At 44.1% G+C, this 63729-nt stretch overlaps 1 protein-coding gene and 1 long non-coding RNA gene across 2 annotated transcripts; both read right to left on the bottom strand.

Moving 5' to 3' along the window:
* Positions 1 to 20031: 20031 nt before the first annotated feature.
* Positions 20032 to 53145, bottom strand: LOC116969846 (MAR-binding filament-like protein 1). Its single transcript, XM_033016620.1, has 8 exons — positions 53125 to 53145; positions 52494 to 52607; positions 50092 to 50205; positions 42142 to 42469; positions 39698 to 39813; positions 25440 to 25534; positions 21412 to 21532; positions 20032 to 20380 (listed from the first exon to the last, which is right to left on the bottom strand). Exons 1-8 carry the CDS (start codon positions 53143 to 53145, stop codon positions 20330 to 20332), a joined length of 960 nt encoding a protein of 319 aa, XP_032872511.1. The 3' UTR covers positions 20032 to 20329.
* LOC116969845 lies at positions 34795 to 39055 on the bottom strand. The gene is made up of 3 exons (XR_004410937.1): positions 39001 to 39055; positions 38408 to 38499; positions 34795 to 34838 (listed from the first exon to the last, which is right to left on the bottom strand). It is a non-coding gene; the product is annotated as an uncharacterized LOC116969845 (long non-coding RNA).
* Positions 53146 to 63729: the final 10584 nt, after the last annotated feature.

Below are 63729 nucleotides of genomic sequence, written 5' to 3'. Positions count from 1 at the left end.
TCTGAGTTACTGTGGGGAGATATGGGGTAACACCTACAAAACCAACCTACAGCCGTTATGCACATTACAAAAAAGAGCAATAAGAATGATCAATAACGTTTGATTTCTTGAACATACCAATTTGAACATAACGACACTCGTTATACCTGGGCAAGATGGCGCCTGCCTGCGGCGACTTTTGCGGAGCTCCGGAAAATAAAAGGCTCAACTACAACAACTTACCTGGATCAGAAAAACGGCAGAAATCGGTGCCGTTTCGGACAAGCTGCTTGAGCACCTCAAGGCTCTCGCAATTTCGCGAACTCCCGCAGCTGCGAGAACCCCGGACTTTAAACTTTCCCACGCTGGCTGTGGAACTCCCGACCCGACTGTGGATCACAGGTACGGTACCTGGAGACCCCGGGATGTCCCCCAGAGTCGACGGGCTGGATCTCCCAGGTAGAACGGAGCTGGAGCTGGAGCTGCCGACTTTGAGGGAATCCCCTGTTCGTTATGGAGCTGGAGCTGCCGACTGTGAGGGAATCCCCGTTCCAGCGCAGGTCCGCAGAAACAGCAGGTACAGCAAGTACAGTACCTGGAAACAAAGGAGAAGCCTCCATTGTGTCCGGAAACGTGGCCGACGGGCAGGACTCCAGGTCAGAATGAAGCGCAGGGGACTTCGGCCCCCTCTCCCTACTATAACCATATAACCATATAACAATTACAGCACGGAAACAGGCCATCTCGGCCCTACAAGTCCGCGCCGAACAATTTTTTTCCCTTAGTCCCACCTGCCTGCACTCATACCATAACCCTCCATTCCCTTCTCATCCATATGCCTATCCAATTTATTCTTAAATGATACCAACTGAACCTGCCGCCACCACTTCCACTGGAAGCTCATTCCACACCGCTACCACTCTCTGAGTAAAGAAGTTCCCCCTCATGTTACCCCTAAACTTCTGTCCCTTAATTCTGAAGTCATGTCCTCTGGTTTGAATCTTCCCTATTCTCAAAGGGAAAAGCTTGATCACATCAACTCTGTCTATCCCTCTCATCATTTTAAAGACCTCTATCAAGCCCCCCCTTAACCTTCTGCGCTCCAGAGAATAAAGACCTAACTTATTCAACCTATCTCTGAAACTTAGTTGTTGAAACCCAGGCAACATTCTAGTAAATCTCCTCTGTACTCTCTCTATTTTGTTGACATCCTTCCTATAATTGGGCGACCAAAATTGTACACCATACTCCAGATTTGGTCTCACCAATGCCTTGTACAATTTTAACATTACATCCCAGCTTCTATACTCAATGCTCTGATTTATAAAGGCTAGCATACCAAAAGCTTTCTTTACCACCCTATCTATATGAGATTCCACCTTCAAGGAACTATGCACGGTTATTCCCAGATCCCTCTGTTCAACTGTATTCTTCAATTCCCTACCATTTATCATGTACGTCCTATTTCGATTTGTCCTGCCAAGGTGTAACACCTCACATTTATCAGCATTAAACTCCATCTGCCATCTTTCAGCCCATTTTTCCAAATGGCCTAAATCACTCTGTAGACTTTGGAAATCCTCTTCATTATCCACAACACCGCCTATCTTGGTATCATCTGCATATTTACTAATCCAATTTACCACCCCTTCATCCAGATCATTGATGTACATGACAAACAACAAAGGACCCAACACAGATCCCTGAGGCACCCCACTAGTCACCTGCCTCCAACCCGACAAACAGCCATCCACCATTACCCTCTGGCTTCTCCCATTAAACCACTGCTGAATCCATCTTGCTATTCCTGCATTTATACCCAACAGTTTAACCTTCTTAACCAACCTTCCATGAGGAACCTTGTCAAAGGCCTTACTAAAGTCCATATAGACAACATCCACTGCTTTACCCTCGTCAATTTCCCTAGTAACCTCTTCAAAGAATTCAAGAAGATTAGTCAAACATGACCTTCCAGGCACAAATCCATGTTGACTGTTCCTAATCAGACCCTGTTTATCCAGATGCTTATATATATTATCTATACTATCCTACTGGCCAATGTACAGTCCCTTGAAAACAAAGTGGAAGACTTAAGGGCAAGGCTGCTTCATCAAAGGGAGCTGAGGGAATGCTCTGTGTTCTGTTTCACAGAGACATGGCTCACCCCCAGCTCCCCAGACTCAGCGGTCCAGCCTGAAGGGTTCTCCATCCACCGTATGGACCGTACCCTGGCATCTGGGAAAGGGAGAGGAGGGGGTGTCTGCCTCATGGTCAACTCTGCGTGGTGTTCAGACGTGGCAGTCCTGTCCAACTCCTGCTCTCCACACCTCGAACATCTGGCGGTGAAGTGCCGTCCCTTCTACCTCCCAAGAGAATTCACCTCCGTTATCCTGACTGCGGTCTACATCCCACCCCAGGCAGACGTCCGTCTGGCACTGGAGGAGCTGCACGCCGTGGTCAACAAACACCAGACGTCTTACCCCGAGGCATTTACCACCATTGCTGGGGACTTCAATGAGGCAAACCTAAAGAAAGCACTCCCCAACTTCCACCAACATGTCTCCTGCTGCACCAGAGGACCTAACACCCTCGACCACTGCTACACCACCATCAAGAATGCCCATCGTTCTATCCCTCGCCCTCACTTGGTAAATCCGACCATACCGCGGTGCTGCTTCTTCCTGCCTACAGACAGCAATTGAAGAGCGCACCCCCAGAAGTGAGGACAGTACAGATCTACACACGAGGGACATTATAGAGGGCAAATAACCTACAAACCTCTACGACTTTAGAATGTAGACGGAAACCGAAGCTCCCGGAGAAAACCCACGCGGCCACATTGAGAATGTATCAACTCCGTACAGACAGCAGCCGCAGTCAGCATCGCACCCGCCTGTCTGGCGCTGTGAGGCGGGAACTCTACCGCTACGCCGCCGTGCCACCCAATTGGACTAGCATTTTTTAGGAAGGAACTGCAGATGCTATTTAAACCGAAGATAGACACAAAATGCTGGAGTAACTCAGAGGGACAGGCAGCAATTCTGGAGAGTGGGAATGGGTGACATTTCGGGTCGAGGTCTCTGAAGAAGGGTCTCGACCAGAAACTTCATCCATTCCCTCTCTCCGGAGATGCTGCCTGTCCCGCTGAGTTACTCCAGCATTTTGTGTCTACCTTTGGACTAGAACTTTGTTTTTCTTGACGCATTAGGGCCTCCGCCATTCCAACTGAGGCATGTGATGAAATTCCGTTCATTGTGGTGCTGGTTCCCATCACCAGAGTGATGTCGAGCTGTCTGAAGAATTGTGCAGTTTCACGGCGCAGGGTCGCCACCTGCTGCTGGAAACCGGTACCGTATTAATAACCTTATTAATTAATTATTAAAGGTACACAAAAAAGCTGGAGAAACTCAGCGGGTGCAGCAGCATCTATGGAGTGAAGGAAATAGGCAACGTTTCAGGCCGAAACCCTTCTTCAGACAGTTTCGGCCCGAAACGTTGCCTATTTCCTTCACTCCATAGATGCTGCTGCACCCGCTGAGTTTCTTCAGCTTTTTTGTGTACCTTCGATTTTCCAGCATCTGCAGTTCCTTCTTAAACAATTAATTATTAAATATCCTTAATCTATTAAAGATGAATAGTTAATGGAACCCAGATCACTGGAGCGGGTAAACTGCTTCTGTAATTCCTTAATCTGTTTAAATTAATTCCTTATTAAGGATTTTTCCTCATTAAGGGATTAATTTAAATAGATGCGCATTACCGGTGTGATGGGTTTGGGTGTCGGGGCAGGACCAGTATTTATTACGCACCCCTCATTGGCCTCTGAATGGTTTTCTCGGCCATTTCAAAGGACATTTGAACTTCAGCCATGTGGGACTGTATCTTAAACAACAATTTAGGAGCGTTATGGTCATCGATCCTCAAACTAGTTTTGAAAAAGAATTTGAGGCGATTAACTGTATTTAGTGCAGTTTAGTTTAGAGATACAGCGCGGAAACAGGCCCTTCAGCCCACCGGGACCGCGCCGACCAGCGATCCCCGCACACTAACACTATCTTACACACACTAGGGACAATTTACATTTATACCAAAGCCAAGTAACCAACAAACTTGCGCGTCTTTGGAGTGTGGCAGGAAACCGAAGATCTGGGAGAAACTCCACGCGGTCACGGGGAGAACGTACAAACTCCGTACAGACAGCACCCGGCTCTCTAGCGCTATAAGCGCCGTAAGGCAGCAATTATACCGCTGTTCTTTTTAAAAGCTGCAACTACCACCATTTATTAATTGTACAATTCTGAATCAAACCAAATAAGCGGTTACTGTTCTATAAAAAATACAGCATAATAAATCTGCATATTATTTGCATGATAGAAGGATTTAATTTCAATCATTCATTTAAGGTGCAGTGGAGACACTTGAATTTGCGTCTCTGGATGTGACTGGATTCCTCGTTCAGTAACGTAATCTCTGCCTCGCCACCGCACCTGATGTTTGATTTGATTCAACTTTCTTGTCATTGCATAAATACGAGTACAGGTACAACGAAATGCAGTTTAGCGTCTGGTCAGAGTGCAAGATAGTAGAAATAAAAAATACTGGTTAAACAATATGTGCACTGTGGATGAATTAAACTGGTACATAGGCAAATAAATGTATGCAGATGGGAGAGTATAAAAGATAGCTAGCGTCGGGACTGTGAGTTCAGCAGTGTAATGGTGTTATTGAAAAAGCTGTTCCTCAGCCTGCTTGTGCGAGACCTGGGCTCCTGTACCGTCTCCCTGATGGGAGGAGGGCAAATAGTCCATGGTTAGGGTGAGAGGGGTCCTTGATGATTTTCCCGGCCCGTCTCAGACACCGTTTGCGGTGAAGGGCATCCATGGCAGGGAGCGGGGCACCGATGATGTGCTGAGCGGTTTTCACCACCCGTTGCAGTGCCTTCCTGTCAGCTGTGGTGCAGCTGCTGTACCATACCATGAAGCAGGTGGTCAGGATGCTTTCGATGGTACAGCGGTAGAAGTTGGTCAGGATCTGGGGGCACAGGTGAGCTTTCTTAAGCCTTCTCAGAAAGTAAAGGCGCTGCTGCGCCTTTTTGATCAGTTTGGTGGTATTGAGGGACCAGGACAGATCCTCTGAGATGTGTACCTCGAGGAATTGTAGTTGGAGACACGCTCCACCTCAGTCCCGTTTATGTGGATGGGGGTATGTCTGCCACCTCTGATCTTCCTGAAGTCAACGATGATTTCCTTCATCTTCTTAGAGTTGAGGACGAGGTTATTATTGGTACACCAGGCTGCCAGGTGCTGGACCTCCTCCCTATAGGCTGATTCGTTGTTGTCCCTGATCAGTCCTACCACTGTGGTGTCATCGGCAAATTTTATGATGGCGTTGGAGCCATACTTAGGGACGCAGTCATGGGTGAAGAGGGAGTAGAGGAGAGGGCTGAGCACACAGCCCTGTGTTCAGTGTTAGAGTGGAGGAGGTGAGGTTGTTGATCCTAACAGACTGGGGTCTGTTGGTGAGGAAATCCAGTGTCCAATTGCAGAGGGAGGTGGTGATGCCAAGTCCGCTGTGTTTGGTGATCAAGCTGGCGGGGATGACAGTATTAAATGCGGAGCTGAAGTCGATGAACAACAGCCTGATGTAGGAGTTGTTATTGTCCAGGTGGGTCAGGGCAGAGTGTAGGGCCGCAGATATGGCGTCCTCTGTAGACCTGTTGGGCCAGTAGGCAAACTGATGGGGGTCCAGTGTGGGGGGGAGGCTGGCTTTGAGGTGAGCCAAGATCAGTCGCTCAAAGCACTTTGCAATGACGGGGGTGAGTGCCACTGGGCGAAAGTCATTGAGACTCCCTGAAGCTGACTGTTTGGGCACTGGCACAATGGTTGAGGTCTTGAGGCAAGTAGGTACGACACCCTGGGCCAGTGACAGATTGAAAATGTCAGTGAAGACCAGGGATAGTTGTCCAGCACATGCCCTGAGCACACGCCCGGGGATGCCATCGGGGCCGGCAACTTTGTGCTCATTCACTTTGCTCAGTGCGCCTTGTACAGCAGAGGTGGAGAGACTGAGGGGTTGTTCATTCGGGGGTGGGGCGGCTTTGATGGCTGGTGTTTTGTTGTCCCGGTCAAAACAAGCATAGAAATAGTTTAGCTCATCAGGAAGGGAGGCGTTGTCTGGGGGGGGGGGGGGGTGTTAACTTTATTGTAGTCGGTAATGGACTTGATGCCTTGCCACATGCGTCTGGGGTCGGAGTTGTTTTGAAAATTCTCCTCGATCTGCCGTTTGTGTTTGAGTTTTGCGCTCCTGATTCCATTTTCAGGTGGGCCCTGGATGAGCTGTATTCCTCAGCGTCGCCGGATCTAAAAGCGGCATCGCGAGCCTTCAGCAAGAGTCTGGCCTCTCTGCTCATCCACAGCTTCTGATTAGGGAAGGTCTTTATTTGTTTGTGGGTTGTGACGTTGTCGGTGCAGAATTTGATGTAGTCCAAAACGGATGAGGTGTATGTGTTAATGTCCACTTGAGAGTCAAAGGTGGCCTGAGTGGCAAACAGACTCCAGTCTGTTTGCTGAAACGGTTCCTGTAGTACAGAGACAGCCCCTCAGGCCAAACCTTCACTGTCCTCACGGTTGGTTTCACACGTCTGATGAGAGGTGTGTATTTGGGGAGCAGGAACAGAGAGAGGTGGCCAGACTGTCCCAAGTGGGGGAGGGGAAGGGCTTTGTAGGCTTCAGTAATATTAGTGTAAACTAAGTCCAGAATATTGTCTCCTCTGGTTGGACAGGAGACATGTTGATGGAACCTGGGGCGTACAGTTTTAAGGTTGGAGTGGTTAAAGTCGCCCGCAACAATAAAAGCCCTCTCTGGGTGTGCAGTTCGTTGTTTGCTGATAGCAGCGACAGCTGATGTTGCCACAGATAGCCCCTGACCCGCTACGTTCGTCCAGCAGTTTGCATCTGCAGTCCCGTGTGTCTCAACCCGCAGCCGTCTCTCATTGAATACCAATTCTGCCCACCGCCGCCCTAATTTCCCTGTTCCTTATCCTCTCACTCTGACCCTGCACCTACTCTCACATTCCCCCCTCCCCTCCTCATCACCCGCACCTATTTCGGAACACCCGGAATGTCGATGGTGATAGAATCACTGGATGTGAAAGTGGATATGAAGTACTTGGCAACGATGCAGAGGAGGTTTACCAGAATTATGATTTCATTGAGAGAATGGAGAGGTCAGACCGACTATGGAAAGTTTTCTCCGGATCGCCGGAGGTTGAGGGGAGACTTGATGGAAGTCTATCGAATTATGAGAGGGGTGGGCAGGTTACACAATCAGAACCTTTTACCGAGAGGGAATATTTAATAGTAGAGAGCATAGCTATAGGATGAGAGGGGCAAAGTTTAAAGGAGATGTGCGAGGCAGGTTTTCTACCCCAATGATGGTGAGTTTCTGGAACGCGTTGCCAGGGATGGTGGTGGAAGCTGATACGAGACAGGCGGTGAAGAGATTTTTGGATAGTCACGTGTATGCAGGTAATTGAAGGATATAGATTATATTCAAGCAGGTAAGAGTTGGGCTTGGCATCATATTCGGCACAGACACTGTGGGCCGAAGGGCTGCTCCTATGCGGACTGTTCTTTGTTCCATACGGATTGTGTCGTCGTATTGTGGATATTCCGGGATATAACCTGATACTCGAAGAAACCTCCACATCAGCGCTGTAGAATGTATCCTGACTGTTCGCATCATGTACGGCATTTCCAACGCACACGAGTTGCACTACCGCCTGCACTGCCATGGATGTGTTTATTTTTAATTGTGTTTTGCATTAATGCCTTGTCTTTGGAGCAGTTTTTAATTTTATTTTTACTAACTTGCAGAATGTATGTGTAATGTGGTTGTAATTTGCATTTAATTAATATTTTGTGTAGCACTGAGTATTTGTGCGTGTGATGCAGCTGAAACGGCGATGAGTTGTTCATCGCAGCTGTTCATCGCAGTACTTGTACAGATGACAATAAATCCGTATCGACTTCACTCTAAGTTATATTTATTAGTGAGATTAAACGAGAACTTACCAGTTTGTAGTTTGATCTTTATTTTATGAGGAATTACGATGAGGGATTACGTGAAGAACCCCGTCCAGCCGCACACGCGTCAATCTTCAAAGCAGCGGTGTGAAATCACAGATAATAGTGACTGAAGTATAATAGTAAGATAAATGAAGACTAGATCTACCAGATTACCTTTATGAGGGGTGGGAGTGGAGGGCACGTAGTCGTAACTCCTCATAAAATAAAGATCAAACTTCAAACTGGTAAGCTCTTATTTAATGTTACTATTTTACTTCGGAGTCACGTGAGTGACAACGTGAAGATTTTAAAGCTCTGTGATTTCATGCCGTAGATTCTAATCCAGGCGTCTCACTGCACTGATACTCTGAATGAGTAAAGTAATCAACAATGCATAACCATAACATTGATGCAAACAGTTAATGTTTTATTTATCATAACAATAGTAACCCCTCTATCCCATGGGGAAACTTAACACTGAATCCAAAACAGCACCACCAAATACCCCAAGTTCTGTAATCTCCTTGTGGTAATACTTGTGAAACATCCGTTCACTTGGCCATCCTGCGGCCGCGAGGATATGGTCTATTGGAACGTCCAAATCCTTGGCTGCCGATGTTGATGCCGCCCTGGTGGAATGAGATTTAAATTTGTCAGTATCAATACCTGCATCAACCAGCACCTGCTTCAGCCACCTTGAGATAGTCTGAACTGAAATATACTTATGCTGCTTCTTATGGCTGATAAAGAATGCTGATTCTGCACCTCTTAAGGTTCTGGTGGCTTCAATGTAACATCGTAAATGTGACACTACAGACGTGGATCTGTAGGATATGCTGAAAAACCCAACTTACATCCCGTGACTCCAGGTCTGCTCTGTTTGAGCAAATCATAGACATAGAACATAATGGTATCTGCAGCTATTTCCATCCTGTCTATTCGTAGTTTCTGCAATATCTACACTCTCTGTGCTGAAACCAGTACCATGAGCATGACTACCTTCATGGTAACTTTGGCCAAGGACAGAGCTGAAATAGGAGTCCATTGACGAAGGAGCATCAGCACATCCCTTACATTCCAGATTACTGTATACCTGGGTCTAGGAGGCTTGGAATTGAAAATTCCCTTCATAAACCTACAGTCCAAAGGGTGTGACCCTACAGGATATTGTTCTGATTCCCTCCATAGATATGCAGAGAGGGCACTCCTTGCAGTATTGATTGCACTATAGCTTAACTTAAAATCAAAATAGAGAGTTGACAGAAACTCTAACACATCTGGGATGCCTGCAGTGTGGTATGATATATTCTGCCTTAAGCAAAACACCGCCCATTTCCTTATGTAAGAAATGTACTGCTTCTGGGTACTATCCCTCCAGACTGCCGCAATAACATCAACAGTACGATCTGATAGTCCTCTTCCAAGATATGGCCTCCTTAGAATCTGCAAATCAACAAACCAATGCAATAATGTAAAGGATGAGAATCACCAGTTACAAGGTGCACAAGTAGATCATTTTTAACACCAGAGGGTTCCATGGTTGTGTAGGCTAGCCTGACACCACCAATACTCCTGAAGCGGAGTCATGTTTGATCTTCTGTAGACACCGACTAATGAGGCAAAATGGAGGAAATGCATACAAAAACATGCCACCCCAATGCAGCGAGAAAACATCCACCACTACTGCCCCAGGATCTGGTTCCCATGAAACATATTTAGGTAACTGGTGGTTTAGTCTGGATGCAAACAAGTTAATCTCCGGCATATTGAACCGTGCAACAACCTTATTAAATTTGTCATGATTCAACATCCATTCTGTATTGTCATTGAATTTACGTGACCTTATGTCTGCAACTGTGTTGAATCTACCTGGCAGGTAGATTGCCGAAATCCAAATGTTTCTGGTAATACACCAGCTCCAGATCACGTTTGCTAATCTATCACAAGATTCTGACTTGATTCCACCCATATGATTAACATACGCTAATCTGGAGTGACCCCATACAAGGATAAGTGTGCCAACTCCAGCCGTAGGGCAGTCTATTCAGATACTGCAGAGCATCAATTGATTTTAACATGCAACGGCTGATTTCCCGAGCCATAGCCTCTTATAACATTGTCTTATTATTTTTGACAAATCAGGAACTGCTGCATAGGCCAATCAGACAGTAGGAAACCGAAAGCGGGATCTTGATGACTTTATTTGAAGACCCGACTGAGGAGGCAAAATGGAGGAAGATATAAATTACCATTCCTCCTCCTTGTAGCGAGAATGTACCTTTCGCCACTGTTATGCCACATATTTGCCACTGTTATGCCATTAGTTTCAATATAATTATGGAGAGGGACAAAACTGGAGGATTGTCGTACTGCGCATGTTGTTCCATTGTTTAAAAAGGGTTCTAAGAGTAAACCTAGCAATTATAGACCTGTTAGTTTGACTTCAGTGGTGGGCAAATTAATGGAAAAGATACATAGAGATAATATATATAAGCATCTGGATAAACAGGGACTGATTAGGAACAGTCAACATGGATTTGTGCCTGGAAGGTCATGTTTAACTAATCTTCTTGAATTTTTTGAAGATGTTACTCGGGAAATTGATGAGGGTAAAGCAGTGGATGTTGTGTATATGGACTTCAGTAAGGCCTTTGACAAGGTTCCTCATGGAAGGTTGGTTAAGAAGGTTCAATGGTTGGGTATTAATGGTGGAGTAGCAAGATGGATTCAACAGTGGCTGAATGGGAGATGCCAGAGAGTAATGGTGGATGGTTGTTTGTCAGGTTGGAGGCCAGTGACGAGTGGGGTGCCACAGGGATCTGTGTTGGGTCCACTGTTGTTTGTCATGTACATCAATGATCTGGACGATGGTGTGGTAAATTGGATTAGTAAGTATGCAGATGATACTAAGATAGGTGGGGTTGCGGGTAATGAAGTAGAGTTTCAAAGTCTACAGAGAGATTTTTGCCAGTTGGAAGAGTGGGCTGAAAGATGGCAGAAGGAGTTTAATGCTGATAAGTGTGAGGTGCTACATCTTGGCAGGACAAATCAAAATAGGACGTACATGGTAAATGGTAGGGAATTGAAGAATGTAGGTGAACAGAGGGATCTGGGAATAACTGTGCACAGTTCCCTGAAAGTGGAATCTCATGTAGATAGGGTGGTAAAGAAAGCTTTTGGTGTGCTGGCCTTTATAAATCAGAGCATTGAGTATAGAAGTTGGGATGTAATGTTAAAATTGTACAAGGCATTGGTGAGGCCAATTCTGGAGTATGGTGTACAATTTTGGTCGCCTAATTATAGGAAGGATGTCAACAAAATAGAGAGAGTACAGAGGAGATTTACTAGAATGTTGCCTGGGTTTCAGCAACTAAGTTACAGAGAAAGGTTGAACAAGTTAGGGCTTTATTCTTTGGAGCGCAGAAGGTTAAGGGGGGACTTGATAGAGGTTTTTAAAATGATGAGAGGGATAGACAGAGTTGACGTGGAAAAGCTTTTCCCACTGAGAGTAGGGAAGATTCAAACAAGGGGACATAACTTGAGAATTAAGGGACAGAAGTTTAGGGGTAACATGAGGGGCAACTTCTTTACTCAGAGAGTGGTGGCTGTGTGGAATGAGCTTCCAGTGAAGGTGGTGGAGGTAGGTTCGTTTTTATCATTTAAAAATAAATTGGATAGTTATATGGATGGGAAAGGAATGGAGGGTTATGGTCTGAGCGCAGGTATATGGGATTAGGGGAGATTATGTGTTCGGCACGGACTAGAAGGGTCGAGATGGCCTGTTTCCGTGCTGTAATTGTTATATGGTTATATGGTTATATTTTTGCAACCTGTGAATAAGCATGAACAGCAACATATCGATATACGGTGTTCCATTGAACCCAAATTCATAAATACTGTGTTGTCCAACATCCATTCTGTGTTGCCATGATCTGTACTTGATGATACACCTGTGGCAAATGAGATTAGGTAAAACCATTACAGGATACTTTACTTGTACTTAATTGCACCCAATGTGACCCACATATGCCACCATCATAGTGTATCGACCTCAAATTCAGCATGCAGAACATGCATCTTCACTCAGTCACTCTTTAACTCATAGAATGCATGTAGGGTCTATAAATAGTTGATACCAATAACTGAAGAATTGGTAAATCATGCAAATCTCCTCCACATCCAAACTGGAGATGACCTTCGCAATATCCCACGTTAGGTGATAGTGAAGCTTTTATTTCGTAATCAAAAAAATCTTGATTAAGTGTTACCTCATTCTTAAGTGTTACCTCATTCTTTCAATAGTCCAGGTGAACCTTTCTGTGTTTTCAGTACAAACATACTGAAAGACAAGTGACCTTTATTAAGTGTCCACTCGATTCAGTTGCAGTATTCTTGCCTTTGATTAGGAAGAGTTGGTTGCTGCTCCCTGTATTGTCGTGCAGTACTGAGAGTGCTGCATTATGGCCATCACAATCATATCCCGATTGCCTGTTCAGGGAGATGTGAAAGATTTTGTTTTGCCCCCTTATCAAACAAAGCAGTAATTCTACTCAGTAACTAGGGTAATATTCACTGAATCAATCACTGAAGCAGGTTAGCTGCCCAATGTTCAGTGGGTGATGGGTTCATGGAACGAGCTGCCAGAGGAGGTATTTGAGGCAGGTACAATAACAACATTTAAAAGGCACTTGGACAGGTACATGGATAGGAAAGGTTTGGATGGCTCTGGACTAAATAGGACAAGTTTAGATGGGAATCTTGGTCAGAGTTGGGCCAAGGAGCATGTTCATTGATAACTGAGCTTCACAGTTAGACTTTGGAAAATGTTGATCACTTCTTGTAACTCGGGAGCGATCTCTCTGAAAATCAGACATCTGTGATGAAATTTACCATTGTCTTCAATGTATTAGCACAGCCTTTGGTCAATTGTGAAGGTTCTTTGTGATCGAGGTCTTAGACCTGGAAAAAGCTGCCACACCGCAGTGATCCCTTGCAAATTTTGCAAACTGGGATATAAATCATCAGATGTTTAAGATGTATCAGGTTTCAGACTCATTAACCTATACAATACCTTTTATTATTAACATCCTCCTCTTACTTCCTCATCTTCACTGGCCTCTTGGTTCTTCATCATGCCAAGGATTTTGGTGCCTTCTGTGAATATAGCTTGCTACACAAGCAAGAAACATTCACTAGGATTTGTACACCAATAATGGGATTTCAAACTGAAAAGTCACCTGTGCAGGTTCTACGATGATGCTGCCTGACTTGCTGAGTTACTCCAGCACTTTGTCCTTTTGTGTATTAACCAGCAGCTGCAGTTCTTTGTTTCTACAATCAATGGCATGACTGCCTTAACAGCATTGATGTACAGAGTGAATTTGTGGTCCAAGACTACAACTAGCAAGTGGCATTACAATGGGTTTGTGTAGTAAATGAAGGCATATGGTATGATTGTTTTCATAGGTCAGGGCATTGAGTATCTTCTTCTTGCGTAGGGCGTGCACAGCCCAAAGCTGTTAGACAACTTGTTATGTTTGATCTTCTGTTTGTGCATGCCAGGTTGATTGCATTCGTCGAAACGGTGGATCTCGTGAAGGTTGCAATCTCCTACCCCAGGCATTGGGTAAAAGAGTCCAGAAGTTATGATGCAGCTTTATAGGACTTTGGTTTTGCTGCATTTGGAGCCAAACACGAAAAGCTGCAGTAACTCAGCGGGTCAGGCAGCATCTCTGGGGAAAAGCAATACACAACATTTTGGGTTGAGACTATTCTTCAGACTCATTTCTCATTTACAATGTTGCCTACAGTTCTGGTTGTCCCAATACAAGAAGGATTTGGAGGCTTTGGAAAGGGTGCAGAGGTAGTTTACCAGAATAATGCCTGGATTAGAGGTTATTAGCTCCAGGGAAAGGTTGGACAGACTTAGATTGTTTTCTCTGGAAAGTCAGAGGATGCGGGGTGACTGGTTAGAAGTAAATAAAATTATATGAGAGACATAGATGAGGTAGACAGTCCAAACCTACTTCCCAGGGTGAAAATATTAAATAAGAGAATTCTTAACTTTAAGGTCATAAGTAATAGGAGACGAATTAGGTCATTCAGCCCATCAAGTCTATTCCACCATTCAATCATGGCTGATCTATCTTTCCCATCTTTAAGGTGATAGAGGTAAAGTTCAAAGGAGATGGGTGGGAGCCCCTGGAGCTTGCTGGGGGTGCAGGCCGGTACAATTATGCAAGTAAGAGACTTGTAGATGAGCATTTTGTTCTACAGTGATTGGAGGGATATGAATTATGTGCAGGTAGATAAGGGTATTGCTTGTCATCATGTTCGGCACAGACGGTGGGCTGAAGAGCCAGGTCCTGTGCTGTAGTGTTCTTTGTTCTATGTAATCAATGCCTTGCCAGCAAAACCATATATTTAATAACTTAGTGGGACAATAATTAAAAGACTGAAATAAAGTGCAACGTCCACTACTTGCTTGAAACTTATCTGTACCAAGATTACATCCATTGTGGAGAGTCAAGTTCCAACTGAATACCAGTTAGTTAGTTTAGTTTATTGTCATGTGTGAAGCTTTTGTTGCGTGCATACTCATCAGCGGAAAGACAATACATGATTACAATCGAGCCATCAACAGTGTACAGATGCATGTTAAAGGGAATAATGGGAATAATCTTTAGTGCAAGCTAAAGTCCGATTAAAGATAGTCCGAGAGTCTCCAATGAGGTAGAAAGTATATCAGGACTGCTCTCTAATTGTTGGTAGGATGGTTCAGTTGCCTGATAACAGCGGGAAAGAAACTGTCTCTCAATCTGGAGGTGTGTGTTTACAAACTTTAATACTTCTTGTCTGATGGGAGAGGGGCGGAGTGGCTGGGGTGTGACATCTTTAATGCTGGTGGCCAGCATACTTGTGCTACCATAGAAGTGCAGTGGGTCAAGGTACAGCTAAATACCCCTGGTAGCCACTATGGTAGTGACATTATGGCAGTGACATTATGGCAGTAAACAAGTAACACAATTTCAGGACATCTTTTGGTTGCGATTTTCACTCAAATATAAATACAGGTGATAAAACAGTCAAAACGAATTGTAACTTTTAATAAAAACTTTGTCAAACAAAATAATTAACAAATGTGCATTTCTAAATTGTACACTAATGGCAACATAACCAACATGAGTGTAATAGATAAATTATATGCTAATGTACTCAGTGCTTTCCTCAAATCTGCAGCACCACTTTAAATGTACAAACACATTTCCAAGCAGAAATATAAATCTCTCAATATAATCTCTCTGTGACATCCTAACTCCCAAGGAGCAGAGTTAAATAACATTGGTTAACACCTCACCTCAAAAATGCATTTAGAGTTTTAATATAACTGTTTTATATAACACATGGGGCTCATGTTGTCGACCGCCACATGGTGAACACTGTCAACTGAGATCAGTCGCCGCAGCTCGGCGCCACCCAGGAGCATGTGCCCTTTTTAGGGCTGGCATCTACAGATGTCGAACCAATGGCATCACCCTGCTGCAGCTGAATGCGGAAATCCTCACCAAGGCCAAGACCACCATCATTGAACATCTGCTACAGACCCACAAAGTCATTGCAATCCTACTCCAAGAGACTCACAAAAGTGATGGCTGCCATCTGAAGATCCCTGGTTATACCCTGGCCGCCTGCACCAAGAGCAACACCCACGGGATTGCCACTTTTGTAAGGGACACAGCAAAATGAAAAGTGATTGCAGTGTCCCCTCCTGACTGCGACGTGGAATGGGCAACAACGCAAGTCGAAGGTGTTACGGTCATCAATGTATTCAAGCCACCTTCTACCAAGCTCCACAAAGACTCCATCCCCACCTTTGGTTCGTCCTGCATCAACACCGTAGACTTTATCTGCCACAGCACCACCTGGGGCTACCGTTTAACTAACTCAGATGGCGCTGCACTAGAAGACTGGGCCTCAGTTCCTGCCATTCAACTCCTGTACGACCCAAAACAACTGGACAGCTTCCACTCTGGCAGGTGGAACACCACTACCAACCCTGACTTGGCTTTTGCAAACCTGAATGGACCATCCCCACACCGTATCATCCTGGATCACTTCCCGAAATCACAACATCGCCCATCTCTGATTATCCCGGACAACCCCATCGAGCCGATCCCAGCCAATCCTGCGAAGAGGTGGAATTTCCGCAATGCCAGGTGGGACCAGTTCACAAGTCTGGTGGACTTCTGGATCGACAGCCTTCCCACCCCCACCTCCACCAATCTGGACAAAGCCTACTCAGCCTTCTGCAAACTCCTCATCAGGGCAGCGAAGAGTTCCATTCCTCGTGGCTATCATTGCCGGTACATCCCCACATGGGACGAAGAGTGTGACGCATGCTACGACTCATTCCTGGACGCTGAACCTGGCGATGAGGCTGCCTCCAAGGCTACGGAACTGACAATCCGCCTCGACAAGAAGCGCAGAGAGCGGTGGGAAGAGACAGTCCAAGGAATCGACTTCACACACCCCAGTAGGGTGGCTTGGAAGACCTTCAATCGCATCACTGGTCAAAGTACCTGCCCAAAGCATTGCCCTGTCACGGCCAACTCCATCGCCCACCAGCTCCTGGCCAATGGCCACTTCAAAGATGAGGACAAGAATCATACTCGTTCTGTCAAACAGGAAACCATTAATCTTTGGAAAGCTCCAGGTGCTGATGGGCTCCTGTCAGCAGCCTTTTCCTCTGTAGAACTCTCTCCTGTCATCACTCAATTGAAATGCGGAAAAGCCCAGGGTCCTGATAACATCCCCCAGAATTCCTGAAACACTGCGGTCCTAAATGCCAGGTCTGGCTCCGTGAGTTCTACTCCTCTTGCCTCATTGGTCAGTACATTCCGTAGATCAGGTGGAAAGCCACTGTCATTGTGCTACCAACACCAATACAAGCGAGTGTACGACCCAAGGAACCATCGGCCCATCTCACTCCTCTGTGTCCCATACAAGCTTCTTGAACGGCTTCTCCTGGCCCGGCTCGATCCAATCTTCGACCCCCAACTACCTGCTGAACAAGCCGGATTTATGTCCTGAATAAACGTGTATAACCGTTTTATATAACACATAGGGCTCATGTTGTCGACCTCCCCATGGTGAGCCCTGTCAACTGACCTCAGTCAGGCAAACGACAACAAACAGGGACGGCAGCAGAAATAACGGCGAACAACAACAGCTTGCAGCCCTAATGCAACCTCAGTCGCTGCAGCTCGGTGCCAACCAGGAGCATGCGCCCTTTTTAGGGCGGGCACCTACAGATGTCGAACCGGATGGCCTCGCCCTGCTGCAGCAGAATGCAGAAGATCTCACCAAGGCCAAAACCACCATCATTGAACATCTGCTACAGACCCACAAAGTCATTGCAATCCTGCTCCAAGAGACTCACAAAAGTGATAGCTCCCATCTGAAGATCCCTGGTTATACCCTGGCCGCCTGCACCAAGAGCAACACCCACGGGATTGCCACTTTTGTAAGGGACACAGCAAAATGGAAACCGATTGCAGTGTCCATTCCTGACTGCGATGTGGAATGGGCAACAACGCAAGTCGAAGGTGTCACGGTCATCAATGTATACAAGCCACCTTCTACCAAGCTCCACAAAGACTCCATCCCCACCTTTGGTTCGCACTGCATCTACACCAGAAACTTTATCTGCCACAGCACCACCTGGGGCTACCGTTCAACTAACTCAGATGGCGCTGCACTAGAAGACTGAGCCTTAGCTACTGCCGTTCAACTCCTGTACGACCCAAAACAACCGGACAGCTTCCACTCTGGCAGGTGGAACACCACTACCAACATTGACTTGGCTTTTGCAAACCTGAATGGACCATCCCCACACCGTATCATCCTGGATCACTTCCCGAAATCACAACATCGCCCATCTCTGATTATCCCGAACATCCCCATCGAGCTTCTCCCAACCAACCCTGCAAAGAGGTGGAATTTCCGCAAGGCCAGGTGGGACCAGTTCACAAGTCAGATGGACTTCTGGATCGACAATCTTCCCACCTCCACCTCCACCAATCTTGACAAAGCCTACTTCTGTAAACTCATCAGGGCAGCGAAGTGTTCTATTCGTCATGGCTATCATTGCCGGTACATCCCCACATGGGACGAAGAGTGTGACGCATGCTACGACGCATTCCTGGACGCTGAACCTGGCGAAGAGGCTGCCTCCAAGGCTACGGAACTGACAAGTTGCCTCGACAGGAAGCGCAGAGAGTGGTGGGAAGAGACAGTCCAAGGAATCGACTTCACACACTCCAGTAGGGTGGCTTGGAAGACCTTCAATCGCATCACTGGTCGAAGTACCCGCCCAAAGCATTGCCCTGTCACGGCCAACTCCATCGCCCACCAGCTCCCGGCCAACGGCAACTTCAAAGACGAGGACAAGAATCATACTCGTTCTGTCAAACAGGAAACCACTAATCTTTGGAAAGCTCCAGGCGCTGATGGGCTCCTGTCAGCAGCCTTTTCCTCTGCAGAATTCTCTCCTGTCATCACTCAATTGAAATGCGGAAAAGCCCAGGGTTCTGATAACATCCCCCCAGAATTCCTGAAACACTGCGGTCCTAAATGCCAGGTCTGGCTCCATGAGTTCTACTCCTCTTGCCTCATTGGTCAGTCCAAGTTAGACGCCATCCTCAACGACACCATGCGGATCAAAACCGGCTGCCTACATCCTACTCAGACGGAACTTCTGCCGGTAGATCTGGTGGAAAGCCACCGTCATTGGGCTACCAACACCAAACAAGCGTGTGGACTCCTCTGTGTCCTGTATACGTTTCTGTACGGGACTCTGCACTACCCACCAAATAGTCAAGCTGACCAACAACATCGAAGACAGTTTGGAAAAGGTTGGCAAGTCGGGCTTCACACTGGTGGACCTCACTGCCGCCTACGATACATTGTAGCACCAGGGCCTGATCTTGAAGCTCCTCCACACCATTCCTGACTGCCATTTCGTGCGGTTCCTTGCCAACATCCTGGCCAACTGCAGTTTTGTACTCAAGACCAGCGACAGACAATCTAGCCGACTGCAACGGCTAAGAAACGGAGTCCCCCAAGGCTCGGTACTGGCTCCCCTGCACTTCAATCTCTTTATCAGCGACCTGCCATGCACGAACTAGGGCCAGTATGGATACGGAGATGACCTGGCCCTACTGCATTCGGACAGGAGTTGGTCAAACATGGAGGATGTGCTTTCAGTGGATATGGAACTTTTCGCGGGCTGCCTTAAGGCCTGGAGACTAAAACTGAATGTGGCAAAAACCACCACAACGGCCTTTCACCTGAACAAGAAAGCACAACGCCAGCAAACCGTCACCCTCAATGTGTCACCACTACCCTATAACCCATTTCCTACATACCTTGGGTTGAAACTAGATCGGCAGCTGACCTACAAGCAACACCTTGAAGCTCTCCGTGCTACAGTCTCTGCGCGGAACAACCTCCTGCGTTGCTTGGCTGGATCTTCATGGGGCGCCAGGACATCTACTCTCTGAACCAGTGCTCTTGCACTCATGTACAGCGCCGCTGAGTACACCGCCCCAGCATGATGCAGCAGCGCTCATACTAGCAAGTTAGACGCCATCCTCAACGACACCATGCGGATCAAAACCGGCTGCCTACGTCCTACTCAGACGGAACTTCTGCCGGTGCTCGCAGGTATCACACCCGACAAGCTTCACAGAGAGTACTTCACCCACAGGCTGGTGTGCAAGGCCCCATCAGATGCAAAACATCCTTTGCACCACCTCGCCCAGGACTCACAGCAACTGGGACCTCAACGCCTGTCATCTTGTCGCCCCTTCTCCCGTCACGCAGCCACCCTCTGTGGCTCCGGTTTCAACACACTAGGAGCTTGGAGAACCAGCTGGGATCAGACTTCCCGACCTCTTCAATTCACTGTTGCACCGAACACCACAGCCCCACCCAGCTCAGACCAGCCCCGCAAAGAGTGGGTCGCCCTGAACCGGCTCCGTACAGGGGTCGGCCGGTTCAACACCAACATGCATCGCTGGGGGCTGCCTTCATACATTAACAATACAGTATTCATTTATACACGTGTGATCAATGTTCAACTCATTAACAGCTTTGATAAATACATTGGTGTCATTCCCATCTGTAGTGCGTCTACAAACACCTCGCCAGGCACATGTAAACAAGCAAATTTGTTGTTGCAAAGTACGCCAAGACCAAGTAGCGTGACCTGGTCCGGGAAGTCTTCATTTTCGGGCAGTAAATAAGCGTTTGAAGAAATTCACTCGACTCTTCGCCTGCAAAACAGAAACAGAGGTAAATAGCTAATCTAACCTCATACAGGTGTCTGATGTTATGGGGAGAAGGCAGGAGAATGGGGATAGGAAGGAGAGGTAGATCAACCATGATTGAATCAAGGAGTTGACTTGATGGGCCAAATGGCCTAATTCTTATCCTATCTCTTATGAACCTCAACTAATTAGTTCTTTCAGGATTAAACTAATTGGTAAAATACCAAGGTACAGATGTGAAGATTTGTATTTATTGATCATGTTACAAGGATCTACATTATAATGTACATATGGGTGGTAGCGGCTTCAATACAATGGTCCAAATGAATGCACGATTCTATGAGAAAACAAGCAATGTAGATTCCTTGGTGAACTATTGGACAGGAGGTCTCGATTCTAAACAATCCTCTGTCACAGTCAACCAGAAAATGACAGTGCTTCCATGGTTAGTCTTGGATTCCTTGGTGATGGGTGACGTATCCATTCTTACACTATACAGCATGATGAAGGTGGGGAAAGATGAACCTTCATCAGCTGTTTTTCCTGCTCTCTCTGTTCCTGGAAAGGTGTCTCTACATTTCAGATCTTCTTTTGGTTAAGATGAGATAACCAAATTTATTACATTTATTTTGAGATTTAGCTTACACCTTGGCCTGTATTCACTGCGCTCTTTCATACTGAAACAGAGAGATTAGAGATATGCATTTGAAAACCGATTCGCGTGAGTGCGACATGAGAGTAACTCAAACACCTCATGTCTCCCAGGAGAGGAGGAGTTGCTGGGTGAGGGGAGGGGCACCACGTGCAGACCTCGAGGCTGGACAAAGAAACCAGGCCAGGTTTTCTGTGTTGATGCCTGAATCACCCACTCCAAACCGATGTACTATGTATCCTATTTATTAGTTAGTAAGTACATGGAAGCAGGTTTTCCAGAGTTGCCCAGTTCACTGGGGTGGGGGTGGGGGGCAAGATACAGTGTAAAATGTCAGGAAATTACATTAAAACTAAAAAACAAAGAATTGATTGGCAATACACACCTTCCGTGCCACCACCACCTGTTCACTGGGGTTTATCTCCAAAGCCTCCTCACATTCCTCGATTGATTCCACTTCAATGGTTTGCTCCCTGGGTGCTGGTCTGACAAGAAGAGGTCCATGCCTGGAAAGAAAACAGCAGCGTAAACGATAACACAGTAACCCCACCTTCTCAATGAAATATCATCGATACCAATGGCTGGGAAGAACACACGGCTTTCAAGGAATCTTCTCCAAGGACTTTGAAGCAGCTGCTTTCTGCAGTCAGTGGATTCCTCTACAAGCGGTTTGATGGAGCAGTACAGGAAAGACCATTTCTTGAATTGGAGGAAGCAAGGGTATAGAAACTAGCAAAAATGCCAGGGGAAGAGGAGGAGAAATTATTTTTCACTCAGCAAATTATGACCTAGGTTATATTCCCTTAAAAAGTGGTAAAAAAGACTCAATAATAATATATATTTTTAAAAACAATTCAAAGACGCATGTCAAAGAGGAAAGGGGGAGCATTAAGTGGCTAAATCATTCAGTGCTACTATAAGCAGAATTCTCTAATTCCATCCACATTGTGTACACTGTTACACTTTCAGAGGTGCATAAGGCCCTGAGATGTTTAGATACAAAAAAATCGGCAGGTCCAGACAACCTTGAGCCTTACTTCCTAAAGTTAGCCGCTGATTTTATTGCATTGCCTCTGACTTATCTTTTTAATCTATCCCTGGAGACAAACGAAATTCCCCTTATTTGGAAATCTGCCTTTGTTCTCCCACTGTTAAAAGGGGGGGACCCCACTGTGCTAAACAACTATAGGCCCATCTCCAAGCTGTCTGTTTTAATTAAGGTGCTGGAATCCATTGTAAACCAACAACTGAAGGACTTTTTATCAACTAACAGTATTTTATCTGAATTTCAATCTGGTTATAGGAAAAAATATAGTACGTCAACAGCTGCTTTAAAAGTAGTAAATTATTTTATTGAATTTTTAGACAATAAGCAACACTGTGCAGCCCTTTTCGTTGACCTATCAAAGGCTTTCGATACTGTGGATCATGCCTTATTGTTACAAAGACTATGCAGCATCGGTTTGTCTGATCAAGCTGTCTGTTGGTTTAAAAACTATCTATCAGGCAGATCCCAGTGTGTGCGAGCAGAAGGTATTACTTCTAGCTCTCTTAATGTATCCAAGGGTGTGCCACAGGGATCGGTTCTAGGGCCTTTATTATTTACTATTTATATTAATAGTCTAGATCATAAAGCTCCGAACGCAAATTTTCACTTTTATGCTGACGACACAGTGATATATTGCTCTGCGTCTACCCCAAATCAGGCTCTCTGTCAGCTCCAAACTGCTTTTAACACTGTGTAACGTAACCTGTGTGATTTAAAACTTGTTTTAAATGCTGACAAGACAAAGCTCATGCTGTTCACTAAAGCTAAATCAAAGCCCTCGGACCTCCCTCCTATCACCACTTTGCAGGGCTCTGTGGTTGAATCTGTGCCTCAATATAAATATCTGGGAATTATAATTGACGATTCTCTCTCTTTTAAACCTCATATCCAGCAACTTGTGAAAAAACTAAAGATAAAATTAGGTTTTTACTTTAGAAACAAATCTTGTTTTTCTTTTGAAGCCAAAAAAAGACTTGTTGCTGCAACGTTTATGTCTGTGTTGGACTATGGTAATGTTTTATATATGAATGCATCTTCAAAATGCCTACAGTCTTTGGACACGGTCTACCACGGAGCACTGAGATTTGTTACTAATTTTAAAACCCTCACGCACCACTGCACTTTGTATGCTCAAGTTGGATGGTTTGCCCTGTCCACCCGCAGACTCCATCATTGGCATATCCTTATTTATAAGACTATCCTCGGTGTTCTTCCTTCATACCTGCAGAAGTATGTAATTCGAAAAAGCACAGGAACTTATCAGCTCCGCTCTGAGGACTTGTTCTTACTAACTGTACCTAAAGTCCGTACTGAACTGGGGAAAAGGGCATTTAGTTATGCTGCTCCCTTCGCATGGAACCAGCTGCAGAATGAACTGAAACTTAAGGAGCTGGTTTCTATAAACAGATTTAAATTCCTTCTTAATGATGTTGAAGCGGGCTCTTCTGTCTGTACATGCTTTGTTTGATGATGTTCTGACTGTGACTCTATTTATATGTTCTCTGTTGTTTTTTTTAAATTATTGTCTGTAACTGTGGAACTGTGCTGCTGCCTGTCTTGGCCAGGACTCTCTTGTAAAAGAGATTTTTAATCTCAATGAGACTTCTCCTGGTTAAATAAAGGTTAAATAAATAAAATAAAATAAAAAAACATGGTTCTTCAGATTCTATCAAGTAACAGTGGGGGCAGAATTACTGCCTTACAGCGCCAGAGACCCAGGTTCAATCCTGACTGTAGGTAGTAAGTAAGTAAGTAAGTTTTATTTATATAGCACGTTTTAAGTCAACTCACATTGACACCAAAGTGCTTTACAGAAAATAGGTAATAAGTATCCATACCATAGAAAAAGGTTAAAATAAAGAAAATGGACACAACACATTATAGAGTTCAACACAAACGTCCCCCAGCAGCAGAATCAAAAATGTCCACTGTGGGGAAAGGCACCAGAAAGTTAGTCCTCTTCCTCTGAAACACACGAGGTCGGGGCCCATTTGTGGCCTTGCAGCCAGTCCGATGATTTTCAGGGCCCTCTTGCCGTGAAGATGGAACTCCGGCATCAGGTGAAACAATTCCTCAAGCGGCTTGGAAAGTCTGGAGCGGCTGCCTCCTCCCCGGAGACCGGAGACCGGGGCACTCGTAGCCCTCAGGCCGCGCCGGTTGGAGCTCCGACCCCGGCGAACTCGATCCCTGGCTCCGCGGCGCTCCAAATCCAGCGCCGCCCGCTGCCGGACGCCCGCAGCCACAACTCCGCGATGTTGGGAGTTGGCGGCCACAGCGCTCCGGAGCTTACCGCACGGCGACCCCGTAAGGCATCGCCCGCTCCCTGTTGGTATCCCAGCGCTGCACCGCCGCCGAAGCTGTAGTCCCGGCCGGTCCCGACAGGAAACGCCGCTCCATTCTCGATGGTAGGCCGCGAGGACGGGGCGAAGAAGCAGCTTGGAAGGATGCTGCCTCTCCGACCAGGTAGGGGACAAATAAATAAAGGTCCCCCCCCCCCCCCCCACCCCCCACCACATAATAGACCTCCAACTAGCTGCTGTTTGTGTGGAGTTTGCATCTTCTCCCTGTGGCTGCGTAGGTTTCCTCCAGGTTTTCTGGTTTCCTCCCACATCCCAAAGACGTGAGGGTTTGTAGGCTATTTGGCTTGGTTAAAATTGTAATTTGTCCCTAGTGTGTAGGATTGCGCTAGTGTACGGGATGGTTGCTGGTCGGCACAAACTCAGTAGGACAAAGGGCCTGTTTCTGGGAGTGGGGGTGTTCTTGATCGCATCAACTTTACCCTTGGTGGGGTGTAGACTATCCTTGTCTATCTTATGACCCAAGTACTCTACCGAGTTGTGAAAGAACTCACACTTTTGTGCCTTCACTCTTACACTGTGTGTCTCAAGGCGTTTGAGTACCACTTCCAACCTTTCATCATGTGACTGCCTGCCAGGAGCTGAGATGAGGATGTCATCCAAGTAACACACCACACCTTCAATTCCCTCTAGAAACCCTTGAAAAATCCCAGGGGCTGATGATATGCCAAATGGGAGCCTATTGAACTGAAACAATCCCAAATGCGTGTTGATACTCAGCTTGGATTTAGATTCTCTCTAAACTGAACTAATCTAAAACAAACTAAAGGAAGCCGTTCAGCCATTCGCAACAGAATGTCCTCCTTTAACCAGATGGATTCTCCTTCGTCAAGGAGTTGAATCATTTGTGGCTCTACGACACCACCCTACGAAAATTGACTGCCGTGTTTGCTACCATCATCGACACTTCAAACGTTGTTAACTGGCCAAAGCATCAAGGGATAATCCCATTTGATCGTATGGCACAATAGAAATGCAACTGATATCCCAGTCCAAGGAGAACCAAACCTTAGCTCAGCCAATTCATTCTTGCAGGAGGACGGAACTTGCTCTCTGCGCTCCTGCTGTGTTGTTTGCTGAAGGGTTTCCAGTTCTTCCTTTTCCTGCAAAATGAAAATAATGAGGTAAGGGAAACAAGTAGAGTAGCTATGGAAACTATGAGGATCAAAGAAGAGGAAGTACTGACACTTTTGAGAAATATAAAAGTGGATAAGTCTCCAGGTCCGGACAGGATATTCCCTAGGACATTGAGGGAAGTTAGTGTAGAAATAGCAGGGGCTATGGCAGAAATATTTCAAATGTCATTAGAAACGGGAATAGTGCCGGAGGATTGGCGTACTGCGCATGTTGTTCCATTGTTTAAAAAGGGGTCTAAGAGTAAACCTAGCAATTATAGACCTATTAGTTTGACGTCAGTGGTGGGCAAATTAATGGAAAGAATACTTAGAGATAATATATATAAGCATCTGGATAAACAGGGTCTGATTAGGAACAGTCAACATGGATTTGTGCCTGGAAGGTCATGTTTAACTAATCTTCTTGAATTTTTTGAAGATGTTACTCGGGAAATTGATGAGGGTAAAGCAGTGGATGTTGTGTATATGGACTTCAGTAAGGCCTTTGACAAGGTTCCTCATGGAAGGTTGGTTAAGAAGGTTCAATGGTTGGGTATTAATGGTGGAATAGCAAGATGGATTCAACAGTGGCTGAATGGGAGATGCCAGAGAGTAATGGTGGATGGTTGTTTGTCAGGTTGGAGGCCAGTGACGAGTGGGGTGCCACAGGGATCTGTGTTGGGTCCACTGTTGTTTGTCATGTACATCAATGATCTGGACGATGGTGTGGTAAATTGGATTAGTAAGTATGCAGATGATACTAAGATAGGTGGGGTTGCGGGTAATGAAGAAGAGTTTCAAAGTCTACAGAGAGATTTATGCCAGTTGGAAGAGTGGGCTGAAAGATGGCAGATGGAGTTTAATGCTGATAAGTGTGAGGTGCTACATCTTGGCAGGACAAATCAAAATAGGACGTACATGGTAAATGGTAGGGAATTGAAGAATGTAGGTGAACAGAGGGATCTGGGAATAACTGTGCATAGTTCCATGAAAGTGGAATCTCATGTAGATAGGGTGGTAAAGAAAGCTTTTGGTGTGCTGGCCTTTATAAATCAGAGCATTGAGTATAGAAGTTGGGATGTAATGTTAAAATTGTACAAGGCATTGGTGAGGCCAATTCTGGAGTATGGTGTACAATTTTGGTCGCCTAATTATAGGAAGGATGTCAACAAAATAGAGAGAGTACAGAGGAGATTTACTAGAATGTTGCCTGGGTTTCAGCAACTAAGTTACAGAGAAAGGTTGAACAAGTTAGGGCTTTATTCTTTGGAGCGCAGAAGGTTAAGGGGGGACTTGATAGAGGTTTTTAAAATGATGAGAGGGATAGACAGAGTTGACGTGGAAAAGCTTTTCCCACTGAGAGTAGGGAAGATTCAAACAAGGGGACATGACTTGAGAATTAAGGGACTGAAGTTTAGGGGTAACATGAGGGGGAACTTCTTTACTCAGAGAGTGGTAGCTGTGTGGAATGAGCTTCCAGTGAAGGTGGTGGAGGCAGGTTCGTTTTTATCATTTAAAAATAAATTGGATAGTTATATGGATGGGAAAGGAATGGAGGGTTATGGTCTGAGCGCAGGTATATGGGACTAGGGGAGATTATGTGTTCGGCACGGACTAGAGGGGTCGAGATGGCCTGTTTCCGTGCTGTAATTGTTATATGGTTATATGGTTATATGGTTATAGTGCTCAATCTTTATACACACATGAATGTAAAACATGATTACAACATATCTTTGCTGTGTCCATCTTGGAATCTTTTAAATTAAAATGTAAAAACACAAATATTTATTTATCATATGCATCCTGAGGCACAAGTCCCATCAATGAGCAATGTCATGGCTTCATCTTTAGTACCTTGAGATTTAGTATCCTGCTCAATTTATTCATTGATGCAAGGGCTTGTTTCCGTGCATGTCATTAGTAAATGAAAGTGCTCTTTTAAAAAGTCCCTTCTAAGATTTGTGCTTAAAAAACATTAATTTCTACCTTGAGATCATGTTTGCCTTATTTGAAGTTTTCGAATATCCTCCAGACATCTGTCTCTGTCCATCTGTACTGCCAGCAACGTTTTCTCAAAAGATTCTGCCCGAGAAGCAACTTCCTTGTTCTCATTAATAACATCCAAAAGTCTTTGCTTCATCACTGACAATCCCACCAAATATTCTTCAGGTTTCTCCTCCACTATTCCATCAGCACTTTCAGACATTTTCACTCCCGCCAGATTTTCAAATTCTGTTCATAAATTTTCAATTCTTTTAAGTCAGCTCTTCTAATATTAGTTTTCTTTTTTGAGTTCTTCGCATTCCAGAGTTTTAGTTTTAAGTTGTTGCTGAAGCACTTGAATTAATTGCCTCTCATTTGTATCATTTTTATCCTCTTCTTTTTGGAAACCAATAGCCTTGAGCTCTGTAAGCTGTTCCAAAATTTGCAGATTTTCTTCTTGCAAGGACTTTGGGCTTTCATTACTTTGTTTAAGGGGTCCTTGTGCAACTTTCCATTGCTCTTTGAAGATGGATTTCTCATTCTCAAGATTCTTAATTTGCTGTTGTTGCTTTTGCTTCAACTGATTATCCTTCAAAGACAGGACCTGGTTTAGCTCCCCCTGTACTGAACCAACTGTGCTTTTAACAGCGCGTTGTCAGAATTAAGGTCATCCATCTGGTTGAGAACATTTCCGATCTCTTGCTTCAGTTCATTGTTTTCAGCTGCACTCTCCTGAATGATGCGATGTTTCTGGCAATGCATGTCGAGATGCCATTGTTCCAGCTCCGTATATTCTGATAACATGCGGTCTCGGTCATCTTGCAAGGAGGCCATCGATTTTGTGAAGGCACCCGTCTGGCTAACAGCTTTGTCTTTTTCTTTCCTAACCTTAACAAGTTGGATCTCCAGCTTTTTCATGGCTCTGGCTCCTTTCTGATTATCTTGTTGGAGAATCCTCAAATTCTTTTCATAGTCATCTATTTGCTTTCTATGTTGCTGCTGGATTTCCACTAAATGGTCAGAAATGTCACTGTCTTTTGATGAGACAAGCTTTGAGAACTCTGCATCCTTACTGCTCAACATTAGCTTTGGATGCTGGGAAATGCCTCTCAATTTCCAACGTTGCTGCATCCACTCTGTCTTTGTCCCGTTCCAGCAAATCCAGTTTATCCTGATATCTCAATATTTCTTTCAGATGAATTGTTTTCAGTTGATCTAAAATCTCAAGTAGTTCCTTCTCCTTCTTAGTAATTTGTGCTTTTGTCTTCTCTTCGTTCTTTCGAAGATCTGCTGTGAACCTTAAGTACTGCATTCGAGCACCTTCAGTTTCAGTTCTGGTGTCTTGGAGCAAGACTTTATAAGATGCAAGTTCTTCTTGAACAAGTTTGACGCCTTCCAGACTTGGAAGCTTTTGCAGTCATAGACTCTAGTCTCTTGCTCATTTCATCACAGGTAGATTCCGATGTTTTGACACATCACTCTAAATCCAAAATGAGCTCCTGGTACTTGATGCAGTCCTTCTGCAAAATCATTATTTCCTGCTGCTTCACTTTTTAACAATTCTCGAAGCTCCTTGGTCTCACCTTTAGACGAGGTAATACCCCTCCGAGCAGACCGAAGCCTCACTTCAAATTCTTTCACCAGTTTTATTTCCTGTACCTCTTTTTCTTTGATCAGATGACGTTTCTCTTCTCTGAAGCAGTCCAATTCATTGACAAGTAAATTATATTGCATATGTTAACTGATCTATCTTGTCGACATTTTTAAGTCATTCTGCCTCCAAACACTCTCTCATTTTTGGCCTTTTCTGACATTTCCTGGAAATTTTCAAGTTCTTCCTGGAGAAGAGATTTGTCATCCTCTAATTGTCTACGCTTCTGAGACAACAATGGTCCTACTTGCCCTGTCGTGTGAACCTTTCCTTCCTTCAGCACAGGCTGGTCCTCCAGGGATTGGGATTCTAATGACAGTGGTTCATTAAAATCAGCCTGATAAGAATCATCCTCACTCTGCAACTCCTCTATGATGGATATGGATGAATTAAATTCATTCAGCAGAAGCTCGCCCTCATTTTGGGTTTTTTCAAAACTCTGCTTTAAGATGGTGAGAAGTTTGCTTCAGTGATTTGCTTTCCTCCTGGAGCTGATTGTACTGGGCAGACAATTCACTTGCGTGACTCTGCTTTGTGGTAATAGTTTGTAACTCGCTGCTAATTCTTTCAATCTCTTCCTCAAGCTCCTGAACTCGCTGCTGCTTGGATTTTGTAAGCTTTCTCATTTTGTCCTTTATTTTTTCATTTTGGGCACCAGCTTCCTCAAGCTGCCTCTCCATGCTTTGTCGTTTGGCTTCTACATCGAGGAGCTTGAACATCACCTCCTGGTTCTCTTTTCTTGCCATCTCAACTATTTGCCTCAACTTATCCATCTCATTGCTGATATTTTCGAGGGATTACAAAAGAGATTCATATTCGTGCTTTAATTCATCGTGCTTTGTCTTCCACTCTGACAAATCTGCCATCTGGGAGTTTTTCAGTGAATCCAACTGTTGAGAATATTATTGCTTCTCATGAGTTAGGATGTCCAGTGTCTGCTTCAGACTTTCACAGGCAACGTTTAGGTTCTGTTTCTCTGTGGATATACCATCAGCTTCGGAGAGAAGCCTCTGCCTCCTGCCTCTTTGCAAGCTGCTGCGTGCTCCTTTATTTGAGAGAGGGCCAATTCCATTTCCTTAATAACACATTTCAACCTCTCAGCTTCAGAACTGGAAGCTGCCAATTGCGCTCAAAGTTGTGAAATGGTGTCGTCCATTTCAGAATGAACCGTCCTGAGTTTGACACAATCTTCCACTTTACAGGCCAGCAGCAAGTCTCTCTCCTTGATGGTGTGCTTCAGTTTGTGTGTTTTCATGGTCAAGTCTTGGATTTGACTTTGAAGTTTGGAAATGGTTTCCATGTTTTGCATGATTGCTTTTCCAGGGCTTGGTGTTCTACAGATTTCTTCTGGAGGTGTCCAAACTCATCTCCCTGCTGTTGTAGATATTTATCTTTCTCTTGCAGAGTCTGCTTGAGCTGACCTGCTTCACACACCACAACTTGCTCCTGATGTTGCAACCCTGCAATCATCTGCATATATTGGCCCAACTGCTCAAGTTTTGGCTTGGAGCTGTTGCAGTAAATGTGCTTGCTGATTCAATGACATCACCAACTTTAAATTCACCAACTTTCCTTTGAAATGCAGACTTCATCTCATCAAGTTCTGCTTTAAGCCGACAATTTTCAGTGTTGAATGCCTGTGCCTGATCCCACACAAGATGTGTTGCGAGTTCATTCTCATTCACCTTCCCCTGTAGTTGACTGCGCTCAGCAGTCCACCTACTCAAAGATGTGTGAAGTTCTTTATTCTCATTCTGAAGACTTTCAATATTCAATGCATTTGTTTCTGCAACAACACAACTCAGTTTTTTGGTCTAGTTGGCCCTGCAAGTCATGACTTTCAGCAGAAGTTTTCTATGTTAATTTGTGCAGCTGCCTGCTGGTTCAGCCTTCTCCAAGATCTATTTAAGAAAGAACTGCAGATGCTGGAAAAATCAAAGGTCGACAAAAAATGCTGGAGAAACTCAGCCGGTGGGGCAGCATCTACGGAGGAAAGCATCTATAGGCGACGTTTCGGGTCAAGACCCTCCTTCAGACTGATGAGAGGGGGGGTAAAAAGAAAGGAAGAGGCGGAGACAGTAGGACTAGAAGGAGAGCTGAGAAGGGGGATGGGGAGGAGGGAGAAGACGAGGGCTATATAAAATTAGAGAATGTTGATACCGCTGGGGTGTAGACTACCCAAGTGACAACCAATGCTGTGGGGAGATATGTTGCCAATGTGGTCATTGATACACTGGAGGCAGATCAAACATTAAAGGAGTATTTGTTGACATCGGAAGTATTGGAGAAGTCAAATAGCTCAACTATTGCTCAGTTTACATCTTCACTTGCTGTACTTTGGGCAGAAGGTATAAAACACGAGAATGTTCTTCTGTTTGTGACTTTAACGTTTTATTCCCTCATAAATAATAGTATCCTGAATAATAATAGAAACGTTTACTTCCTTGCACATGAATTCACAATACATTTGTACCACGGAACAACAAAGTTGCTGTATTAACAACCCTTTAAATTTCCCAAATGTAGTTACTTGGTATCAAGCTAAAATGTATTCACCAACGCTCTACTCATTTGCTTTGATGTATTTTAAATACTTCCCTTGAAAAATACAGATGGGTAAATGATCGTCAGTAACAGAGACAGAGATACTGTGCACACTGGATGGAACCCAATGACTATTAACACTAAACATGAAAAATGGGAGTTAAAATTGATCAGGTTGTCACAACCCCAGAAGCTGTCATTTTGCCCATCATGTCCAAAACTGATCTTTAATTTGAACTGTTCAAATGTTTATATATAAAGGGGTAAATTTGCTAAAATGACAAATATTGCTGTACTTTCCAGATTTGTCAGTGATTTCCAAAATCTGTCTCTATTGATGTCATTTTACTTTTATATTAGAAATGGAACATGATTGAGCCTGATATAATGCTTTCTCCTATTATGAAGCCATCCATCTCAGTCCAACTTATAATGGCATTGACAATTGAGTTGAAGGCTTTATCAGTTTAGCAAATCTCAGTAAATATTTACCTTCTCAAAACTACTGAAGGCTTTAGACTTTTGAGATGCAGCAGGGAAACAGGCCCTTCGGCCCAATGAGTCCAGGCCGACCAGCGCTCACCCTGGACACTATCCTGCACACTAGGGACAATTTACAAGTTTTACCCAAGCCAATTAACCTGCAAACCTGTACGCCTTTGGAGTGTTGGAGGAATCAGTAGCAGCCGGAGAAACCCCACGTGGTCACGGGGAGAACGTACAAACTCGGTACAGACAGCACCAGTGGTCAGGATTAATAATAATAATAATAATGGATGGGATTTATATAGCGCCTTTCTAATACTCAAGGCGCTTTACATCGCATTATTCATTCACTCCTCAGTCACACTCGGTGGTGGTGAGCTACTTCTGTAGCCACAGCTGCCCTGGGGCAGACTGACGGAAGCGTGGCTGCCAATCTGCGCCTACGGCCCCTCCGACCACCACCAATCACTCACACACATTCACACACATTCACACACAGGAAAAGGTGGGTGAAGTGTCTTGCCCAAGGACACAACGACAGTATGCACTCCAAGCGGGATTCGAACCGGCTACCTTCCGGTATTGAATACCAGGATTGAACCCGGGTGCCGGGTGTTGTAAGGCGGCAACTCTGCCACTGTGCCACTGTGCTGCCCCCCCTCCCCTCCCCCCTCCAAACAGAAAACTATTTTATTCAACCTTGGCAAAGCTTAAAATTAATAACAGCGTAAAATGTTGAGGGAACTGAAGCATTACATTTCCACAGATATTTAAGTGTCAGACTGAGCACATACCCTAAGCTTTTGGCCAGCTGTGGTCTGCTTTGTCCATCCTTGATCCTGTCCTCGTCTCTGAAGATCCCCCTGTTACTCCTCCAGCTCCTGCAGTTCTGAGATCAAATCTGGATCAGAGCAGCCGGGAAAGAACCAGTTATCCTCAAACAGTTTTGTGCCACAGGAAGACACGTCATTCAGAAAGACAACATGAGCACAGACACAATATGGACTGATTGGACCCTGGTAACCATCACTACCTTGTGGCTGCCCCAAGTTAAGGTGTTAGTTTCTGACTGGGCTAAAATTGAATTGAATTGAATTGAATCCTTTATTTGTCATTCAGACCTTTCGGTCTGAACGAAATGCTGTTGCCTGCAGCCATACATGTAATAATAACAAAACACAATAAACACAAATTAACATCCACCACAGTGAGTTCACCAAACACCTCCTCACTGTGATGGAGGCAAAAGTCTTAGAGTTACTGTCTCTTCCCTCCTCTTCTCCCTCTGCGCCAAGGCGATACCCCACCGGGCGATGGCATCAGTCCCACGGTTCAAGCTCCGCGGCCCGGGGGGTGGTCGAAGCTGCCCGCAGCTGTTGCAACGGGTGCTCCGGAAAACAGGCACCAGCCTGTGACCTGCGAGCTCCCGACATTGTCCTCCATTGGCCCGCGGCCGAGCCCCGGATCCAGGTCGCCGCCGCCAGAACGCCGCCTCAGCCGCCGTGGCACCGTCTCCGCTCCGCACCGGGCCGCCCACAAGGCAGCGTCTCAGCCCCGCACCGGGCTGCTCACACGGGAGCGCCTTCCAGCCGGTAGCCGTGCCGGCCGCACAGGAGTGTCTCAGCACCGCACCGTTCGCCCTCACCGGAGCGCCGAGTCGTGCCGCTACCCGGACGTCGCCACAGCTCGAAGACGGCCAGCCTCGCGTTGGTGAGTCCTGGCTGGCTCTACCTCCGGACCCTCGAGGTCGGTCGCAGGTTGGAGGCCGCCAGCTCCGCCATTAGGCCTCAGCGCAGACGGGGGAAGAGAAGGGGGATACGCCAAAAAGTCGCATTCCCCCGAAGGGAGAGACAGAAAGCTCTGTTTCACCCTCCCCCCACACACATAACACCACCTAATAACCAAAAAAATTACTAAACTAGACAAAAAAAACCGACAGACTGCAGGCGAGCCGCAGCTGTATCACAGCGCCGCCACTTCCGGAGAGTAAAACACATTGCAGCTGGCTGGCTGGCTTTACATTTTAAAAGCTTGCAGTAACAAAGCTAAATTTACATCACTGGTATCCCAGAGACAACTAATACCAATACTGATTTATGTATTGATATTATTTCAGTATTTCTTCAGGAGAACCTGCAAATCCATGAATAAACTGAGTGAAGCCTGTGTCGTGGCAATTTGGACAAAAAGGTAAGTGTGCTACCTTTGTAATTACCAATGTAAATAAAACTGGACAAAACTATTGTCAGCATGGATTTTGATGCTGAAAGTAAAAATGTTAGAATTCCAGCTTTAAAAAGTCGACAGTAGCCTTTGTCTTGACTGAAATATGGACAACAAACAGATCCCTAAATAGAGGTGCACTCGACTTTCAAGTCATCAAGATCACAAATCAAGTCATTCACTTCTTAAATATTTTAAATTAAAACAAAGTAAACTGTATGATTTGTTCCAAGTGAGAACCAGAGAGCACCACAATTTACCTTCTCTTTCTTCCTCAAGTTGCCTCATCCTTAATTCCATGACATTCCTCTCATCGATGTCATGGCTCGGTGTTGGCTGATAAACCGTTTCTCGCCACTTGATCAGGCGGCTGTGCAGTTCCTCTGCAGATTCAGATTCACTTGTCTACAGACACATTACACACAAAGCAACATCATCCACTCATCTAACTGGCCAATTAGATGCTTGATGCCATAAGAAACGGAAACGCTGAGACATGATACAAGAGTAATGATTCTCTATGTTTGCCTCCCGGACATATTTGATTCACAAAATAGCAAGCTGATTTGTAGTTGAGAGTTATTCAGCAAGATGACCAGAGGTGTGATCAGCATTAAAAAGTGAACTTCATGGTGAAAACTATAGTTTGTAAAAGATAGTTTACCCTTTTTTATTCTCTGCTGGAAATGATGATTTCAGTGATTTTCACATATAAGTAAATGTATTTTAATTGTCTTTAAGATAAATGGACCTATGGGCAATGAAGCACTGACTTGTTCCATTTAATGTACATCTTCAAGACATATTGTTACATGTTATTAGAATTGCAAGTTGTAGAATTGGATAATTGGAAACTTTTATTGCATAAAATCAGCCCTTGAGCCTTATTCGTTCTATCACGTGATCATGGCTGATTAGATCTTTGATCTAAACATTTACCTAATCCCCATAACCCTAAATTTTCCCACAGTGTAAAATTCTAGCTGGCTAACCCTTGAATATACTGAATGGTTCTCCATCCACAGCTCCGGAGGGTAAAGAATTCAAAAGATTCTCAATCCTCAGAGGGGAAATGTCAAGTACTTTGGATCCATCTTCACTGAGGAGGACACAAACAATCTTCCTGATGTGCTAGTGGCCAGAGGATCTGTGGTGATGGAGGAACGGAAGAAAATTCACATTCGGCAGGAAATGGTGTTGGGTAGAACCCCAGGGCCTGATGGTCTGCATCCCAGGGTACATTAGAAAGTGGCTCTAGAAATCATGGACACATTGGTGTTAATTTTCCAATGTTCTATAGCTTCAGGATCAGATCCTGTGGATTAGAGCAGTGGTTCCCAACTTGTTTTAGCTCATGGCCCCCTTGGGACCTTTTAATTTTTCTGTGGCCCCCCCCTGACATTATTAGCGGAAAAAAGTACTTAATATTATAATACCTTCCATAAAAATATCAGTGTAATAATTGCACATATATTCTCTTTTATTCTATTCCACAAACATCAAAAATATTTCAACTACATAGGTTTAAATTTATTAGAAGTGAAATTTAGGAGGCAACAGGGTGGTAGCTCTGTGGCCCCCTTCATTGAACCTGTGGCCCCCTAAATCCCAAAATCTTTCTGTGCCCCCACTGAAATTTGCCATATGGCCCCAGGTTGGGAATCATTGTATTGGAGGGTAGCTAATGATATCCCATTTTATAAGAAAGGCGGGAGAGAGAAAACAGGGAATTATAGACCAGTTAACCTGACATTGATGGTGGGGAAGATGCTGGAGTCAAAGATGAAATAGCAGCATATTTGGATAGCAATAACAGGATCGGCCCAAGTTAGCATGGATTTACGAAAGGGAAATCATGCGTGACTAATCTTCAGGAATTTTTTGAGGATGTAACTAGAAAAATGGACAAGGAAGAGCCAGTGGATGTAGTGTACCTGGACTTTCAGAAACCATTAGAAAAGGTCAAATTTGATAGGAGATTAGTGGGCAAAATTAGGGCCCATGGTATTGGGGCTAGAGTGTTGACATGGATAGAAAATTGGTTGGTGAACAGGTAACAAAGAGTAGGGATTAACGTTACCCTTTCAGAATGGCAGGCAGTGACTAATGGGGTATTGCAAAGCTTTGTGCAGCTATTTACAATATACATCAATGATTTAGATGAAGGGATTCAAAGTAACATTAGCAAATTTGCAGATGACACAAAGCTGGGTGGCAGTGTGAATTGTAAGGAGGATGCTATGAGAATGCAGGGTGACTTGGACAGTTTGGGTGAGTGGGCAGATGCATGGCAGATGCAGTTTAATGTGGATAAATGTGAGGTTATCCACTTTGGTAGCAAAAACAGGAAGGCAGATTATTATCTAAATGATGTCAAGTGGGGAAAAGGGAAAGTACAACGGGATCCGGGGGTCCTTGCTCATCAGTCAATGAAAGTGAGCATGCAAGTACAGCAGGCGGTGAAGAAAGCAAATGTCATGTTTGCCTTCACAACAAGAGTAGTTGAGTATAGGAGCAAAGAGATATTTCTGCAATTGTTAAGGGCCCTAGTGAGACCACACCTGGAGAACTGTGTACAGTTTTGGTCCCCTAATTTGAGGAAGTCCATTCTTGCTATTGAGGGAGTGCAGCGTAGGTTTACAAGGTTAATTCCCGGGATGGCGGGACTGTCAAATGCGGAGAGAATGGAGCGGCTAGGTTGTACACTCTGGAGTTTAGAAGGATGAGAGCGCATCTTATTGAAACATATAAGATTATTAATGGTTTGGACACACTAGAGGCAGGAAACATGTTCCCGATGTTGGGGAGTCCAGAACCAGGGGCCACAGTTTAAGAATAAGGGGTAAGCCATTTAGAACGGAGACGAGGAAGCACTTTTTCACACAGAGAGTTGTGAGTCTGTGGAATTCTCTGCCTCAGAGGGAGGTGGTGGCCGGTTCCCTGGATACTTTCAGAAGCGAGCTAGAAAGAGTTCTTAAAGATAGCGGAGTCAGGGGATATAGGGAGAAGGCAGGAACGGGGTACTGATTGGGGATGATCAAACATGGTCACATTGAATGGCGTTGCTGGATGGAAAGGCCGAATGGCCAACTCCTGCACCTATTGTCTATTGCAGCTCCTTATCCTGAGGCTATGCCCTTTAGGTCTTGACTCTCCCATTAGGAAAAATATCCTATCAGCCTATCAGTCAAACACACCTTTCTCCACACCCGCTCCTTCCTTTCACTTTACACTCTTCTAAAATCTGGAGAATATAGGCTCAAGCATTGGGCACGCTCTAACCTCAGAAATCAGTCTTGCCAATAAATGTTTAGAGTTCTGGATAATCAGAATTAAAGGATGTTCTTTTAGGAAGGAGATGAGGTGACATTTCTTTAGCCAGAAGGTGGTGAATCTGTGGAATTCTTTGCCACAGATGGCTGTAGAGGCCAAGTCAGTGGATATTTTTCAGGCATAGATAGATTCTTGATTAGTACAGGTGTCAGAGGTTAGAGGAGAAGGCAGGAGAATAGGGCTGGGAGGGAGTAATTGATCAGCCATGATTGAATGGTGGGGTAGACTTGATGGGCCGAATGACCTAATATTATTCCTTATAATATTAATAGGTAAAATTACCCAAACTAGATTAAAAAGTCTGGAACTACTCTGTTGCTTCCCCAACCACACGAGCTAATTCAGTAGACTTTCTCCATGTCCAATGTGTATGGTAATGCATACAGAAACCATCTGGTGTGGAAGCAAATAGCACCCCTCAGATGCAAGAATCAAGCCAGAAAATAAGGATGATAATAGAAAAGAGCAAAATAAAAACTTACATAAATGATCCATTTAAAAATTAATCTGAATAAGCAACATGAAATACAATGTAATATTAATTAGCAGGATACTTGAGACTGTTGAATCTGTGCAGAATGCACACACTTGGAATTAAGATTGTACATGGAGGAATTAAATGCAGCACAAATTCTCCCAACCTGGGAAGTTTGTCCCTTGGTAGCTTGTTCTAAATCTGCTTGCATGTTCTGGTGTTGCTCTTCATATTCTTCCAATTTTGCTTGAAGATCCTCTGTAAGAAAACACATATCACCATTTAAATAATGAGAAAGAAGAAGGGTCATGACCCGAAACGTCACCTATTCTTTCTCTCCAGAGATGCTGCCTGTCCCACTGAGTTATTCCAGCTTTGTGTGTCTATATTCGGTTTAAACCAGCAACTGCAGTTCCTTTTTACTCAAGAGATGAAGGATCTCTAACCAAATAACCCTTCCATGTTTCTCTCTGTCTGTCTCTCCCCCACTCTAGTCCTCTTGCTAATTTTACCATTTGTATTCCTTCATTATCACCTCATCCCCAGCCAACAATGGACCACTGTCAGCGCCACCCTCCCCGAGTCATCGATGCAGGCTCTACTTTGTTTTGTACCTCCCATACCTCTAATTCTTGATCCGAAACATCACCTATTCTTTTCTCCAGAGATGCTGCCTGACCTGCATTTTGTGTCTATCTTCGGTGTAAACCTGTATCCCCAGTTCCTTCTTACCCAATTAAAGTCATACTATACACACACCATTTTGTGCCTCGACATGTTGTAGCCAGTTCACTTTCAGGTGTAACTGTTCGTTATCCTCTTCCAAGTCACCAGCTATATCTTTGAGCTCCAGCAGCTCCTGCCGAGAAGGTACAATCTGGGTAGAAATAACTTTAGTGTCAATGATAGCCAAGGGATTTATATTGGTCAGTAAAATAGTCACCATTCAAATTCTAGATTAAATATTTTGCTTTATGACTCTAGACAGGTAAGACTAGTGTAGATGGGGCTCGTTGGTCAGTGTGGGCAAGTTGGGCTGAAGGGCCTGTTTATGAACAGTATGATTCTCTAAATAACTTTAGCATGCATTATACTTTTAATGTGCCATTGCCGACAGCTCCATTCTACCACAACTATTTTATGATTGAATTTTCCGGCAGGCTCACATCTATCCCATGTCACTTACTCTTCAGAAAGGTGTTCTACACGGAATGGAGTGAGCTGTGAAATGTAGGGAAGCACTCCTTCATACAGTTGAGCCCAGATTATAAATCTACAATGTACATAACTGTGTAAAAAAAAATTTGGTTCCCACAATGCTTCAACAACTCACGTAATAACATACCATCAATTTTCCTTTCTTTATAAGATAAAGTCATTTAATTCTAGGTAAATGGCAAACAGATTAATATTTAGTTAATCGTCACCAAGTCCAAGGGGGTTTTATTTGGGGTACCTGTACATTGTCCAGCTCCTCTTCAATCTGATTGATTTTCAATTTGGACTGAGCTTCCATTGTAATGAACCTGGCCTCTGATTTTTCAGCCTCTTGCGTCATAAGCCTCACTTGTTCTTTAAGAAAGAGAAAGGAAAAAACACCCGTAATTATCTGATATTTGTTGCAAAAAAAATCAACACCTCCACAATTTGCAATTGTTTCCACAGCAGTTAATGGCAATCAGTGAAAATCATCTGTTCAACTAATTACCAACATTTGAAATCATAAAATATCCTTGAAATGCTACCATTCATTAAGCTTGAAGATTTGTAAGGCAAAATGGTAATTCCATATACATATTTATCCAATGATAAATTCCTTAACTATCACTAGTGAGAAAAGATTAGAAGCTTGAATAAAGCTCCACAGAAAATGTGTCTCCTCAACATTTTGGAAATTAAGGTATAAAGTTACTTAATCCCAAACAAACAAAATGATCATTCTCCACTGGCTCCATTAAAACCATTATTTTATTTTAAATTACTCCAATTACATTTCCTCTTCTGCTGCTGAATAGTCTGTCTCCACCATCATTGTATCTTGTCCCTGGTTTCACCCTCTCTTCCGTAAACTGTCATGCAAACACAGCTCAAGTCTCACAGAGATAAGACATTCATGGAGTTAATGAAATGTCCTGGTTGCTCTGTGGTCTTCTCATTCAAAGCTATTTGAAATTAAAATACTTTGATGTACCATTTCCGGCAAGGGCATTGTGAATGGTAAAATGTCTTCAAATGATTTTATTTAGAGATACAGCGTGGAAACAGGCCCTTCGACCCACTGTGTCTGTGTTGACCAATGATCCTCGCACACTAACACTATCCTACACACACTAGGGATAATTTACCATGAACCCAAGTCAATTAACCTACAAACCTTTGTGGATAATGAAGAGGATTTCCAAAGTCTACAGAGTGATTTAGGCCATTTGGAAAAATGGGCTGAAAGATGGCAGATGGAGTTTAATGCTGATAAATGTGAGGTGTTACACCTTGGCAGGACAAATCAAAATAGGACGTACATGATAAATGGTAGGGAATTGAAGAATACAGTTGAACAGAGGGATCTGGGAATAACCGTGCATAGTTCCTTGAAGGTGGAATCTCATATAGATAGGGTGGTAAAGAAAGCTTTTGGTATGCTAGCCTTTATAAATCAGAGCATTGAGTATAGAAGCTGGGATGTAATGTTAAAATTGTACAAGGCATTGGTGAGACCAAATCTGGAGTATGGTGTACAATTTTGGTCGCCCAATTATAGGAAGGATGTCAACAAAATAGAGAGAGTACAGAGGAGATTTACTAGAATGTTGCCTGGGTTTCAACAACTAAGTTACAGAGATAGGTTGAATAAGTTAGGTCTTTATTCTCTGGAGCGCAGAAGGTTAAGGGGGGACTTGATAGAGGTCTTTAAAATGATGAGAGGGATAGACAGAGTTGATGTGAGCAAGCTTTTCCCTTTGAGAATAGGGAAGATTCAAACAAGAGGACATGACTTCAGAATTAAGGGACAGAAGTTTAGGGGTAACATGAGGGGGAACTTCTTTACTCAGAGAGTGGTAGCGGTGTGGAATGAGCTTCCAGTGGAAGTGGTGGCGGCAGGTTCGTTGGTATCATTTAAGAATAAATTGGATAGGCATATGGATGAGAACGGAATGGACGGTTATGGTATGAGTGCAGGCAGGTGGGACTAAGGGAAAAAAATTGTTCGGCGCGGACTTGTAGGGCCGAGATGGCCTGTTTCCGTGCTGTAATTGTTATATGGTTATATGGTTAAACCTGTACGTCTTTGGAGTGTGAGGATACCGAAGCACCTGGATGAAAACCCACAGGGAGAACATACAAACTCCATACAGACAAGCACCACAGTCAGGATCAAACCCAGGTCTCTGGCGCTGAAAGGCAGCAACTCCACCGCTGCGCCACCAGGCCGCCCTTCACGATGTCATGTTTTAACTATCAGCACCGTCTCAAAATTAAAATTCAGTGATAGCGGTTTAAAGGATTCAAGAAGAGAATGTTTTGAAAAGCATCTGTATGAATCTGTCCAAATGACTACTGTGTGTTCCTGTCAGCCATTTGGCAGACTCTCACAAATGCTTCACAAGTAATTATTTTCTTGAATCTTTAAACATCACTATCTTCTGATCAAGGAATCTGACCAGAATACCCGAGTGAAAAAAACTTAGATTACACACTACTTTTCCTGATCACTGAACGTACGAACCCAGTGTGATCAGTGATAAAATATGGGAATTACAACAACCAATTTGCATACACAAAATCTCATAAGGTTACAGGGACGAGATAATTACACAGCAGGCGAGGACAGATGTACAAATCTGCGGTAGGAACATTTGTGGCCGACCAAAAAATATTAACAGGTCATTTTTGAGTAATTACCTTCCAGTTCCCCAATCTTCTGTTTGGTGTAATCATTTAAAGAACAAGTTGCCTGTTCTGCAAGAGGTGCGCAGGCATGAGATTGTAAAAGTTGCAGATCTTTGTTAAGTTGTACACAGCACTGATCTTTCAGTGATGTTTCTTCAGCATGTTTCTCACTGATTGTACGGAGCTGAGTCCTGTGTTTTCTGTTGAGTTTTTTAAAATCTGCCTCATGCTTTTCCGTCATATTTCGGACCTTGGTTCTCATTCCGTGTTTTTCAGCCAGAAGCTTGTCCTTGAGTTCTTCATTTTCCATCTCAATGTCGCTCAAATCTTCAACTAACTCCTAAAAAATTAAAAATTGCCAAATGAAACTAAAGAGACTTTCGTGAGCCTTTGTGTGGGGGAGGGTGAATGTGGGGGAGGGGGTTGCGGAGGGTGGGTGTGGGGGAGGGCAGGGTGTGGCGGAGGGGTGTGGGGAGGGGGTGTGGGGGAGGGGTGTGGGGGAGGGCAGGGTGTGGGGGAGGGGTGTGGGGAGGGGGTGTGGGGGAGGGGGTTGCAGAGGAGAGGGGGTGGGGAGAGGTGTTGGGGGGGGATGTGGGCGAATGGGATTGTGGGGTATGGGGAGGGGGAACCTTCAAAACTTTTATAACTTTTGTACTATTTCATCGATCGGATCAAAACTTATTTGATTTCAGCAGAGAAGAATGGTGGCGAAAATGGTAGCGATAAGCAGGATGGTTTTTGCTCAAATTTAATTACAACGCAGACACGAAGTGCTCAAGATGAGAGGTTTAATAATATATATGGAATAGAAATGATGGAAGATGGATATAATCACTAGTGACATTGTTGCATTATAATCAAGAGTTCATGTGTTGTTGACATCTAAATAGGAGATAAATAGCAGATCTGATCTTGGTCACGGCTGAAAAAAATTGGTGGTGCAGATCAGCATTGCCAACAACCTGTCATAACCAGAATGACAACACTGCAAGGCTCCACATAAACTGTGACTCTGCACTATAACACGTCATAAAAGGGTTGATTTATAAAAAAAGAATGGGAAGATTTATACAAAAGAAAATCTTCACATTTTTTCATATTTACAGATTTATTCCAAGAGGTTCCCTGCTATTTTTATTTCACCGCCAGTTACAACAGAATCCATATAACCATATAACCATATAACAATTACAGCACGGAAACAGGCCATCTCGGCCCTACAAGTCCGCGCCGAACAATTTTTTTCCCTTAGTCCCACCTGCCTGCACTCATACCATAACCCTCCATTCCCTTTTCATCCATATGCCTATCCAATTTATTCTTAAATGATACCAACGAACCTGCCGCCACCTCTTCCACTGGAAGCTCATTCCACACCGCTACCACTCTCTGAGTAAAGAAGTTCCCCCTCATGTTACCCCTAAACTTCTGTCCCTTAATTCTGAAGTCATGTCCTCTTGTTTGAATCTTCCCTATTCTCAAAGGGAAAAGCTTGATCACATCAACTCTGTCTATCCCTCTCATCATTTTAAAGACCTCTATCAAGTCCCCCCTTAACCTTCTGCGCTCCAGAGAATAAAGACCTAACTTATTCAACCTATCTCTGTAACTTAGTTGTTGAAACCCAGGCAACATTCTAGTAAATCTCCTCTGTACTCTCTCTATTTTGTTGACATCCTTCCTATAATTGGGCGACCAAAATTGTACACCATACTCCAGATTTGGTCTCACCAATGCCTTGTACAATTTTAACATTACATCCCAGCTTCTATACTCAATGCTCTGATTTATAAAGGCTAGCATACCAAAAGCTTTCTTTACCACCCTATCTATATGAGATTCCACCTTCAAGGAACTATGCACGGTTATTCCCAGATCCCTCTGTTCAACTGTATTATTCAATTCCCTACCATTTATCATGTACGTCCTATTTTGATTTGTCCTGCCAAGGTGTAACACCTCATATTTATCAGCATTAAACTCCATCTGCCATCTTTCAGCCCATTTTTCCAAATGGCCTAAATCACTCTGTAGACTTTGGAAATCCTCTTCATTATCCACAACACCCCTTATCTTGGTATCATCTGCATACTTACTAATCCAATTTACCACCCCTTCATCCAGATCATTGATGTACATGACAAACAACAAAGGACCCAACACAGATCCCTGAGGCACCCCACTAGTCATCTGCCTCCAACCCGACAAACAGCCATCCACCATTACCCTCTGGCTTCTCCCATTCAGCCACAGCTGAATCCATCTTGCTATTCCTGCATTTATACCCAACAGTTTAACCTTCTTAACCAACCTTCCATGAGGAACCTTGTCAAAGGCCTTACTAAAGTCCATATAGACAACATCCACTGCTTTACCCTCGTCAATTTCCCTAGTAACCTCTTCATAAAATTCAAGAAGATTAGTCAAACATGACCTTCCAGGCACAAATCCATGTTGACTGTTCTTAATCAGACCCTGTTTATCCAGATGCTTATATATATTATCTCTAAGTATCTTTTCCATTAATTTGCCCACCACTGAAGTCAAACTAACAGGTCTATAATTGCTAGGTTTACTCTTAGAACCCTTTTTAAACAATGGAACAACATGCGCAGTACGCCAATCCTCGGGGACTATTCCCGTTTCTAATGACATTTGAAATATTTCTGTCATAGCCCCGGCTATTTCTACACTAACTTCCCTCAATGTCCTAGGGAATATCCTGTCAGGACCTGGAGACTTATCCACTTTTATATTTTTCAAAAGTGTCTGTACTTCTTTTACTTTGAAACTCATAGTATCCATAACTACTCTACTCGTTTCCCTTACCTCACATAATTCAATATCCTTCTCCTTGGTGAATACCGAAGAAAATAAATTGTTCAATATCTCCCCCATCTCTTTTGGCTCTGCAGATAGCTGCCCATTCTGTTTCTCCAATGGACCAATTTTATCCCTCGTTATCCTTTTGCTATTAATATAGCTGTAGAAACCCTTTGGATTTACATTCACCTTACTTGCCAAAGCAACCTCATATAACCATATAACCATATAACAATTACAGCACGGAAACAGGCCATCTCGACCCCTCTAGTCCGTGCCGAACACATAATCTCCCCTAGTCCCATATACCTGCGCTCAGACCATAACCCTCCATTCCTTTCCCATCCATATAACTATCCAATTTATTTTTAAATGATAAAAACGAACCTGCCTCCACCACCTTCACTGGAAGCTCATTCCACACAGCTACCACTCTCTGAGTAAAGAAGTTCCCCCTCATGTTACCCCTAAACTTCAGTCCCTTAATTCTCAAGTCATGTCCCCTTGTTTGAATCTTCCCTACTCTCAGTGGGAAAAGCTTTTCCACGTCAACTCTGTCTATCCCTCTCATCATTTTAAAAACCTCTATCAAGTCCCCCCTTAACCTTCTGCGCTCCAAAGAATAAAGCCCTAACTTGTTCAACCTTTCTCTGTAACTTAGTTGCTGAAACCCAGGCAACATTCTAGTAAATCTCCTCTGTACTCTCTCTATTTTGTTGACATCCTTCCTATAATTAGGCGACCAAAATTGTACACCATACTCCAGAATCGGCCTCACCAATGCCTTGTACAATTTTAACATTACATCCCAACTTCTATACTCAATGCTCTGATTTATAAAGGCCAGCACACCAAAAGCTTTCTTTACCACCCTATCTACATGAGATTCCACTTTCATGGAACTGTGCACAGTTATTCCCAGATCCCTCTGTTCACCTACATTCTTCAATTCCCTACCATTTACCATGTACGTCCTATTTTGATTTGTCCTGCCAAGATGTAGCACCTCACACTTATCAGCATTAAACTCCATCTGCCATCTTTCAGCCCACTCTTCCAACTGGCATAAATCTCTCTGTAGACTTTGAAACTCTACTTCATTAGCCGCAACCCCACCTATCTTAGTATCATCTGCATACTTACTAATCCAATTTACCACACCATCGTCCAGATCATTGATGTACATGACAAACAACAGTGGACCCAACACAGATCCCTGTGGCACCCCACTCGTCACTGGCCTCCAACCTGACAAACAACCATCCACCATTACTCTCTGGCATCTCCCATTCAGCCACTGTTGAATCCATCTTGCTACTCCACCATTAATACCCAAACATTGAACCTTCTTAACCAACCTTCCATGAGGAACCTTGTCAAAGGCCTTACTGAAGTCCATATACACAACATCCACTGCTTTACCCTCATCAATTTCCCGAGTAACATCTTCAAAAAATTCAAGAATATTAGTTAAACATGACCTTCCAGGCACAAATCCATGTTGACTGTTCCTAATCAGACCCTGTTTATCCAGATGCTTATATATATTATCTCTAAGTATTCTTTCCATTCATTTGCCCACCACTGATGTCAAACTAACAGGTCTATAATTGCTAGGTTTACTCTTAGACCCCTTTTTAAACAATGGAACAACATGCGCAGTACGCCAATCCTCCAGCACTATTCCCGTTTCTAATGACATTTGAAACATTTCTGCCATAGCCCCTGCTATTTCTACACTAACTTCCCTCAATGTCCTAGGGAATAACCTGTCCGGACCTGGAGACTTATCCACTTTTATAATTCTCAAAAGTGTCAGTACTTCCTCTTCTTTGATCCTCATAGTTTCCATAGCTACTCTACTTGTTTCCCTTACCTCACATAATTCAATATCCTTCTCCTTGGTGAATACCGAAGAAAATAAACTGTTCAATATCTCCCCCATCTCTTTTGGCTCTGCAGATAGTTGGCCACTCTGACTCTCTAATGGACCAATTTTATCCCTCGTTATCCTTTTGCTATTAATATAGCGGTAGAAACCCTTCGGATTTACTTTTACCTTACTTGCCAAAGCAACCTCATATCTTCTTTTAGCTTTTCTAATTTCTTTCTTAAGATTCTTTTTACATTCTTTATACTCCTCAAGCACCTCATTTACTCCATGCTGCCTATAACTCTTGTAGATCTCCCTCTTTTTCCGAACCAAGTGTCCAATTTCCCTTGAAAACCATGGCTCTTTACAATTTTTACGATTTCCTTTCAACCGAACAGGGACATAAAGATTCTGTACTCTTAAAATTTCACCTTTAAATGTACTCCATTTCTCTTCCACATCTTTGCCATAAAACAAACTGTCCCAATTTACTCATTTTAAATCCTTTCGCATCTCCTCAAAGTTAGCCTTTCTCCAATCAAAAATCTCAACCCTAGGTCCAGTTTTGTCCCTCTCCATAATTATATTGAAACTAATGGTATTGTGATCACTGGACCCGAACTGTTCCCCAACGCATACCTCTGCCACCTGACCCATCTCATTTCCTAACAGGAGGTCCAGTACCGCCCCTTCTCTAGTAGGTACTTCTATGTATTGTTGCAAAAAACTATCCTGCACACATTTTACAAACTCCAACCCATCCAGCCCATTTACAGAATGTGTTTCCCAGTCTATGTGTGGAAAATTGAAATCTCCCACAATCACTACCTTGTGCTTACTACTAATATCTGCAATCTCCTTACATATTTGCTCTTCCAATTCTCGCTCCCCATTTGGCGGTCTATAATACACCCCTATAAGTGTTGCTACCCCTTTCCCATTTTTCAGTTCCACCCAAATAGCCTCCCTAGACGAGCCCTCTAATCTATCCTGCCAAAGCACTGCTGTAATATCTTCCCTGATAAGCAATGCAACACCTCCACCTCTTGCCCCTCCAATTCTATCACACCTGAAGCAACGAAATCCTGGAATATTTAGTTTCCAATCACAGCCCTCCTGCAACCATGTTTCACTGATCGCCACAACATCATACTTCCAGGTGTCAATCCAGGCTCTAAGTTCATCCACTTTTCTTACAATGCTCCTAGCATTAAAATATACACATTTAAGAAACCCACCCTCTCTTATTCTCTGATTATTTTCTTTTTCTTCTCTCTCCCCTACATTTTGGGTCAGAGTGCTACCATTCTCTGCCCCCTGCTTCACACACTGACTGCTAGCTTTCCCAATTTGAGTCCCTCCCCCCAACCATACTAGTTTAAAGTCTCCCCAGTAGCCTTTGCAAATCTCCCCGCCAGGATATTGGTCCCCCTTGAGTTCAAGTGCAACCCGTCCTTTCTGTACAGGTCGCACCTTCCCCAAAAGAGGTCCCAATTATCCAGAAACTTGAATCCATACCCACTGCACCAGTCTCTCATCCACGCATTTATCCTCCACCTCGCTCCATTCCTACTCTCACTGTCGCGTGGCACAGGCAGTAATCCTGAGATTGTTACCTTTCCAGTCCTTCTCCTTAACTCTCTACCTAACTCCCTAAATTCTTCTTTCAGGACCTCTTCTCTTTTTTTACCTATGTCGTTGGTACCTATATGCACCACAACCTCAGGCTCCTCTCCCTCCCATTTCAGGATTTCTTGGACACGTTCAGACACATCCCTGACCCTGGCAGCAGGGAGGCAAACTACCATCCGGGACTCCTGTCTGCGTCCACAGAATCGCCTATCCGACCCCCTGACTATAGAGTCCCCTATTACAATTGCCCTCCTCTTCTTTTCCTTACCCTTCTGAGCAACAGGACCGGTCTTTGTGCCAGAGGCCCGGCCGCTGTCGCTGCCCCCAGGTAGGCTGTCTCCCCCACCCTTACTCAAACACGAGTACTTATTTTCAAGGTGTACAGCCATCGGGGTACTCACCAGTCCCTGCCTCTGCCCATTGCCCTTCCTAACTGTGACCCAGTTTTCTGTCTCCCGTGGTCTTGGAGTGACCACCTCCCTGTAACTCCTTTCTATGACCTCCTCGCTCTCCCTGAGCAGACAGAGGTCATCGAGTTGCTGCTCCAGGTTCCTAACGCGGTCCCTTAGGAGCCCCATCTCGACGCACCTGGCGCAGATGTGGACGTCTGGAGAGCACTCAGACTCCATGACCTCCCACATCTGACATCCAGAACAGTAAACTGCCCTGGCCTTCATTCTCCCCCTTATCCAAATACAATAAAGCCTTACCCGCTTTTTTAGCTTTTCTAATTTCTTTCTTAAGATTCTGTTTATTTCCTTTTTTTTCTTTCTCCTCTTGTGTCCGAGTGCTTCCCTTTTCTGCTTCCTGCCTCCCATTCTGTCTACTAGCTTTCTCTATTTGAGTCCCTCGCCCCAACCGTTCTAGTTTAAAGTCTCCCCAGTAGCTTTTGCGAATTTCCCCGCCAGGATATTGGTCCCCCTCGGGTTCAAGTGCAACCCATCCTTTCTGTACAGGTCCCACCTTCCCCAAAAGAAGTCCCAATGATCCAGAAACTTGAATCCCTGCCTTCTGCACCAGTCTTTCAGCCACGCATTTATCCTCCACCTCGCTCCATTCCTACTCTCACTGTCGCGTGGTACAGGCAGTAATCCTGAGATTGTTACCTTTTTGGTCCTTTTCCTTAACTCTCCTCCAAACACCCTAAATCCTCCCTTCAAGACCTCTTCACTTTTTTTACCTATGTCATTTGTACCAATATGTACCACGACCTCAGGCTCCTCTCCCTCTGATTTCAGGATATCGTGGATGCGTTGAGACACGTCCGAGACCTTGGCACCAGGGAGGCAGACCACCATCCTGGTCTCCTGACTGCGTCCACAGAAACGCCTATCCGACCCCCTAACAATAGAGTCCCCAATTACTATTGCCCTCTTCTTTTTTTCCCCACCTTTCGGAGCAACAGGGCCGGTCTCTGTGCTGGAGGCCCGTCCGCTGTTGCTACCCCCGGGTAGGCTGTCATCCTCATCCGTACTCAAACAGGAGTACTTATTTGCAAGGTGTACCGACATTGGAGTACTCCCTCGTTCCTGCCTCTGCCCCTTGCCCTTCCTTAGCGTGCCCTTCCTTAGCTGGTTGCAGAGATCTTTCCCTGTAATAGAGATTCACACAGCAGCAAACAATGATGTCCTTACCGCTAGCTCCTGATTCTTCCCATCAAGTTTTTTCTCCAACACATCCACAAGTTGCGTCCTTTCTAATAATGCCTCTTCGTTTTCACGGAGTTTTTCCTTCAGGTTTTCCAGCAACTGAGGAGGTTAGCAAGTGATTAATACCCCCTAACAGATAAATCTGGGCAACCTAGAATGGAAATCACACACACGCAACATTTGTAATTCAACTGCACCAATAGTTAGGTCCTCAATTCCACCTTGGTATTAAGACATTAAAATTATCATTAATGAAATCAGGGGATGAAATCATTAATTCACATTCAATGGTTTAATGGTCCTTTATTGTCACGTGTACTGAGGTACAGTGAAATTTGATTTACCACACACATACCAAAAAGCAACAAGACACAAAACGACATAAAGATTAAACATAAACAGCCACCACAGCGGCGTGTGAGAATCCCTAGGGCACACAGGATAAGCAGAGACCCACAGCCATCAGTTCAATGTCCGGGCCACACACACGCTCCTTCACCGACCGCTGTACTCTCTCTGCAGTCCCTGTCCGCCCAAAGTCAGAAAGCCGTCCACACTCGAACCAGACTCCAGGATCACTGCACTCACGGAAATCCCTCCGAGTCCCCACCAGGGTAGGCAGCTCCTCCATCGTGGTTTTTGCGACCACATATTCCCCACTGTAATGGAAGGTGAATAACTTTTACCAACTTCCTCCTTTTCTCCCACGGTCGGGGCGATTGAAACACCCGCAGTTGGTGATCAAAGCCCCCACAACGGAGCGATCGAGGCTCCAGCAATCGGGGTGGTCAAAGCTCCTGTAGTTGGAACTCCCGACGTTGATCCCTAACAAAGCTATCTCCAGCTCCACGATGTTTGGCCACAATGCCGGCGGAGATGCAATACGGAAAAAGTCGCACCTCCGTCGAGGGAAGAGATTAAAAAAGTTTCCCGTTTCCCCCACACCCACCCCCCACATAATACAAAACTAAAGATACGCTAACACATACAAATAAAACAGAATAAAAACAAACAAAAGAAGAAAATGACAAGACAGGCTGTTGGCGAGGCTGCCACTTACAGCGCCACCCGGTGGTCTTTAGTCACACATTTACTTGAAACTGCTGACTATCGTTACAAAATTGCATACAGTGAAATGTGAAAAAGGACAAATAACTTGTCTGCTTGTTTCATCAACAGTACTATCTAGCGTAAAGATATTTTTAATGGTTCACTGATCAAAAACGATTGAAGTGCAAGCATTAAAATCCATGTACAAGATGATGTGGATGAGGGATATTCACAGGACTACTATAGCTCACAGATATGTGCCTCCTCAAGGGAGCAGTACCTAAGTTAGACACAAAGTCCAGGAATAACTCAACAGGTCAGGCAACATCTGTAGAAAAAAAGGATGGATGATGTTTCAGATCAGGATCCTTGTTCAACTGAGTTACTCCAGCACTTCTATCTTTGGTATAAACCAGCATCTGCAGTTTCACATTCTGCAGGAATACCTATTCAGTCCAACAGGTCTGTTCTACATTTCATTAACATCATCACTGACCTAACGTATACATTCACCCAGTTTAACATGAATCGATCCCCGCTGTCTTGAAAATATTCTACGAGTCTGCATTGTCTACACTTTGACAAACATAGTTGCAAACACGCATGCTGTTGTCAGAGGAACAAAAATACTAATGCATTAAATGGGCAACCGCTTATTTCTGACGAAATAAATTCCTCCTAATCTCCTTCCCAAAGGAGCGTCCTTTAAATCTGAGGCTATGAACTCTACTCCTAGACTCTCCAACTAGTGGATGGGAAAATGAAGAACAACTAAACTGTTGGGTCCCAGTCGCACAGGAGGCCTGGTCCCATTCCCCAACACAATCGTAGCACTAAACAGGATGGTTTTTGCTCACATTTAATTACAACGCAGTCAGGAAGTGGTCAAGATGAGAGTTTTAGTAATATGTATGGAATAGAATAGATAGAAGATAGATATAATCTGTAGTGACACTGTTGCATTATAATCAAGAGTTCATGTGTTGTTGACATCTTAAATAGCAGATCTCTTCTGATCTTGGTCACGGCTGAAAAGATTTGGTGGTACAGATCAGCAATGCCAACAACCTGTCATAACCAGAATGACAACACTGCAAGGCTCCACATAAACTGTGACTCTGCACTATAACACATCATAAAAGGGTTGATTTACAAAAAAAGAATGGGAAGATTTATACAAAAGAAAATCTTCACATTTTTTCATATTTACAGATTTATTCCAAGAGGCTCCCTGCTATTTTTATTTCACTGCCAGTTACAACAGAATCCCTTAGCTGGTTGCAGAGATCTTTCCCTGTAATAGACATTCACACAGCAGCAAACAATGATGTCCTTACCGCTAGCTCCTGATTCTTCCCATCAAGCTTTTTCTCCAACACATCCACAAGTTGTGTCCTTTCTAATAATGCCTCTTCGTTTTCACGGAGTTTTTCCTTCAGGTTTTCCAGCAACTGAGGAAGTTAGCAAGTGATTAATACCTCCTAACAGATAAATCTGGGCAACATAGAATGGAAATCACACACACGCAACATTTGTAATTCAACTGCACCGATAGTTAGGTCCTCAATTCCACCTTGGTATTAGGATATTAAAATTAAAATTATCATTAATGAAATCAGGGGATGAAATCATTAATTCACATTCAATGGTTTAATGGTCCTTTATTGTCACGTGTACTGAGGTACAGTGAAATTTGATTTACCACACACATCCAAAAATGCAACAAGGCACAAAACTACATAAAGATTAAACACAAACAGCCACCACAGCGGCGTGTGAGAATCCCTAGGGCACCCAGCATAAGCAGAGACCCACAGCCATCAGTTCAATGTCCGGGCCACACACACGCTCCTTCACCGACCGCTGTACTCTCTCTGCAGTCCCTGTCCGCCCAAAGTCAGAAAGCCGTCCACACTCGAACCAGACTCCAGGATCACTGCACTCACGGAAATCCCTCCGAGTCCCCACCAGGGTAGGCAGCTCCTCCATCGTGGTTTTTGCGACCACATATTCCCCTCTGTGATGGAAGAAGAATAACTTTTACCATCTTCCTCCTTTTCTCCCACGGTCGGGGCAATCGAAACACCCGCAGTCGGGGCGATCGAAACTCCCGCAGTCGCCGATCAAAGGTCCTGCAGTTGGAGCTCCCGACGTTGATCCCTAACAAAGCTACCTCCAGCTCCACGATGTTTGGCCACAATGCCGGCGGAGATGCAATACGGAAAAAGTCGCACCTCCGTCGAGGGAAGAGTTAAAAAAAGTTTCTCCTTTCCCCAATCCCCCACTTCCCCCCACATAATACAAAACTAAAGATACGCTAACACACACACAAATAAAACAGACTAAAAACAAACAAAAGCAAAACTCACACAGTCAAGGGGAGAATGTACAGACAGCACCCGTAATTGGGATGGAACCCGGGTCTCTGGCGCTACAAGTGCTGCAAGGCAGCAACTCTACCGCTGTGCCAGCGTGCCACCCAACACTGTGCCTCCTCACCCAACCTCTCAACATTTGTCAGAAACTTGTATTCTTTAATAGTTTACTCGATACATGTGACAATTAACTAAACTAAATCCCATCTGCATCTTCTCCTGTACAATTTCATCTTTACTATTATATAATAACAGGAAGCACTCCTCGACAATTTGAACAATTTTCTGGCACCATTCCTTTGGCAAGGGAAGACTGAAAACATTTAGTCAGAACCTCAGCTGTTTCCACCCTTGCTTCTTTTAACTGGCTGGGAAACATTTCTGCCGGACCTGATGATCTGTCCACCTTCAGAGATGTGTGAAGACATGCTTTCAATTTCCTTGAAAAGTTCCGACACACGACATGAAACGGTTTAACAATAGTCTTTGCTTTAGAAAACAAGAGGCATTGTTAATTGTTATTGTTAAAAAGAAAACTTGCAATATTTTGGACTGAATTTTCAGGCTTTAAAGTGAAATCCAACTGCAGAAATGCAAACACAAAGTACACAGATCACTGTAATAGCTCACTCAGTGAGGGTAACACATATTCAACTGGAATTGATGTTACCTTAAGCTGTTCATCTCTCACGTGAAGCTGGGTTTCTTTGTCCAGAATTTGGTCTTTGAGCTGCACTATTTGCTGTTCATACTGAGCCAGCTGCTCAGTTAAATCAGCCGCCGAATACTTACCTTTAGTCTTCTGGCAGCTCAGTGCCTGCAGAATAATTGGTCACCATTAATAACTGCATCATAGTGAATCAGACTTCAGAGAAAACAGTATTGAAATATTCAGTGTGAGAGGACACCTGAGATCCCGGAGAGAATCCACGCAGGTCACGGGGAGAAGGTACAAACTCTGTACAGACAAGCACCTGTAGTCAGGATCGAACCCAGTTCCCTGACACTGTAAGGCAGCAACTCTACTGTTGCACCACCATTACTCCAGCAGTGTGCCCATTTTTGATATAAACCAGCATCTGCATTTCTTTTTATCTGGGATGCAAGTCTGATTTGCTAGTAATACTGGGAAAAGAAAAAGTGTCCTGGAGAGCCGCACACGTGAGACGGGAGTGACCCTAGGAGCCGCGTGGGCCCAATCCACCCACCGAACAATCGCGCCGCCGACCGGAACGTGCTAGACTCGCCCCACAGGCCTCCCAGGGGACCGAGGTGAAGCCGGATGGTGAGGTCTGCCTGGGCTGAGGGAGACTCAGCAGCGGCGGTGATGGAAGCCTCAGCAGCAACGGGAGCCTCAGCGGCAACGGGAGCCTCAGCGGCAACGGGAGCCTCAGCAGCGGCGGTGATGGAAGCCTCAGCAGCAATGGGAGCCTCAGCAGCAACGGGAGCCTCAGCAGCAACGGGAGCCTCAGCAGCAACGGGAGCCTCAGCGGCAACGGGAGCCTCAGCGGCAGTGGGGCCTCACGATCAACCCGCAATCAGCGTTCAATTATAGTGGGGGGGGGAGGCAATGGGGACCAGGCGTCCCCCCACTGCCGTGAAGAACAATGGGGATCCGGCGATGGGGGACTGCCATGTGGGACGGTGGTAGAACAATGTGGGTCCCGGTGTGGGGGAAATACTCTACATTTATAATTCTCTACCCAGGGGATAAGCCTGCGTTTGTTTGTTTGTTCGTTCCGTTTAAGGTGTTGTGCACACGGCAGCCAGCCAACAGTCGCATGTCTTGTTATTTTTATTTGCACTTTTAATTTCAAGCTTTCGTGCACCTTGTGTGTTGTGACTGTTGGCGACCAATTTCCCTCCGGGGATGAAGAAAGTTTTATTGTATCGTATCGTAAGTGAAAACCAAGGATCAATTCAGGCCTCAGTGAGGGCCAATAGCTCTCTGATGACTGTGGGTGAGTAGTGATACGTTGGAGCAGAGGAGTTTAGAATTGGTGGTCAATGCTGCCCACATGGTAAGGTGTTATGTTGAGCAGCTGACTCCTAGTACCAAGAGCTTGGGTCATGCTCAGACCAATCCCCTTTATCTTGGAACAAACAGGATGCCCATCTTTTCCAGGTTTGCTTTTACATTAGTGGCCCACCATTGCTCATCACTGCACAGGACAGGAAGAAAATCATGAATGTCATAAACGTCCCAGGTTTACTTAGAGTTTACTTGAATGTATTTTTTCAAGTAGTGAACCAGTCACATTACACAAATCAACATTTCTCGGCCTCAATATGCACAACCCATCTAATAAAAATGAGTCATGCCAATAACAAATAATAAAACATGAGAAATTCAATTTGAAACGGCTAACATTTACCAGAGGCAAAACATAACAGACAAATTAAGTTAAGCAAAGGAAAAGCATTTTCATGAAATATTTTTGCAATTGAAATCATAAGCAAGTGATTGTAGTCCACACATCATTTTATACAAGGAAAAACTAAATTCCAAAATATATCATGAATACAAATACAAATTTTGTAAATGCAAATGCAACAACAGGAAATTACAAAAATACTTACCCCCGCCGATGCAAGAGGCTTTTCATTTGCACAAATGCACCTCCACATGCTCTTATTTTAATGTGGCTGCAAAATAACCAAAATAATAATTAAATAGAATTGGTACAGAGCAGAGATTAGTTTAACCGGGCATCATCCGTGGCACGGACATTGTGGGCCAAAGGGCCTGTTCCTGTGCTGTACTGTTCTATGGTCTATGCTCTTGAGTTTACGTTTAGTTTGTTGTCACGTGTACCGAGGTACAGTGTAAAGCTTTTGTTGCGTGCTGACCAGTCAGCAGAAGGACAATACACGTTTGCAATCGACCCATTTACAGCGCAAGGTAACCCCAGCAAAGTCTGATCAAGGATAGTCCAAAGGTCATCAAAGAGGTAGATAATAGTTCAGTACTAATGATGCGAATGATGAGATTAGCAAATGGCAGAGGGGTCCAATTGAAGAAAGTGACACCCAATGCAAAGCGGATCAGTGGCAGATAATAAAGAGACATTAAAGTGAATGGAGAGGAGGAATTTCTTTAATCAGAGGGTGGTGAATCTGTCTAATTCATTGCCACTGAAGGATGTGGAGGCCAAGTCAATATATATTTTATGGCAGAGATTGATAGAGTTTTGATTAGTGCGGGTGTCTGAGGTTATGGGGGAAAAGGCAACAAGTATGAAGGCAGCTGGGCTCTAAAATTCAGGTAGTTCCAATGTGTGAAATGATTATACATCTAAATTCCTTACAACCAATAAGCAGAGCAGGATTAAGAGCTCAAAGATGCCTCAATAATGCTCAATAATGAGGAGTTGCAATAATGGACAATGCAATGCAATACACAAAATATTTCTATGAGAGTGGATACGTGGAACTTGGGACCTCAATTCTTTTGGAAGCAGGGTTAAATTTCAGTTAACTTTTGATCATTGAACATGTACATGGTTTCACTTTGATGAACGTAGCTTTCAATGAACACATAATATCAACATAGTTTTAGGGTAATATTTCTCTACCCAATGGAAAGCCAGCCTATTACAAAACAAAATGGTTAAAATAGGAAATATCCTGAGCACGCTAGATGCAACAATGGAAATAAAACTGAGGCAACTGAAAGGTGTAACATGTATGGATCACAAGACAAAGGAGCTGCCATTTAAAACAGAGGTGTGCAAGAATTTCCTCTCTCAGTGAATGATGAATCTCTGGATTTTTATATCCTGGATGATGTCGAGGTTAGATCACATGAGGTATTCAAACGCAAGGTAGATCAATCAAATCATGTTATCAATTAGGTCCACTTAATATAAATAATGTTCACAAAATCCACATTACATCCAATTCACAGAATAAAATAACCATTACAGCAGAACTACCTGTATCAAATCATACACAAACGTCCCAAATTACCTTAATTTCACAGATTTATCACGTCACAAAGTGGGGCAAAAACAGCAAATTAAAAGTTAAGACACAGATTAAAGTTGCATCTCAATGTAATTAGTTTAACATCGTATTCCATAACTGTGCCACAGTTGATCAGCTTATTTACAACGACTGTTGCTAAATCTAGCCCTACTTGTGAAGAAAGTTTGCCATCCTGCACTGCACAAAAGTAGAACATAGCTTGATATCCAATTGTAAACTTGAGCCTTACAGCACCTCCTATCAGCTGTTATTTAATTCTACAGGTATGGCCAAAGTTCTATATAGATTTCCTTTGCCGATATTGGACTTATCTGTATTTCATCCCATTTCCATTTCCATGTGCAAGGACACAAACAAATTGCTTTTTCCATGAGCACTTTCCATTTTTCAGCATTCCAATAATTTTCAATTATTGTCACTGCTAGGATACAGGAAAACAAACCAGCTGATTTGGACATGGCAAAGTTCCCCCAATAACCAGATAAAATATGCTGGAATTTTCACTCATAAAATGAGCAGCACAATGGCGCAGCCAGTAGAGCTACTACCTCACAGCACCAGAGACCTTGGTTCCATACGGACATTGGGTTCTGTGGAGTTTGAGTGACTGTGTAGGTTTCCTCCGGGTGATCCAGTTTCCTCCCACATCCCAAACACATGCAGCTTTTTAGGTTTCCGTAAATGGCCTCCATAAAATTGCCACTAATGTGTAGGGAGTGTTTGAAAAAGGGGAATAACATAGTGTAGCGACACCTGGTGGTGGCTCTGGGTAATCGAACCCTCGTGATTGACTGGAGGGAGGAGTCACTGAGCGCGGGTGTTCTAATGGCTGTATTGTTTTGATTATGTAAATTATCAGCACTATACAAGGTAAGTGGAAAAGAAAATTACAATACCTGTATCAATCCAAATGTCACAATATATTTAAAATATTTGATGATCTTTCCCCAAGCGGACAATTTCCAGATTGAATTTAGCCTCCTGATGACAAAGAAGGCTATTGTCTACTGCGAGGGGAATTGATTACAAAGGCACGCAGTTTCTGCGGATAGTCGCAACACTTCCCCGTGAAAGATCTTTTACAGGAAAGGTCTCAGAATATAAAGATGTAAAGAATACCAAGTTGTTCAGGTTAAGTCTGCTCAACTAATAGCTGAAATGGGTTAAGCCGTGCTCTCTTCTCACTGTTACCATCGACAGTAGCCACAGAAGTGTAAACGTCCCACACTCCCAGTTCGAAAAAAGCTACTGTCCCATCAGGTTGTTGAACTGACCTAATGCTACCACAGCAACGGAACATTACAGACCATCTCTTGGCAACAATGCATTGTTTAATTTTCTGAATTCCATTTTATAGACAATAGACAATGTCATATGACAATTACCTGAATGGTGCAGGAGCAGGTCATTTTCCCCTTTGAGCCTGCACCACCATTCACTGTGATCATGGATGATCATCCACAATCAGTATCCCCTTCCTGCCTTCTCCCCATAGGATAGAATATAGATTATTGGAGGTGTTTCAGTTTGTTCCTGCATCCAAATAATTTATCATATCAAATGCCTTTAGTCCACTGGAAGTAGATCACCAAACTTCAGTGATGTCCTGCTTCTATCGCCATAATCTCCAAGCACTATGTCATTAATCCTAACATTGATTTCTTTCAATTCCTACCTTCCACACATATAGAAACCTAATAGCCCTGTCCCACGGTGCGAGTTCATTCCAAGAGCTCTCCCGAGTTTAAAAAAAATCAAACTTGTGGTAAGCACGGTGAATGAACGTAGCGGGTACGTCGGAGCTCGGGGACATCTCTTAGCGCTAACGGCAGGTACTCGGGAAGACTCGCTAATGGCAGGAAAGCACGGGAAGACTTGTGAAGATTTTTCAACATGATGAAAAATGTCCACGAGAGCCCCGAGTACCGACGAGTGGCCATTATCGTAAATTTCCGAGTTCGAATCAGGGCAAACTCGGGAGAATTCTTGGAATGAACTCGTACCATGGGACAGGGCTTTAATTGTGCCCTCCATTGTGGAGATAGAACTGAACAGCATTTAATTATTTTGCAATTTATTTGTTCCCAACCAGGGTTTATAACCAAGAGACTTATTTTTGTTTTCAATTACATTTCATCAGAACAGGAAGAAGCTATAAAACAACCTTATATTTGGCCACAGTTTAAGAATAAGGAGTAAGCCATTTAGATAGATAGATAGATAGATAGATAGACAGACAGACAGACAGACAGACAGACAGACAGACAGACAGACAGACAGACAGACAGACAGACAGACAGACAGACAGACAGACAGACAGACAGACAGACAGACAGACAGACAGACAGACAGACAGATAGATAGATAAATACTTTATTAATCCCCTTATTCAGGGGAAATTCTGATGTCCATGCAGCACACTAATAAAAATACAACACAGTATTCAAAGAAATTCAACACCAAAATATCCAAAACATCCCCCCACAGTGATTCCCACTGTGGGGGAAGGCACAAAGTCCAGTCCCCATCCTCTTGTCCACCCATAGTCGGGCCTATTGAGGCCTCCACAGTCGCCGCCACGGCGCCCGATGTTATCGCCGGGTGATGGTACTCCGGCGTCGGGAGAACCCTCAGCAGCTTGGGGTGCCAGGAACGGCCGCCTTCCCACCGGAGCCTGCGGCTTCCAAGCCAACAGGCCACGCCAGACGGAGCTCCGCACACTGGTGATCTCGGCGAGATGTTAGTTCAAACGCCGCAGCTGGCCGCTCCGCAGAACCGCGGCTCCACGATGTTTTCCTCGGCGGTCCCAGCATACCGGAGTTCCAGCGCGGCGACCCAGGAAAGGCATCGCCCGCTCCGCAATAGCGCTCCAGCGCTGTGCCGCCGCCAAAGCCGACGTTCCGCGCCGCCGCCGCCGCCAACGTTCTGCGCCGCCGCCGCCGCCAACGTTCTGGCCAGGTCCTCAGGGAAACGTCGCTCCAGGACCCGCTGGTAGGCCGCGAGGACAGGTCGAAGTCGCTGCTCGGAGGAAGGCAACCCCTCCGACCAGGTAGGGACTTAGAAAAGCAGTTTCCCCCTTCCCCCCCACCACCCCCCACACATAAAAGATTTAGGCCCCCTGACTATACATTTAACGAACTAAAAATAATAAAAAAAGAAGGGGAAAAAACGGACAGCTGCAGGACAGGCAGCCGTTCAGGACAGCGCCTCCTCCGTAATTTAGAACGGAGACAAGGAAACACTTTTTCTCACAGAGAGTTGTGAGTCTGTGGAATTCTCTGCCTCAAAGGACGATGGCGATGGTTCTCTGAATACTTTATAGAGAGAGCTAGATAGGGCTCTTAAAGTTAGCAGAGTCAGGTGATATGGGGAGAAGGCAGGAACAGGGTACTGATTGGGGTTGAACAGCCTTGATCACATTGAATGGCAGTGCTAGCTTGAAGGGCCGAATGGCCTACCCCTGCACTTATTGTCTATTGTCTCAGCAGGATAGACAGCATTTCTGGAGGGAAGGAATTGCTCACATTTCAGCTTCAGTCCCTTCTTTACACTTATATCAAGAGTCAAGAGTGTTTTATTGTCATATGTCCCAGATAGGACAATGAAATTCTTACTTTGCTGCAGCACAACAGAATATGTAAACATAATACATAACGGGAAAAGAAGAAAAAATTCAGTGTGTGTATACACATGCACACATACTCAATAAATAGCAAATATAGTGCAATAATAGTAATAGTTTATTGCAGTTCAGAGCTTATTTGTTGTCGTGTTTAATAGCCTGATGGATGTAGGGAAGAAACTGTTCCTGAACCTGGACGTTAGTTTTCAGGCTCCTGTACCTTCTTCCCGATGGCAATGGTGAAATGAGTGTGTGGCCAGGATGGCGTGGGTCTTTGATGATGTTGGCTGCCTTTTTTGTGGCAGCGACTTCGATAGATCCCTTCGATGGTGCGGAGGTCAGAGCCGGTGATGGCCTGGGCAGTGTTTACAACTTTTTGATTCTCTCTCCTGGCAATCACTGCCATGAAGGCCACGCACCTTCTGGTGGGAGGGACTATAAAACCCGGAAGTGTGGGCGTGGCTCAGTCTGTCTGCAAGATAGCGAGGGAGAGGTCACAACTCTCTGTCTGAGCTGGGAAACTACAGAACACTGTGAGTCTGCAATGTACTTGAATAAATGATTTGTTAGCCCTTAATGAAAATAAAATGAGTTGTTTGGCCTGTCCTGTGCTTGAAACGGCAATGGCAATGGAAATGAAGTGAAAATGCAATGAGCTATTTGGCTTGAGCCTGCCCTGTTTTGAAAGTGCAATGGCAATGGAAATGAAGTGAAAATGCAATCAGCTGTTTAGCTTGGGCCTGCCCAGTGCTTGAAAGTGCAATGGCAATGGAAATGAAGTGAAAATGCAATCAGCTGTTTGGCTTAGGCCTGGCCTGTGCTTGAAACTGCAATGGCAATGGAAGTGAAGTGAAAATGCCATCAGCTGTTTGTCTTCGCCTGCCCTGTGCTTGAAACTGCAATGGCAATGGAAGTGAAATGAAAATGCAATGAGCTATTCAGCCTGCCCTGAGCTTGAATCTGCAATGCAATTGGAAATGAAATTAAATGAGTTGTTTGGCCTGCCTGAAACCACTAATTTCGGCCCACGGCCCCTATTAGCCGAGAAACTGGTCCCTTTAGCCCCAAATGCCTTTATTAGCCCAGGAGGAGCATTTTGGCCCAAAAGGCCCGTGCCAGTCCAGGAAAAGTCCAGAGCAATTGCCTTTCACTGAGAATCTGCTCAGATTTTTTTTAAAGAGCTCATTTGGCCCATCAGGCATGTACTAGCCCTGGCTCATCAGTAAGTATTCTCCCTGCAAGTATTAAACCTCACTCCAGTATTTTTCTCCCTCCCTTCATTTGCTCCCTGTGAAATCCAGGCCAGGATATAGTTTCCTCCCTCATTGTTGTGATTAATATTAAAGTTCTGATCTTGAGAATATCACATTTTTGAATTTTTAAGGCAGTCTGGGTGTTTATTACTATTTCCGTCACAACGGTTAATTTTGTAATTAGCTACTTAATTAGGTAATTAACTCATTATATGTTATATACTCGTTATATGTTATATGGTTATATGGTTATATACTTTAATTTCAGCCCATCAAAGTAAGATGAATCATATTTGTTTCAGAATGCTTCAATCTATAATAACTGAAAATTTTATTCAGTTCTCTTAATTTTTATTAAAGTTATGGGCTTTTATGTCAATTGACTGTCCTTGATCACAGCTTTTGTGTTAAATTAATGGAAAAGCAATAGGGAACAAGATGCTAATTTCTGAGTATGAAAATGACCATAACTTTATTAATACTGAAGATATGAAAGTGAATTAAGTGTCAAGTTTTTTTTGTGCTTTATCTGATTAGATAAATTTCAGGCTTGATTTTTAAAATCTCAAAATGTTGTAACATTCCTACTGACTGACTGATTGACCCTAATCCTAATCCTAACCCCAGCTCTACATTTGTTATTTATCATTTTTATTTACCAGTTCACATCATAACTTTATAAAGATAAATCAATTCTAAAACAAAATTACCAGAAAGGTTAGCATTACCTTTATTCCTTGGAAACCTTGCTATTGTTTTGATGTAATTCGGAGGCAGCCATGATCCCAGAGTGCTCGCTACCTAGCGACCATGAAACAAAGCGAGTGAATGGTCAATTGGCGTCTGATCTCAATGTCAAAGGTGCTTTGATTGGACAATTACTACTCGGAAAACTGGAGGTTTTTCTCATATTTTTTAAATGTGCAGGTTTTGTTCTTGACGAGTTTCTGGTATGATTTCTATAATATTTTTACACAATATGTTAAAAATTCAGGTAGTTACGTGATTTGGGTCACAAACTGAAACAAAAAAGCACTTTGGCCCACAGCCTAAAAACAGGGAATTATAGACCAGTAGTGGGGAAGTTGTTATAGCTGTGCATCTGGAAAGCAGTAACAGGATCGGTCAAAGCCAGCATGGATTTATGAAGGGGAAATCTTCCTTGACTAATCTTCTGGAATTTTTTGAGGATGTAACAAGTAGAATGGATAAGGGAGAGCCAGTGGATTTGGTGCATTTGGACTTTCAAAAACTCTTTGACCAGGTCCCACACAAGAGATTAGTATGCAAAATAAGAGCACATGCTATTGACATGTAGGGTATTGACATGGATAGA

This window comes from Amblyraja radiata, unplaced genomic scaffold (genome assembly GCF_010909765.2).
Source record: "Amblyraja radiata isolate CabotCenter1 unplaced genomic scaffold, sAmbRad1.1.pri scaffold_160_ctg1, whole genome shotgun sequence".
In the NCBI taxonomy this organism is placed as follows: domain Eukaryota; kingdom Metazoa; phylum Chordata; class Chondrichthyes; order Rajiformes; family Rajidae; genus Amblyraja; species Amblyraja radiata.
The sequence above is the reverse complement of the archived record's forward strand: the minus strand, read 5'-3'. Positions and strand labels throughout refer to the sequence as shown.

Bases quoted from the DNA above. Each gene is read 5' to 3' on its own strand.
- LOC116969846 (XM_033016620.1), bottom strand. From the start codon at position 53,145: ATGGAGGAGCTGCCTACCCTG. The intron at 50,206-52,493 runs GTAAGGACATCA...TAACCTCCTCAG, and splicing joins GGAAGAATCAGGAGCTAGCG to TTGCTGGAAAACCTGAAGGA. The intron at 39,814-42,141 runs GTAATTACTCAA...TCTTTCTTAAAG, and splicing joins GAAGATTGGGGAACTGGAAG to AACAAGTGAGGCTTATGACG.